Here is a 72089-nt window from a genome sequence, read left to right on the forward strand (position 1 = left end):
TTAGTTGTACATTGTAGGTTTCTGACTGGGGCTTCTTTCGACACAGAGTGGGTGGAGGCTATTCCCAGCAAGCAGGTGCCATTATGTGTCATCAGGGGTCCTTCTAAAAGGTCAGACAGTGAGGGGAGGATGGTTTGTCCTAGATATGCAGCTAGTTAGATTAGAGCCGCTCTCAGAGGACACTCTGAGTTTAGTGTCCACGGACAGCAGGGACAGTGGCGCTGTAAATCTGGGATAAAACCTGATTTGCTAATGAAATCAGGTTAGCTCTGTGGGCGGTCACTCGTGTCATGTTAAACAGGTCACCCAAGGCACACAAAATGATGAGACTTTCGATGACAGCAGAGTAAATATTAATTGATGTTATCACATTGCATGTGAAGTGTAGCCTATACACTAATACCCCACCAGTCTGATCACACAGAGACCATCGACAAAGCAAAGAGCAATCGCCCACAAATGCTCTGACTTAGCAAGGGCACATTTACCAGCAGGACAGTTTATCAGCATTGGTGTCAAACATCTTTCTAATGTTTGGTTTCCATGGCAGCCTCTGGACATGAATCACTGAAACTGCAGACAGGATCAGACGATCCATTTATGCACCTGATTGATGAGACCCATGTTATTAGTGAAAATGAGAGAAACCAAACAGCTTTATAGACGTCTGCCTCCGTCTATGCTAATTGATCCACTTTAGCTGTCTGTTGATACAGCAAAAGAGAGCCCCGTTGAGTCTAAAAAGCAACAAGCTTCCCAACAGGGGTAGGGCAGAAACAAATGTACCACTGACCATCTGGCAGGAAGGACCTTTCAGCTGATTTATAGCCTTTTGTCTGCCTTTTCCTCTTTCCTTCCTATATTCTAGTCATTATAGGCATAATGTTACTGAGATGTTCCTGGAGCCCTTTCCTAGATTCATTTACAATTGATTTCATTTTACATATCAGAGAAAAAAGCAATGAAAGTGATGTTTTCTGCAGTTTGGTTTTTGAAATGTCTATGTTGTGTACACAGCGCGGGTTTTCAAGTAATCAGCATTAATCAAATAAATAACCTCCAGGCATCAATGAACACAAACACCGGACAACATGTAGCAACCGATTTTAAATTGTTCAAAGCTGCATTCAAACCTTATGAAAGAAACCGACCCTTTTTGTATACTGAAACAGTCTTTGTTCGGGTTCTGTTTGGCAGCTCAATCGATAAAAACAGAATTGAAGAGCTTGGTGAAATAAGCTTACTGTGAGGAGAGAAGAACAGCAGGATCTTTCAACAGAGGCGGTGAAGAAAGAAGCAGCAGTTCATGTCATCCATGGTCAGGGTTAGGTTGATGAGGGTGATGCTGCTGCAATAATGCAATCTCATTTATGCCTCAGCACAAGCTGTGTATTCTGCAGTGATGAGATGACTTATATTCCTCTCTCTTGAGCCATTAAATGCTTGCCTGATCCAACATATACCGTTGGTCTGTTGGTTTGCTGAATAATCTCTTTATTATGGTGGTGTATTGTCAAATTTAAACGGTTTGTTGCTTTTGATGACTGCTGTCGTGGAAAAGTATACTGTTCAGACTGTACTGCGAGACAATCACAAAATTTATTTTATTATCTAACCTAGTACATTTTAACAGGCAAAGTGTCTGTTGACTGATGATGAAAATGTTCTCACAGACAACTACATCAACAGCTTGTTCCGGTCGTGGAAGTGGAATGCTGACAGGAACAGATGATTTGCATAAACACGGTAGAAGAAACTGAGACACTATCAGGATAATCTAGTCACCATAAAATATATCAGTTGCAGCCCTGAATACCACAGAGCCTTTACATTAAAAGGTCTTTAGATCAAATGTAATGATTGATTGTTGGATAGCATGTGTAGTAATGTGGGAAGGCATGTAAATACCCTAATATTCATAGTAAATATTGATTTTAAATTATTTCCAGCTTTCACAGAAATCATATTAATACATTTAATTAATTAATTAAATGTAATACATTTAAATATTATTTTGAATATGTAGCGTTGTTTTCCATTCCATCCTCATAAAGTAATCGATAGTATGAATTTACTTTTGAAGTTTACATAAAAGAACATAGTTTAGAGTACTTTATTTGAAAGTTAAAGATGAACCTTACGTTTTTAAAGTACATATTCTTAATTAAAATGGAAACCTTGCAAATCTGAGAGAGGAGATTTGCAAGAATGTAAATGTGTGTAAATTGTCTTGGTCCTCAAGTAAACATCAAAAGTCAGAAGGTCCTTTCTTTGCAAACTCATTTGGTTCTTCAGCAGCAGGACTCACAAGGATTTGAATGGCTTTGTTTTTTTTGAAAACACATGTTTTTAGGCTTTGAGGGCACGTCACCTCCTCGAGTTCTTCGTTCAGCTTGTACAATTCTTTTACAGAATTCAATCCACATTATAAACTGCTAGATACACAAGAGGCTGAGCATTTATTGATGCACATGAGATTGAACATGTATGGCTGCTGGCGTATCAGGAAGTGTGAAATCCACAAATACGTATTAATGGTTTATAAACATTAACAGTGTTATTACCAAATGGATCCAGACAATTATCTCACAACCTGGCAACTCAAAAAGTTGTTTTTAATAATGGCTTATGAAAGATCTATAATGCATTAGAAAATTATAAATTAATCATTAATTTAAAAAAACATTAGTTCAAATGTACTCTGATGTCTCCTGTACAGACACTCACTACAGCTTCTATTTTCAATTAATATGTCCCCAATAATAGATTGTTATGACGCAGCTCACTGCAGCTGCAACATATTTTTCTCTGTACCAAGCAAATTAAAGGCTAGTTGTTGTTCTCTGGAAAACCAGGAGTTGTACAGACTGTACTGTGAGAACAGCGTGTGAGCAGCTGCTGTTAGTTTCTGCAGCTGATTTGACCATTTGAGAAGTCAACATACAATCTTTACCTCAGTCATCTCCCCTCTGAATCAGCCGGTGGAGAGTGGGTGTTTGGGCACTAGGCAACAAGCGTTGGACAGGTGTGACATCGAGCCTCACATTTCTCTGAGGTGTGAACTGGATTATTTATGAGCCCAAAACAATTATTGGATAGAGTGGAAGCTAAAAAACTCTACACTACAGCTGGAGACTAGGTTAAAAAAAAAGCTACATTTGAAATTTATAAGTGGATTTTAAAGCACATAAGTTTTATTTTCATGAAACGTACAGATTAGTTATCTAAAACGCTACTGTATTGTTCCTACCCTGTAGTGAATCGTCTTACTACAGTCTTGAAACTTGACACAAGTCAGGAGGCCCTTAATGACAAGAACGTGACAACTGTATCTAATATCAGTTACTTTACTGCCACACAAACACAGAAACAGTCAAACTGGTGTTCACATGGTGAATATGCACACGCCTCTATTCCATATCCCAACACAATGTATGAATAATGACCATGTGATCCCACCACTTGCTTTTACACAAAGAAGTGTATGAAAGGCCCTGAGGAGAGGGGTGTCCATGTGTCCTGGGAGTAAAGCAATATATGTGTGTGTGTGTGTGTGTGTGTGTGTGTGTGTGTGTGTGTGTGTGTGTGTGTGTGTGTGTGTGTGTGTGTGTGTGTGCGTGTGTTTGTGTGACATTGTCCCTGTAACACTGGCGGCAGTCTGAATAATTCATGATGCCAATCAATGATTAAAGGTCTGCTGGGTGTCACACCTAACACCAGAAGAGAGGTCACCGTATGTCATTCATGGTTATGGACATAGTACGGATGTTGAGGAAAACAGACAATCAAGAAATAGCAAGAAGGGAAGTGAAACTTACGGGGAAATTATACAATTTAACTGAAGGTTCTTTGTATTACTAAAAGTTTGTTTAAATTAAATTATTGATCACAGAATGTGGTATTTAACATGTTAAATATTCCACTTATTGTTAAGACTACCATTTTAAGACTTTTTATATTTCCAGTTATGTGTAACATAATAGCGACTTAATCCATACCTACGTAATGACAGCCCACACAATTGCTGGTGCTAGCGGCCTGTCTCTAATGGCTCTTTCCAGGAGAGAAAAAACCACTGGCACACAGGAAGCAATGCTTCTGATGTTACTGGAAGCAGCAATACTGGCTTATTCAGAATAATCAGAAGGGACTAGACACAATAAACTGCCAAGCCCTACAGAACGTCATTGACAGGAAAAATACACAAACTTTTTGACTGATGGGAAGTGCTTTACGTGAACATTTCAGCAATTTGTGGTCAAAGGTAATAAACCAAGAATCTTGTGGGGGGGGGAAAAGGGTTGAATTTATGAGATGTTTTACTTGTCATTTTGGCTCAGAGAATCAATAAAAGAGAGGGAAGTAGCAGCGGTGGAGGGAAACTTGAGACACTTGAGACCCATCGCCATAGAAATGACTCAGCTAAGTACTGTACTGAGGTGTGTTGAAGTGTTACTCTACATAATGCTACTAATATACACTAGTGAGCCAAAAGCGATGTTTTTTAATTAAAAAATATTTTATTTCCCCGGTCGAGATTGGAAATTGTCTTTCTCAGGGACAGCAAAAGGTCATATGATGAGTTTAAGTGAATAATATTCATATTATTGCTGGGCAATAACTGGCTTACATTATCCTAATAGCTTATAAAATCTATTAGTGTATCAGTGTCAACATGGTCAGCCTCAAAGAAAAACATAATCATGGGATGGTCGATTCTCTTTATCTGACCCTGTATTGTTTGAGTGGATCTGAATTATACAAGAGATGGACAGAAAGTCATGGACAATTAGCCAGATGCTTTTATTTTAATGATATAGATTGAAACATTGTGACTTCCTAGTTAAATAAAGGTTACATTGTTGTTTTTCTCTCTGACTCACTCTTCGTGCTGTCATTTTTGTTTTTGATCTGGTTTTGAATGTGGGTTGTGGATGTTTGTAGATGTTACTTTTTTGTGTGATGAAAATAAAATATAAAAGAAATAATAAAACAGTACAACCCTGCACAAATACTACATGTTCAGTTTTTCAGTCACAGAGTTGTTGAATCTGTATTCCGTGAGGTTGTATTGGATTGTAATAAATAGCCTTTCCTTCTGTTCAATACTTGTACTGGATGTTTATTTGAAGGCTACCAGAAATGCCGATTGCATTGCCAATCCATTTCATACAACAAGAATCAGTTAGCTGACCCTTTCTAATTATGAAATAATAGTAGTTGTTTTTATAATGGAATTAAAGCTTACCAGACTTCTCCCAGGACTTGTTGCTGCTCCAGACTCATAAGGTTGTCAGTGATGCAGGAAAGACTGCTTGTAGATGTTGTGTTCTATATACCTGGAGTAAATCGCATCATAACCCGAGGCACTGCCATTGCATAACATAATGTTATAATTCATTATTTAGAATTGCAGATCGTACGGTGTTTTCGGTCATGCATGTTATATTCGTGTTTATCCTCTTTGTGTTTTTCTCAACATCCAAAAACTCAGATTCTCTCCTGATTGTTAATGTGTATTAAACCAACTGTTTGGTGAATTGTTATCTCATAGAAGTCAAACACTCCAGTTGTAACAAACGCTCATTTTCAACAGCATTTAGGAAAAGAAAACCCTTAGTCATTCTTTGAAAACCCACATCTATACAGTCCCTGCAGACCAGACTGGTGGAGGACAGTAAGTGGATAGATCCGGAAAAGGGAGGGGAGATGTGGGGAGATGTGGGGAGATGTGGGCAGACGCTGTTGTGTGGGGAGAGGTTAATAGTGCAGAGAGGATTGAGAGACAATAGTGTTGGCTAATGAGTCATGGTGCTGCACGCCACTCACTCTGCCATCACAGCAATCACCCACAGCACACAGACACAGTGGTGTATTTGGTAGTTTTGCTTCTGTTGATCAGTTTTTAATACTTTTACCTAGATGCTTGCCTAAAAAACGAAACAAATTAAAACTAAACAAAGTATTGTTTAAAGATAATCACGAAAAGAAAGCAGATAAAAGCACTATGAAGGTTTAAACTGAAAGAGATTTGTTCCAAAATGCTAGAAATTCTATTAAATAGATAGCACTGCGCTTATTTGTCTGTATTATTCTACATGTAAACATATTAAATTGAATGGGCACTTTTTTTATTACAAATTGTACTCTAATACTGGCAAATAATACTACTCCATTTTAAACTTTTTCCCATAGTGTAAATTATATTGATAAACTATTATACATCCCATAATATATATTTCATAATTATGTTTGAGACCCATATTAAATGTAATTGACATTAGTGTTTATTCAGATATTTTCCATGCGCTGCAGCTGTTGGAGAATTGAACACTGGGATAGCAAAAAGCCAAACTTGTTTGAACGCATAATCAAAAACGACCTTGCATTCCCTTGAGGGCTCTTTAAGAGAAGAGAAGATAAGATAAGATAATCCTTAATATTCCTGCAGCGTTAAACTCATTTTAATGCTTCGCAGTAAATGAAAGTCATAAATAATGGTAGTCAAACTTCTAACTGAAACAACAGGGTTCTTCATGCTAACAGCTTCTCTCCTCTTGGGAGAAAGATCATAATTCTGAATGTAAGCAGGCTTGTTTAGGCTTTGTACATCACTAGAATACCAGAGAGGCTGGTGCTGTTTCATATCGTGCTGCTCTGGCACTAATCCAGAGGAGATCAGTGGGGGCATCAGGGAATGCTGAGTCCATCTCTGGCCTGCAGCTCAGCAGCCGCCCGTCTAGACTGGCAGGCAGCTCAGTAATGATGAATACAACGCCACCACACCCTTTAGATGAAGAGCATCGGGATGATTTTATGGACCGAGATCCATGCAAAGACACAGCATTAATAAAATATTGGTTTGAGTGCTGCTTTCACAGGAAAGATAAACATTTCAGCAAAAGTTAAACTGAACTGAATCAAAGAAACAATTACTGTTGTGATCATTTTTCATAATTTATTGTACATTGTCATTTCTTCCATTATCTTATACCCAAACTATTAAACAGAACAACATTTCCATTTATACAAAATATAAACTATAAGGGGGGAAATATAAATCTAACATCAACCCTTCCCATATGGTTATAATATACAAACACAGTCACTCCCTGGGTCTGACCCATGGATGAAGGGGGGGAAAGGTGTCAATCAAACCCTCATTGTAAAAGACCGCAACTCTTTACACATCACAAGGCAAAACTGACACAAGTCTTGTGGCAACTTATTTGCTACATACATCTCTTTGACAATTCTAATAAAAAGACCGAAGAGCCAAATTATGAAAGAACCCAACTAGAATTTGTCATCCGGCTCGTAGTTTTTTGAAATAAACTCCTACTGTATGTGCCAAACTTAACTTGACAGACAAAAAACATTCTGATATTGATTGCCAGGTGGATTTGAAGCCACAAATAGACCCTCTGTACACTCAAGTGGTCCGCATTTCAATCAAGACATGTGACATGACAACCGCAGCCCTGAGCATCTCCAGAATTTGGTGATGTTACTATGGAAACGCAATCCTTTTGATTCCATGCAAGGGGCTGAGGGGGTCTTGGTGATGATCTCCAGGTGACGGTTAAACCCCCCTTATTGAAAGAAATGTCTTGAATTATACATATTTTTATCACGAATTTAAGGAGGACAAAAAAGGTTGTGGAGTCCATCCATGTTAGTCTTGTGGTCTCTGTGCAGTGCGGTGAAAGGGGGGGGGGGGAGAGTGAAGTCGGAGTGGGTGGGATGATAAGATGAGAGGTGAGGAGGAGTGTTGAGGCCGAGAAGGGGGGGGGGGGGGGTCTCTGGGGTCCGAGGCTTCAACAGTAGCGCTGCAGGAGAGAGGCTGCCGTGATGATGGGAGCCAGGAAGGAGACGGTGCCTGCATGCAGCGAGACGCCTGATCCGGTAGGGATGGTAGTGTTGGCCGAACTGCTTTGGGTGTCTGTGGCCATGGTGGTGGCGTTAGGGTCGGAGGTGGAGTTTCCCCATGATGTGGGGTTTGTGCTGTTCTGGGAAACCACCTGTTGGAGGAAGTAGAGGAGGAGGAGGAGGAGGAGGAGGAGGTGGAGGAGGAGGAGGATGGAGGATAGAGGGTTTAAAACTTGTCAAACTGTAAGAAAGCCTCTGCTTCAGTGATAACCTTATATATAACCTTAACCTAAATGTCACATGAGGAACTATACACTGATGATAAATACCAGATGCTTTATATAAACTGCAAATTGCAATAGAATAACTTTTACAGGACGGGAATAGTACCAAAACTAAATAAAGCACACTGAGATAATGAACATCAGCAAAACATATTCCAATACACCGGAAATCAATCAAAATGTCACTCAATCTTTATACATTTTTTAACTATTGCCACTGTTATTTCTGACTGCTCATACTTTCTAACAACATGAAAAGCAAAAAGATAAGAGAGACCTAAGGTTATCCGCGTGCCTATCAGGTTTCCTTGAGCACACCGAAAAGAAACTTTAGATTCTCTCCCCACCTTTGCACAGGTACATAATACACTGCACCTGAATCATTAATTCACTGGAGTGTGCGCTAATCAAGAAGTAAAGATAAATGTGAAAAATATTATGACTTGGAATTTGAAGTATTTAAGAATTAAAGAAACACACAGCAATTTAGAAAATCGACTGACAGGATTTCTGGATATTAATTTCCCAAGAGAGCTTCCAAGTCTAGCCTGCTGTAATCCAGACCTCGAGTAAACTAAGCCCCGTCTAACACGTTTAGAGTCAAATAACCCATCAGCACACAATGAATTTCTATAAAGATAACCAGCTGACCGCAACACAATAAATTCCAACCATGACCTAATAAATAAAAGCAAGCTAAAAACAGTATAACAGATTATATGTCAGCATACCTGTGTTGATAAACATATGGCGAACAAAATCACTCCAAGCTGAACGATCGTCATTTTGGACATTTTCTCTGTTGTTTGCAGTAATTTGGCCAGAAGGAGGAGGAGGCTGCCCACAGACGCTGCTTCTCTTTAATGAGGATGCTGCATCGGACTGAGGCTTTTATACCAGCTGGGTCTGTGACGTAGAGTCCCGGACGTGGTGGAGAGAAGAGTTATAATAAAGTGCTTTGACCGCAGGAACTTCGATTCTACGGAAACGATTACACACTTAAGGCTAATTGTATTTGAAACATTTGGGAAGTCAGCCTGAACGCGCATGCTCCTTCAACGAAGTCACAAATGCGTCACTTTTCGACCAAAATGTTTTAAATGCCATGCTTCACAGCATGACTCCCAGTGGAGGAGAGTCCACTTTCATCGACTTCAGTGTCAAATGAAGTCGAACTGGCCACCATCTTATTTACACTGCCTCCAACGTTGTGTTGCCATGGTGATACTGACTTGGTTCAGGCTACCATTGGGTTTTAATGAGATGCCATCACCCAGTTGAACTGTTTACAACTCAGAATGTGTTGCCTCGCCTCGACTTCAATTGGCAAGAAAATGACATAAATCGAGTGAAAGATACAAAACTGAAAAGTAAATGTAACCTGTTGGAACAAGCGCTCGTGTCGAGCTACAGCTATAAGTGTGGCAACAGCGACGCCTGGTGGTCAGCACTGGATTGCACCAGTTAATCAAACATGTCCAGCACAAAAATACTGTTTATCTTTACAAAGGCGGACATTACTCAGCTTTAGTTAGGAAACTGTCAAAGTTATTAATCAGATGTGAATACAAATTGCAGTTAAAACAGTTTCATATGCTAAAGTTGAGCCAGAAACCCATGACTCATCATGACTCTATTTGCATGTAATTTGATGAAGGGAAAACACCCGGCTACATTCATTGGCACCATTATGCAAAACCAATGGGTAGACATTGCCCCCTTACGGTGAAAATACATTATTGTAAACCACAGTAGATCACACGGTGTATCCCACTGTGAAGATCAGGCTACAACATTTTCAACAATCTTCTAAATAGACTGGGACTTTTTCGCTGTCATCGCGTATAGGGACAATCATACAAGTCATTATACACAAAAGTGCCAATTCTTTATGATTCGGTCCAGATGTTGAGGATTGTAACCATAGACCTGTGAATACTGTCTTCTGTCATTTGTGTAAGTGGATTGCTTCAGGAATAGTGAGACGGTCTAATCCCCGCCTTCACCCCCCAGAGGAACCTAAAGGGACAGCGCTCCCTGCAGAGGCACCAGATGTGCTCTGTTATGGAGAGCCGGAGAGAGGGGCCTTTTGTGAGGCATCAGATAAGCCCTGTTCCCAAAGCTGGGCCGGATCGGGTATCATCAACTGGCGTACGAGGGGGCGAAACCCAAGCCCTGAGCACTGGATCGGGTTTCTGTTTACACGAGCCGTGGTCCCTGGATTCCTCCAACCAGAGTAGACCGAGGACGGCTGGAGACAGGGAGGAGAGAGGCTCTGACGTCCCGCCTGTCTGTCTGTCTGTCTGTCTGTCTACCTGTCTGTCTCTCTGCATGGGGTTTAGGGACCAAGTGAAAGTTCTGCCAAAGATGCAGTAGAGCCAACTATGTATATGAGTTAAAAGTGGACGCTTGAAGTTAAAGAAACATAGCAGTGAAATGGTGGTATAATAATTACGCCAAGAGTAAACATGGGTCAAATATAGATGCTTATGCAGTGCGCACATATATACACACACAATGTCTCACACAGTCGCTGATCAAACAGATGCCATTTGAGAAAGCCCCATACATTCTGCCATGGTATCATTTAACTCACAGTGTTCTTTTCATCTCTTTATTTTAAGACAGTGTTTGTACTGTGTCCCCTCAGATAAAGCACAGTCTTTGCATTCCTTATGAAATGTATCTGTTGAGATTTCGGAGGGTGGGCGCCAGGTGTTGGGTTACATCAAATCACAGGGCCCTCCCTCTCCCTATCCGGAGAGGGCGAGAGGGCAGCATCAAGTTGCACTGAAAGAGCACGAATCATACCGGAAACTAGGCCAATTTGTTTTCACAAGAAAAGCACAACATGTATCGCGCCAAAAGGACATTAGAGAGCAGCAGACTTTATTTACGTAGACATGTTCGATTGTATTTCGAAGATGTGCATTATTGTCTTAGCTACCAACTTGGTTTAAGTCTATCAAATATGCTACTTTGTTTCAGTCAAACACAATCAAATCGAGCATTTTTCCATCAGCAGGCAATTCGTTTGGACGGAGCGTGGTGTTGTTCAGGGTAATTCCTCAAATATGTTGTGTTTCATTTTTGTTATTTCTTTATTATTTCGTTATTCAAGTGATATGAAAATGAGTAAATTCCGTTGAGGTAGTGATCAGAGACCTGTCGGTGGCTCAATTTACAATGCCGGTAATTTTCAATTGGACTTAACCTGGGGTTCGGCTATTATCTGACATCAACACATGTTTTTTTATTTTTTATAAAGTTTTACGTTTTTATGCATGTTGACCATAAGTCCTTTTTCATTTGGTTTAATTCATACTAACAACAAAATGCCATTTTTAAGTTATTGATTGTCTCTTGGTTGTCCAACACGTTACATTAGATTGAAATTAAGAATTTACTCTGAAAGTTCTAACCGGAAGTCTTATCTGTGTTACCTGCAGATACTTGACATTGTTGGAGAAGAGAGAGTTAGGATTGTTCGGCAGAGGAGCCTCCAGCCCGGAGCGCACGCATGTTCAGTTGACTTGAATGGTGTGAAGCCCCAGATGAGGGACTCAGGCGTCCGGGCATGACAGCGGCTGTCACCGGGAGTGACAGCTTTCATTCTGAGCTACTCTGCTAAAAAAACCTGCAGCTGACAACCAACAGTGATCCAGGTCGGATCCAGCCCGACCAGGACTATGCCAGAGATGGAGAAAGGGAGACCACCGGAAAATAAGCGCAGCAGGAAACCTGCTCACCCCGTAAAGAGAGAGATCAACCAGGAGATGAAGGTGAGAGTGAATTTGTGTGTCACTGTAGTTTTTATCAAGTGAGACGTGTTATTGACCGAGTGATAACTTCTGTACGCGCACAACGTCTTCCGACGCAGGGCAGTCAGAGAGAGAGAGAGAGAGAGAGAGAGAGAGAGAGAGAGAGAGAGAGAGAGAGAGAGAGAGAGAAACTGTGCACAGATCAATGCCGGGAGTAATCAGACACACTGTAGTGTTTGTGTTCTGTGAATGCTCTCCTTATTCAAACAATCAGACGTCATGAAGATCCTTTTGTGACATATTTAGAAAAGTCACAGGGATCTTCCAAGTTTGCACCCCTTGGAGTACAATAGCAAATCATACCATATGAATATAAACTCAAAATGTCACACATATATACGGGGCGTTTTAATTATGTTCTCAGTGAATAAGAGTAGGTTGGCCTTTGCCTAGGGACGCCATGTCGGGCCAGCTGTGGCCGGACGCACAAACCATAATGTCTAGCGGAGATCCAGATGTGCGTCACCTCTTCCCCGCTCTTGCGGTGCGCACACTTGCTTGCACCACAGAGGATTGCCTTTATGCCTTCCAAAAGAGAGAGGGAATTTATATCATTTAAATAGCCAATGCCTTACACTGGGAAAAACACTGAAGTGTTATCACATCATTTTAAAGGATGTACATTTCACACCAAAATAAAGTTCCTATTCAGAGATAATGTTCATTAGGTAATGGCCCTTAAGAATCTCTCCCGTTTCTTGCTTTAAAGGACAGTCACGGTTAAATAACAGCAACAGACATGATTCCCTCCCACCATTATTACTACATGGAAACTAATCCATGGATCGTCTGCTTTGTTTGGGTTTGGACAGAGGCTATTTGAGAGTGTTGACTGTGGTGGTAAGGGATATCTGAAGCTCCTTCAAGCAGGAGGTCAGAAATCTAAAAAGACAAGCAAGTTGTTTCAGGGGGGGGGGGGGGGGGGGGAGAGTCTGGCCTTTTGTGAGAGAGGAAATGTGCTCTTTTTGTGTAAGTGGTTTGGATTGTAGCGTTTGATATCCAGGGGAGGTGTAGTGTTACAACTTAACTAATTTTAATCAAAACATGTGAAATGCTATCCCTGCTTGATGTGAGCCTGCCTGGGCTCAGGGTCGGCCCCGGCTTGTTGCCTTTGGCTGCAGCTCTCTCTGTGGTTTGGGATATGGCTTGTCACTCTCACAAAGCAGATGTTTGTCTGAACTGCCAAAAAGAAACAAAAACAACATTGTGGGAAGTGGAGGGGTTGGTGAAAAAAAAAAATAGCCCGTCTTTCATTAACAGGAAAACAGAAAGAGCAAATCTGCGCATAGAGGAGAAAATGTCCAAATTAGATGTGATGTGAAACATACAAGACTTCAATTAAAAGGTAAAACCATTGTCCACCATTTGAAATCAGTCAAATGGTAAAAGGGCGAGGAAAGGGTGAGAAAAAATAGACAGACAGGAAGGCAGGCAATCTGATTTCTAGCTCAGCTGAAGTCCAGCCTCGTGTTGTCTCTGTAATACATCTGTTTCAACACCACATTCGGACCTACTCCCTCCACGTCAGCCCCGAGCGCAGCACCAGACACCGGATACTTAACTTTAATCATCGTTAGGCATATTTAGCTGGATATGATACCACTGCTTGCACTCACCCACACACTCTCCCATACACACACGTACACAGCAGAAAGTGAGCAAGCAAGGGAGAGATCCATTTCTCTGAGGCCCTAGAGCAGAGCAGAGGTCGGAGTGAGGAAAGCAGGGGAAAGAATGTGCAGTCAGTACCACAGCACTACAACACCACCACAGCAGACTGGCTGTGCTGGAAAAGGGTGAAACCTGAGAGGCAGCGCTGTGTCGGGTGTCAGGGCTGGTAGGTGCTGGGGTGGAGGGGAGGATGGTGAAGATGGGAGGGGGGGCAGAGGAGAGAAAGAGAGTCAAGGGGAGGGACAGGGAAAGCTGGGGAGAAGAGAGAGCGAGAGTGGTGGACACTGGAGGGAGACGAAGGGAGAGGAGTGGGGCATTTCCGAGAACCGTGGGACCTCGCTGTGGTGTAGGGTGTCCCGCTCTGATTTCTGCCCGTTCCGGATCAGGTTTCTCCTCCAATCCGGTTCTCCCAAAGCCACAGAGAGAGGTGGGTGGATAAAGAGAGAAACCTTTGTGGTTTTTTTTTTTCATCTGGTCGTAATAAAAAAAAAAAAAGGGAGACCACACATCCCATCTGTGGGGAACAGTTTTCTTTTCTCCCTCTTTTTTCCAATTAAAAGAGATAAACAAAGGATGATTCATAGATTTCACACTGGTGTTAGGTTTTAAACCTTTCCGTCTCAGATTTAGCAAGAGTAAACAACTTGAATACATCATGGAAAAAGCGTCATACTGTACTCCACTGTGCCCATATTCGTTTCCCCAACTGGGCAGAGGCTGAGAAAAGAATCCCTTGCGTTGATTCAGAGTAGGAAGGTCTGATTATGTTTAACATAGGATAAAAAGTTCCACTAACAACCCTAAGATGTACGGTCACAATTTCCCATTTGCAGGCAGGCTCAGGGTCCGTTACCCTATCCCTTTACTTAGAAGGTTAATCAGGGATTTATTTTCCTCTTTTTCCTCATACAGACGTTTGCAGAAAGCACCATGAACGAGCTGCTGGGATGGTACGGCTACGACAAGGTAGACCTCAGAGACTCGGAGGCCAACGAGATCAGAAACTACAGAGAGAGACGTCAGCACGTGTCTGTGCTAAAAGGTGAGGGCAGCTGTCGACTGTTCACTGTTAGTGTAGATGCAAGAAGACTCCTCTGTTCTAACAGGTTCTGCAGGTTTCAGTGCAGACATTGAGTCACTGTTCATATTTGGAAGGCATACTCTCCTGTAGTTACAACGTCTCAAGTTTCATCCATTTAGATACATCTATTGTTTCTCAACACGACTGTACTAATAATCTGTGTTGGCCATTGTTATGAGTGCAAAGGTTATTACAGTATCATTTAAGCAATACTATGCCATTCTTTTACATGAAACATCAGGAGCATTCAACTATGACTATGTCTTTCAGAGAACTCATTGCCAAAACCCAAGAGCCTGGACACCCAAGTCGGTCACTCGGTCCTCGCACTGAAAAGTGGAGAGAGAGAGTCCTCCAGTGTCCCCTCTTCTTCACCCTCCTCTTCCTCAACAAGTTCATCCCTAATCACCTCTAAGGAGCAGAAGACTGCCCCTGTAATTGTACCCCTTATAAAGCCATCAGCAGGTAGTGGGCCTCCAAACTTTCCATTGAGTGTTATAATTTTATTTTATTGCGATGCTACCCCCAGATTCACACATAATCCATGATTTGTATTATGTTTACATGTGAAAAGTCAGAGTGCAGGGTCAGCAATGTGTATAGGTTTCAGGAATATCTTCATGGGTCCTGAGCATTCATTGAACTCATGACAGTCAAAATGATCCTTTTATTTTCATGTATTGTCCCTCAAGTGACTCATACTGTTACATTTAGTATTATTATGTTAAATAATAGCAAATTACTGAATATAAATAGGCTGGAAAAATAGTAATACCTGAATTCATCCGTTGAGTTTTCAGTCAAGTTATTATTGCTGTATGTAAAAAACAATTCTCTAAGATTCCACTCTGAGATAAATTGAGTCAGCTCACTTTATCCGAATAAGTTGATGTTGATGCTCTATAGCCTTACCTTGATATACTGAGCAGTAACATATTTTTCTGTTGTTTTGACAGTGTACTTCAGCCTATCGGGTCCAAAACAATTTTGAAAGTTTAGTCATTGTTTCATTTCAATTAGCCATAGTGCAGACTCAAAACACTTCAAACATTTATTCTGTGTCAGGGTCCGTATACCTTACGGACCGCAGAAAGCTGTGGTGCAGATAATAAGGAATAACACGGGTGCAACAGGATCTCTTGCTCTCCTGAAATAATATTGGAACTGAGCTGTTTTAGAAAAGCTGGTTAGTGAGACTTTTGCAAGCTCATTAATTCCTCAAACTTTTTTTCTGCTTTTCCCCTGTAGTGGAAGATGTACAGAATGTGCAGATAGTGTGCGTTTGGTGCCAGAAGGAAGGAGTAAAACGCTACTCTCTATGTATGGGTTCAGAGCTCAAGAGCTTCTGCAGTGAGAAGTGTTTTGCCGCCTGCAGAAGGGCCTACTTCAAACGCAATAAGGTAAAGGTTCAACTAAAAATGTATAAAATACATATCAGCATCACTGTTCGGTGGTCATAAACATTTAGGTGGGACTTGTTGTACCTTGTTGGTGAGATGTTGGAAATCCCAGTATCTTTATTGTGAATTATCTGTAGATCTGCTTTTATATTTTTGAATGTTGTGTGCAGTAGATTCTCACACATAAATGCACTCACACATACAAGTACTTTATATGGTCAGAGTTTGTGCGAAGGGTGTCACTCTCCATACACAGGAGACCCAGGCATCAAGTGTTTTCTGGCAGGTAAACAGACCTTCAGAAACAGATACTCCTGATCTTGCGAGGTCATAACTGATGGATTCATTTACAGGAATTTTAAAAGGGAGGATCTGTGAGAACACACTTTAGTTATTATGGAGGACCCAGTATAGGAATGGAGGTAGTGAGGTCAAAGTTTGTAGGGGACACTTAGTATCAGTTTCGCATTAATGGAGGAGGGGCTGGCCATTAAGTGGCTTTGGTCTGGAGGACAGGAAAGCTACAACTGTGGAGAACCGCTCTAATGCCCTTTGCCGTGATTTTTCACTTTCCATTACGACATGGATATACCCTCTTTAGAGGTGCGGTGTGACAAGCAGCTATATCTCATTTCACCCTTACTGTTGTTTATACTGTGGTAGGTTCATTCACACGCCAACAGAGACAAAAAGGAGAGCTGAACGGACTCTGCGCAACAAGCCCTCCACTTCTTTGGAGGCGGGGAGAAAAGCATTGCCGTTGGCTTGTTGCTGCTTGTCTGAGAGGAAGGCCAGGAGGCCTGGGGCGAGGTGTCCACTTTCAGTGCATACCTTACCTTCAGCTGCCTCATGTTTCGTAACTCAACACGACTCAATGGGTTACAGAGATGGGGGAGCACTCAGATCGGCAGCAGATCAGCTTACATGAATCAAGAGGAATTTCCTATATTAATACTGGCAAGGCCATTAATTATATGACAATACATCACCTGCATTATCTCCATACTCGGTTGTAGAATCATATATATATCACAACACAGTGATTTCCCTTTGTTGAACTTTAGGGTTTGGTGGCATGCATGAAGTTTAAACTGCTTCTAACTTTGATGACAAGGTGGTTTATTAGAAGCTATTTTCTGCACTTGTTATGTAAGAAGCTCAAATTTGGTTAAATGACCACAGAATGATTCTAGTGTAGCATATTGATTTAAAGCAACTGCTGCTTCATCATCATGAATTGGAGAGGGAATCCATCAAAAGTAGGATGAACTCAGGTCTGACAACAGTGGTTTATGTCACACTGTGGTTTTCCCCTGTCAGGCCAGAGATGAAGACCTCCATGGTGAAAGATCTCCTCAGCACCCCCATACAGAGGACTCGCCCAGACTGGTGTTAAAGATAAACAGCAATGTCAGAGTAAGAGAACACTATCAATGTATCTTTTGTTTTCCCATGTAAAGTATAATTTTAAACTGCTTTATATATGTAGCTTGCATTCATCTTTCTCCCATGACTTTCTATTCATACAAAGTTTTTAGCTGGGATCAGTCACTTCAATAACCCTCCACAGTCTCTCTCCCCTGTGCCACAGGTATGTGATTGGTGCAAGCATGTCCGTCACACTAAAGAATACCTGGACTTCGGATCTGGCGAGGAACGACTCCAGTTCTGCAGCACCAAGTGTCTGAATCAGTACAAGATGGATGTTTTCTATCGGGAAGCCCGTGCAGCTCTCACCAGCTCCAGTCCAAGCAGAACCAGCCAGGAGGGGAGGGCGGACACCATTGTGGCCGGGCAAAAGCTACTCACTCCTGAGTCTTGGAGCAGCAGTGCAGGAGAAGCTCGTCATCGAAACCTTTCCCCTAGAGGGCTAACGCCAAACCATGGATCGTCAGAATCCACCTCCATGTCCCCCTCAGAGACATCCTCATCTAATTCCAAGATTCCTATCCCTGGGCTGAGGACCCTAGAGAGACCCATCCCTCACCCTGCTCTGGAGGTGTCCCCCCACCCTGCTCCCCTTCATCCTCCACCTCATCCTCGCCCCCCTTTGGAACATCAGCCGGTACCTCAAATCCCCATGCCCTTCATCAGACCTCCTCTTCATGCTCAGGGCCTGAAAAGCCCCCTTGGCAACCTTCCCAGACACCCAGGCCCCCCTTCAAGCCCTATCCACAGACCTCCTCACTCTCCTCACCTGCAGCCCCCGACCTCTTCCATGAATCCCCCTGGACTGATGCATCCCTTCCCAGGAGCCTACTTCCCTGGCTTGCACTGCCCTTCTCTGAACATGATGCATAGAGGTCCTGTCCCAATGCATCCCATCATGAACTATGGTATTCCTTCCTTTAGTCCTCTCCTGCCCCATCCCACCATCCTGGTGCCTTATCCCATTATTGTTCCCATTCCTATCCCTATACCCATTCCTATCCCCATTCCAGTCCCTTCTAAAGCAACCCCAGAAACTCCAAGTCACAGTGGTGTTATCCAGCCTGTACCAGAGGGGTTAGACAGGAGTAGATCCAGGGCTACAAGGCTGCCGACTCCAGGGATCCCTGAAGGGGACAGCAGATTGGTAGCCAACAAATTGGGTGGAACCTTGCCTCAATGTTACCCCTCACCATGTGACCCCAGCACAGATTGGGTTAAATCAGAGAGGCCATTCCCATCCCCAATATCCACACCCCACAGTGGAGCATCCTCCCCCAGAGCACAGTACAACAAATCCCCCTGCTCAGCCTCAGGGTTAGAAGGGCTGACAGACTATAAGCAGCAGCAGTCAGAGAGACAAGTCATACAAAGGGTTCTTCAAAGGACCCAAGTGAAGCCCAGTGCCAATGGAGTGGTGGACCTATCAGGGCTGGGAGAGTCAGAAACTGGGCAGGGTACCAGATCAGGGCTCCACAACATCATTAGACCCACCCCTCCTCTACCACAGTCCCCTTCACATGTCTACCATCAACAGGACTCCCACACTCCACCTTCACACAACCCACCCAGCCCCACAGGTAGCAGCCAGTCGTACAATGCTACACCCTCTGCCCTGAAATCTCAGGACCACAGTCCGAATGGGATGTCCTCCCCACCCGCCCCTGCCAGTCCGGACTCCTCACTACCCCAGAGAGTACCAGCACCACCCACTGACCCTGCACTCAGTGAGCTGGAGGCCATCAAAGAGAACAAGTGCTCTGTCGTTGGCCCAGTGCGGGTTGAGGTCCCAGTCAGTCAGTCAGAAGAGCCCTTAGCAGTTGTGGGGGAGGTAGGAGAGGACCCCCATGTCCCTGATGAGGACCATGCCTATGCTCTGCCCACAGCGCCAAAAACAGGTGGGACCACCACCCCGCTGCTCTTGCCCAAACTCAGAGACAAGGGTAGCCTTCGGAGCCCTGCTTCTACGCCCAGTGCTGGAGACATGGAGCCGGCTCTGAAGAGGCGATGCCTACGGATCCGTGATCAGAATAAGTAGAGGATGGAGGTGAGAGATTATATTACAAGGCAAAGTATAGATAGCATTGTTTTCACTAGATGTCCTATCTGATATTACTGAGTTGTACATTGGAAGAAAGGAGATAACTACTGTACCACGTTGTCTTACTCAACTATCCACAGAAGACATGCCACAAGCATTTCAGAGATTGTCAGGTACATACATTTGAGATGGGTGATCATGATGGCAAGTTGGTTAAATTAAACACAACAATTACTTTAAAATGCAATTTGACTAGGGATTGGAAAATGTGCACATACACACATTCACAGATAGACAGGGCAAGCTTAATAACAGGTCTCACAGTATGGCCGTGGTCACTAAACAGCATGGCGCCAAAGAGAGAGAATCCCAGTAACCTGGCACTCCTCTGGGCTCTAAGGTTACAACAGGGGAAGGAGGTGGGGGGCACAGACAGTGAGAGTCACTTTGAAAGGCAATCACTTCACCACAACCTGACAGTCACAATGCTTTGTTTGCAATGCAGCCCATTTTGTAGTCTCACTTTTGTCAAGATATACGAGTATGTGTCTATTTAAGAGGGAGGGAGAGATTTTTACATTTTTACTAATTAGCTAATGCATCCAGAGCAGATTGCAACGTATGAGAAGGTGGTAGGTGAAGGACAAATGGCTGCTGCTTCATAGAAATCGTGACCTTGAGGCTATGGGATGCTCTGTCCAACCTGACACCCAGACAGAGAGACAGATCAAGTGAGGTTGATTAAGTGTAACCCCAAAGTCAAACTCTAGCTTCTTGCAGTATGAACGGTGAGGCAGAGCAGACATGTTTCTGAGGTCACTGTAGAGACAGAGGTGATTGTCAGGCAGACTATAAGACGCTGTGAATATGAGAGCCAGCCCTCAGCTGTGACAGAGCTCTAGGGCTTCACTAGAAAAGAGTGTTTCGATTACGCATGTCATAATGACACCCTGTTCTGTCTTCGGCTCGTCTCGGCCCGAGTGCATTCCCCTCTCTCCCCTTTCAATCCTTTTCCTTCTCTTCATTCACCACCGCTGTCCCCTGCCAACCAGATGTTGATGTTAGAGTACAGCAGAAAATCCTCTTTACTTTGGACCAATCAAAGGGCCTCTTGATTTCACTTGCCCGATTGGTAGTCCAAATGGCTATAACACCACCCGTAGTCCATGTCCGCTGATATCTTGCCATTTCGAGATCCTGTTACATCTTACTTTATGTCCTGAGATTAATCTGCTGGTATTACAGAGATGGTTTAGATTTCAACTGGCCTGATTTTCTCTCCATTTTTTCCTCCTAAGCGTAATAATTCTGTTGAAAATGATGGCTGATGAAAGAGAAGGCACAACATAAACCTTTTTCTTATACCGCAGATGTTTTAGTTACAAGATTCCGTTTCACAAGATGAGTTCCCACTTTAACTCCTTGTCAGTTGTTGTGGTTTCATGCGTCCCCTTAGTAACCAATACATATGAAATCACAGCATACAGCTTGTGTCGTGCAGACGGATTTATGGCCCTGCGTTGTGTGTAATGGGAGCTGGCTGGCGTATGCGAATGACTTTAGCTCGCCACCTCTATGCTATGAGCCGAACATTGCTGTCCTGTTCCATTGTCTCCACTGCTAAAAGTCTTTACAACCATATCCCACTCTGACAGAATCAGCAGCCAATGGGAGGATTTCACCTTAGGAAACAGCCCGTTTTTTCGTCTCAGTTTTCCTTGTCTTTATTTGGGATATTTTATAGCCCCGTGTAATCCGATCACACCACATGGGTATTCGCTGAGCGTTTGAAACTAAAACGCAATGGGACAGAGGGAGTACAGAACCCTGGTTTGGCCCTTACATGCACAGTGTGTGTGCGTCTGTTTACGTTTAATATGTGTGTGTTTGAATGAAAGTCTGTGTTAGTGTGTGAGAGAGAAAGAGGCCAGATGTTCTTGGTTTGATTGTGCCCCGTGTGACAGTTATCTGAGTGTCGACGTGACTAAAAGCCTCATTCTGAGTGTTCATTTAGAATAGGGGGATTATTAAGGAATGAGTGTCCAGAGCAGGAGAGGTTGATATATGATATCCTAGAAATGGAAATTAGAATCAGCCCAGAATCTATAACATCTCACCACTTTTTCGTCTTCTCTCTTTTTTTTTTTTTTGCTGAACCTAATGAACAGACGCCCTGTTTAACACTGTATGACGGTGCCAGATTCAGTGCCACGCCCTCTTGTGGACAACGCCAGTGCTAACAACCTCCAGCCTGTCCCTCAGCCTGTCAGCCCACCAGAGTGTTGCTCTGCCTGTAGACCAGCAGGGTGCCAACCCAGGAAGCAGTCCAGATGGCCATATTACCACAAGTCACCGTGGGGGAAGAACACAACACAGTCACACATTTTGTCTTGGACCAAAGAGTTTTGCTGGCTAGTGTGTTATGTTGTGTTCAGTGAGCGCCTGAGCATCTCAGATCTTCTCCCTGTCTGACATTGCCCTCAAGTGTGTCTGTGTGCGTGTATTGTGTGGCTGCCCAGATGCGCTCCTCTTCCTCCTCCTCCTCCTCCTCTCCTTGCTCCAAACAGAAGACAGGGCTCTGATCAGCCTTGTGTGGTCTTCTCAGATGGAGCCTGAACATGATCTCTTTCCAGGGGAAACGGTTTGTTTTCCCTGCCCGGCTTGCACAAAGAGCCACATTGTTCCTCTCCCCATATCCCACGCTGACTCCCCACTCCAGGTTTTGGGTTACCTGGCCGACGGGGGTTCAGACTTCAGGAGCTTTTTTATTTTTTTGACCGACAGCCAGGAATATGGTATACCCTTCTCCACCTCGCCGCCCAATCTAAATACGGTACACTTTAACATATTTCTGAGGCTCGATTCTTCACAACTGATTGCCTGTGATTCCCTACTCTGCTCACTTCCTTCAAGGGAGGAGAGAAATTCTGCTGAGGTTAAGACTTTATCATCGGGCAGTTTATACACTGTGTGGAGAGAGCCTGGCTAGGCTGTTAAGACAGACAACTGAGTAGAATAACTCAATCTCTGAGGAGAAAGGACACCTATACACCTATACACAGTAGCTGAGATGGTCTGTGAACGTCATGATGTCGTTGGTCGCTTACCTTTCACCTGATCTGCCAAAACTTTGATAGAATATCAGAATTTTAATCACTTTTAGCACCAAGTGCCATGTATGTAAAACCCTGAACATTCATGCCTCTTGACAGTTTAACAGATTTTATTTTGTCACTGGTTCTGATCAGACAATTCTAAGAATCAGGCTGGTAATATTACCAAATGTGGTATTATACTCAACCATCAAATGCTGTAGTATGCAGCGATCAGTATTACAGTTCCCGCTGTTGGGGATGAGATTTGATCCAGATAGATCACTTCGAGGCTTTGTCAACACTTGTCCCATTGTAAAATTTCAGTTTTTCTTGTTGGGCTCTAAACAGATACTATTTGATGTTATATTAACTTATGGATGATGCATCTGTAGATTTTCACAAAAAAAGTTCTATATTTCTTCATGTTTTTTCTTTGATGATTGTATTTTGTGAGTGCTGAAGCTCTTAAATGCCCCTTTTCTTTATGTTTATATACTGTATCCCCACTAGAGAGCAGTGTTTGCCTTCTTAACTTTGCACCTGCCCTTAGTTGACAAGAAAGCACCAGGAGACCCATAGGCAGCCTGCTGAAACCCATATGAGTACACAGAACATAACACTGCACTCAGTGCCAGCTGAACGATACCCAATGCCAAGTATATATCTTTTCCGCCACATCTTGCTGCCATTATTTTCTCTTTACCCACCATTACAGCATGTGTCAAGAAGACCCAGAGTGCCCTTCAAAGCCTCTTCTCAATGAAGAGTTCAACAGTCCCCTGGGATAAGTAGTCATCATGGGCTACTCCTAGAATAACTCCAAATGTGACCCACCCCTGCCATCATTCCAAAACTCAGTTTGTGTGCGTGTGTGTGTGTGTATGCCTACGGCAGCAACACATTTCCCCCACTCATTCCAGCCTACATCTTCACCACAGGTCATGCCATTATGTTAGTGTCATCCTCGGCTGGCCAGGGGACTTTGGCAGTGATGACATCACTCCATGCAAATAGCTGTGGTGTCAACAAGTGCTCCTCTACTCTGACGCCAGAGGCCAATAAAGACATTGTTAAAGACTGCCATTGTTGGTTGTATTGCACATTTTAATCATTGCCATTTCTGACCTGATATGTGTGTTAATCCAATGTTTGGACAAAAAAAATATTATTTTCAGAGAATCATTGGTACTTTCTGACCTCCCCTGTCAAACATTTAGCCCACTGTCTGAATAGATTATTCACAGATTGTTTGTATTTGAATATTGATTCAGTAACTGAGAGCTTTGGTGGAGACCTCTTTGTAAAGTAAAATAAATAAAAGTTATTCTAAGAGCAAGAAAATGTGGTGTGTTTTCCCTGTTTTTCGATCTATATCTTTTCTTTTAACTTGTACTCTAAGAGGGCTTTAAGTATACAAGTATATTTAGTGCTTATAGTGTTGTCCTGTGGCCTAACCTTCTGAGTCTGAGTGTAAGCCTGTATTAGCCTAACTCATTTACACGCATTTATAAAACAATTATCCTGACATTAGTTGTAGGACTGACAAAGTACTGAGATCCCTGTACATTTCTATTTTTAGTGCCAGCGTGTTTGCAAGGCAGCGCATCAGCATTCCTAGAATACTGAAAGTTGGTCAAGGCCCTGAGCTGTGACTGCAAAACAGATGAATGAGATAAGAGAGAAGGAATTCCGGCTTATTGAGGGGCTCGCTGGGAGCAGTGATTAGAGGTAGTTAGGGGGGCAGCAGAATCCCGGTCTGGGGAAACTTTCCAAGCGTAAGACAGAGACTAAAGTACTCAAACCCCTTATCAGTACACAGGAAAACAGGGAAGTGGAACCGATATGGGACTCATTTTTTGGCAAGTCACCCAGGCTACCAGTAGGCAGCATAAAACCGGATGAACATGCTTTCCTTCACAATAAAATTACCAATCAACCTTACCGTTGAGATTACGCTGTATTCTGATAGCACTATGTTTTGTTATTATTTTATAATTTTGTTTAAACTTTAACATGATGTTTTTATTTCAAATCAATAAAATGAGTCCAATTCTAAAACGTTCTGACGTAAAACTTTATTTATATAACACATGTCATACAAACTGGTGCAGATATTCTACAAAGTGCTTCACAACTGATGTAAAGTACACATCAAAATAAAAAATAAATAGGAAGACGAAAAAAAAAAGGGAAAAATACTTTTTGGAATGACAAGAAATATTTTAAAACCGAAAAATGCCTTTAAATAAATGACACAATTAATTTGAGCTTGAAAGTTCACTCTCAACTCCAGCTAGTAGTCCCAAATTATTTTTAAAATTATACTATTCAAAATATTGCATTTACATATAATGTGTAATGTAAATGTGTTAAGAATATTTGTACCATACACTTAGATTAGTTATTTTACTAATTTACAAAATGTACACATTTCAAAGACTAGTATTTCTTAATTATAAACACCTATTTACATAATCATGTATTATATTCAATATTTATATTATTTCTCACTTGGACTTCCCTTTCCACCCTCCGTATTAGTTAACATTATAAACTGTTTTGGGTTTTAGTTTGATAGTTGTAGCCGGAAGCCGTGCTGTGTATCTTGACGGTGGTCTGGACTGCGGGTTGAACACGTTGTGGTTGGATCAGACTGTGTTGATTCTACCTGGGAGCAGACGGGGCGCACCTGGAAGTGGAGTCTCTCAAACGACCGATCCGTTTCCACTTTATTGTAAGATATTAATGAACAAAGATGGAAGCAGCGGATGAATAATTAACTCAAGCGGCAGTTTACAGAAGAGCTGACATTAAGAGCTGAGCCAAGCAGTAGCGGAGTGCGCCTCTGTCCCGAGACAAAAACACGGCCCTACAGGTGTTTTTTTTACTTTTGCTATTTCATGTCATTTGACCTGGATACATTGCACTGCAATCATGCTCGGTGCGGAGAGCAGACTGGAAAGCCGGTTGAACAAGCTGGAGTCCCTCATGAGGAACCCACAGTCGGCACTAAACTTGGAAACCCTGCTGGTGAGTTTGCATTTACCCTCTGGGTCTGATACAGGTAGTAGTGTCCCAGTTTAGACATAATGAGCAACGCACACACACACACGCACACACATATGCATAGCAATGCTCTGACTTGTTGTTCTGTCGTGATCATAGATCACCTGAAGAGACATGTCTGTTGTCTTAGAGGAAAGCTGGAGTAAACCAAAAACCAGACGCACTGTCTGCTTCTGAAAAGCTCCGTTGACATTTGTTTATCAATACTTTGGCTTTCAATCAGGGAGGCAGCGGAGGGAAACCCCACGTGGTGCCTCCTTTTCCTTTTATGAATACAGTTTAATCCTCATTTTTACAGTTTTGATGGAAATATATGATAGGAAATTGAGTTTGACAATCAAAAAATATGTATTTAATAAAGGGGGCGTGAAACTGAACCTTACCAATCAAGGATTCAGACCGAAGAGCTAATTAGTGCCCTCCCTAAAACCTGAGTTCATCCATTAATTGTTTTCTTTTCACTCCATCACTGTCCATTTGTGATTTGTCTCTTGGTGAGGCCTCTAATTAACATGTCCTCTCTCTGCCCTGTCCTAAGAATGTACTTGGCAAACTTTGATAAAACTACTGCTACTGCTATAAGCTTCCCGGCCCCAACCTTTGACAACAAATACACTTTTATTTAGCTGATATGGAGTAGCTTTTGTCCTGGCCCTCTCTCTTAACAGGATCTCAACGTAAAACCTGCCTTACTTTTCTTTTTTTAGGTCTACACAATGCACAACCAAGGCCTATCAATGCAGAGATACCCGAGGATATGTCAAGACGGGATTAACTTGCTTTTCTACATGGTTTCGCGTTCGCTTAGCAAACACGATCGCATCATGTTTGAGTTATTCAGCTGCTTGATTACATGTTTGATATCAACAGAACGCTACCATTGTTGGTGGTCAGTCAGGTTATCCTGGTGACATTTGGAGCAAAGACGAATCATGCTTAGTGTTTTCAATATGTCAACCTGATGAATAGATGAGACAGTTAAAGGAGATTTGATGTTGTATGTACATGGTACAGGTTGTCACACAAACAACCCTTTCATCTGCAACATTTCCTGCTGGTCACTTCCTGGTATTGAGATGGAGTTAACCTGCCGTGACCTCACATCAGTATTTCCTGTTTGTTCACAATCATTTTTGTTGTGTTTGCCCAAAAGATGTGTTCTGAAGCGGGGGTTTTTCAATCCGCAGAAGAAACAGATTTGGGAGCCAGTCGATGACGCTTTTTCTCTAAAATAAGCTGTTTTATTTCTGTATGTATTTCCTGTGGATTGGTAGGGACTTGGTCTGTGCTGGCAGGACTGCAGTTTACATTTTTTATTCTGAGAACCCCTCCATTGTTTGCTGACTGTGCTCAGGCAGTATCCGCTCACGGTGGAGTAGGTGGGAGGTGTTGTCTGAGGCGAGGACACACTACTGTGCCTAAACGGCAGGATCGTGTTCAGATTTGTCCAGATTCCAGAAGTGAAAATCAAACCACTTTCATCTAATTTTCCTCGGCTCTGGCTGGTCTGAGGCTCAATCGGGAGGCAAGATGTTTGAATCCTGAACCCTTCACCCTGCAAGATAACATGTACTGACTGTACATTGTAAGTAATGGAGACAATCATGGTAGAATAATAATAATAATATTATTATGATAAAGAATAAAGGCCTCTTTTTTCAGTAGTGTAATGCAATTTTGACATTAACCCCATGTTACTTAAATAAACTGCTAGTCTCAGTGACTCTCAACTAAGTCCCTTTGTCTTACTGGTGTCAAGTTCCAGATCATTCTTCAACCAACAAACTCTCCACAAGACTGCTGCGAACTGTTGTCAATAACGTGAAGCCGATCTCATGTCGCTTGTGTGTGTGTGTGTGCGCACATCTATACGTCCTTGTGACACACTTATAACATTGCTCTACTGTGCTACTAGTGGTTTTAAACAGACACCTTTAAACTATCTTGCAAAGCTTTTTCGATACAATGCCATTACTGTATTTATAACTTTTGGTACTTGAAATGAATGACAATTATTTGACAAGCGAGTCGAAAGCCCTCGTTAAGGATGTCATTTCTAACTCTCTGCACATTTACAGAATGGTGATTTCATTAAAAAGGTGTGGGTTCAACCTTTATGTTTAAAAAGCGGTTTCAGAGACGTGGATGTAAGACAGGATGTAGCAGCCCAAAAGCTTCATTATTTCAGTCTCGCATTCCCACAGACTACACAACACACAAACACACACACACGCACACAGCAAATGGTTCATTTCAAGCTGCTAAAATTAGATTATATTTGCGTATGTACATAGAGTTCAACATTCTCTGTTGAGTTCCCTCTCTACTGCAGTAACCATGGCTGTTATAACTAGGGCTGGGCTATATAACAATATTATATCGATAGCTTCATTTGAGACTAGATATTGTCTCATATATATAAATATATATATATTGTCGTTTCCTGGTTTTAAAGGCTGGAGGTTAAGTGATGTAATTAACCAGACTGTTCTGTCTTGTTTTATTATTTGTCTTTACCCAAAATGATCACAGATCCTAGCACGCTCAGCCTGAACCATAAGCTGTTTGTCCCACAATAGCTTCTGAGCCTTTAGGTCTATTTCCACCCGTCTGCGGTGGGGGGGGGGGGATCGCTCCGCACCGCTGCTATTTAAAGGTGCAGAATTGTTCCACATGCCCCTGCCCACCCACTCACATATCCCCGAACAAACAGTCGGATAGACACCGCTGTGGCTCAACCACGCTACCCCACCCACCCACACACACACACACACACACACACACACAAACACTCACTGGATAACTCCATTTGACCCTTGTTTCTGGGGAACAGAGGGTCATGCTACACCCCCACCCACCCGCCCAGCTGCCCTACCAGCCTCATGTGTTTGGATCACGCAGACATTTTGGTTCAAAGTGGAACTCAACACCGCTGATTTAAGCACCGATGACACTACTGAGGCCCCGGCTTTTGGTCTGATGCTGCCGCTGGCCCTCAGTGTTAAGCCATAGGGAGGGCTTTGTGTTTGTTTGGATAGAGCGGGTGTTGGTGGGTCTGTGTTTGGGCAATGGGGCGAAACAACATCATGTGACTAGTTATTGTTGTATGACCTGTTATGTCTTTACATCCAACCTCCATTGTCTAGTTGTCATTGTTTTGTTATGCTGCAAATTAGCAGTCTCATTTTCTCTTCCCGTAATGTTGCATTTAGGAGCTCACAGCTCACAGGAATGTAATTCTTTCCTTCCTTCCTTCCTCCATTCTTTTTTGTTATCTTTTATCAGCCAGAAGAAGGTCAGGGTTGTCTTACAAGACTTGTCCTGGTAGATTAACAGGAGACTTCCCAACATAAATGAAACTTGAAATCAGCTTAAAACATTACTATGTTTCTCTATTTGTTAGAAACATGTTGAATCAGTCAGCCAAACCCAAGCAATATCATCCCAATTTTGTTTTTCCATACACCAGTGGTAAATCTAGAAGTTACATATCTTATATTGTTTTTAAATCCACACGCTTGTTTTTAGAGGTTGATTGAATATTTTGTCTTTTCTGTTTTTCAGGATTCCGTGAACGCGCTGGCTCATGATTTGAACTATCCTGCCCTGCGGAGAAACAAAAACATAGATGCCTTTCTGAATCGATGTAAGAACGACAGTGTGTTTGGTGACGGTCAAGATTCTTGTGCTGAGCTTGAAAGATGCCTACAAAGTTGTTAAATACAAACCAGAGCACTCTAGTCATGAGGGATTGAGTATGATACTTGTTTTTATAGTCTTTAACAACTTCCCATACCTTTTATGACGATCCTTCTTCTACGGCCCACATTCTAGAGACTCTGTATACAGTAGTAGTTGTAAGCAAAAGGTCACATGAGAGATAAGAAATGTATGAACAAACACCTCTGTGGTCTGATTCTGGTATTCAAATCAGATGCTGTTTGGCCCGGACAGATTCTACAGCCAAATTATCAGTAAAAGTTAAATTTGTGTCACTTTTGTACAGACTTTCTGCTTTTTCTAATAAATATTAGAGCTTATGCTCTTTATCTTTGTTTCGACCTGAGGTCATATACAACGAATGTGCCTCATGTTAGAGAAAGAACATAGCAGCATGTCTTCTAAAAAGCTCTAAATTCATACCACCCACTGTACTTCTAATCAGTCTTTCTCTCCTAAAGACATCTGTGGCTTTAATACATTAGACTGGTCTCACTTGTAATTAACTTTTAACTGTGGTCAGCCGATGCAAATTTCGGGCCCTGTACAACATGTTAACCCTCAATGACCTCTCTCTCTCTCTCTCTGATCCAGCAGTTAACTACTGACTCTTTCCTTTGAACCTAATTGGTTGCAGCTTGACCTGTGTGTAACGTATCTGTCCGTCCCGCAGATGAAAAGACGGTGAGTCAGCTGCGAGAACTGCAGGTGAAGCTTGAAGACTTCGAAAAAGTGAAGTTGATCGGGAGAGGAGCCTTCGGAGAAGTGCAGCTGGTGAGATGCTTCTGTCTGTAAAGAGTTGATAAACAAAGTGGTATTAATATAAATTATGCTGCATGCAGGGCAGTTGCATACACAGGTAGAGTTTCTACAGATGTTACTGAATACCAGAAATGAGAACCACTAGAGGGAGCAACAATCTGGTTAATCTATCAAAATATAAAATGTGTCTCATGTCTATCTCCTCATCATGGCCACATTTAAGTTTTTAAAGGTGATTAGTTCAAGCAGGCATTCCCTCCATGCTCCCAAGTTTTCCAGATGTTTGTCTCTTGTGCTGGTGAAAGCTTGAATCTGGTCTCTGCTGAGCGTCTTGTGGTAGAAACAAGCCTGGACAGGCTCAGTGTGTGGGAGAGGAGTGCGAAGTCTGGTGTGGGGGTGTGGAGGGGATGCCGAGTATGTATGTGCTTGCAATCTTGTGTGAGCATGTCTTTCTATGGGTGTGTGCCTACAATGATGGGCTCCCCTCTCTGTCTCTCTGTTTCTCATGTTATCTTGGTCATTGTTACATTCTTACTATCTTGTTCTTCTTGTGCAGTTATCTCTGTTTACACGCCAGCGTCTCCTCCTTTTGTCTTCCCCTCCGCTGCTGCAGGTCCGTCACAAGGCCTCCCAGAAGGTTTACGCCATGAAGCAGCTCACCAAGTTTGAGATGATCAAGCGGTCCGACTCTGCCTTCTTCTGGGAGGAGAGGCACATCATGGCCTTCTCCAACAGTCCCTGGGTCGTCCAGGTGTGCATATATATAGGTTTTATTTAATTGAAAACAGACAATATGCAACGTAGTGGAAGGATTGAGCATTTAAACAAGAGAGAAAGAAGCTTAACCATCAGAGCAAACCTCTTTCCGCTACAGAGACTAAACAGGTTTTTGCCTCTCTGAACACACACATAATACACTTTCTATCTACCTCAATTGTTTTTTTTTAATTCTTGCATCTTGTCTCCTGCCCTGACATGTCCTGAGATAAGAATATTTAAGCTTCTCCTCAGCTGAATTGTGGATTGTACATAGATCAATATCCAGATGTCTGGAATGGGAATATTTCATACATTCAGGGTAATATACAACATGTGCAGGGATGAATAAAAACAATATGAATAAAATCTTCTGTCATACAATATCTAATTTTATGTCACAATATCAATATATTATAAAGCTTTTAGAAATTAAATTTAGAAACGGTTTGTAAATAAACCATCTATAGGGGAGATGGATAAACTCAAATATGCTGATATTTTTTAACTCAATATCAATGTGAAACAATCGCATAATGTGGGGATCACTATTGGTGCTTTATTTTGAATTATATTAATTGTATTGGTAGTACCAGTATAAGCATATAGGATAACCCACATGATCATTTCATTCATATCACAATGTATAATAACATCCTGTGTTGGGCTTTCAATGACTGTGTTTGCCGTTCCCTATAGTTGTGCTGTGCTTTCCAAGACGACCACCACCTCTACATGGTGATGGAGTTCATGCCTGGAGGCGACCTGGTCACGCTCACCATGAACTACGACATACCTGAGAAGTGGGCTTGCTTCTACATCGCTGAAGTAGTGCTCGCGCTGAACACCATCCACTCAATGGGCTTCATCCATCGTGACGTCAAACCGGACAACATGCTGCTGGACCAACACGGACACCTCAAACTGGCAGATTTCGGCACGTGCATGAAGATGGACTCGGTAGGTTAATGTTATAGTCATGTCGTTGTTGTTTTCCAATGAGTTGGACCTGGATAGATCAAGATAGGGACCTAGGAACGTTTTACATTCGATTTTACTCCTTTAATTTTGAAGAAAATAGTCAGTTGAATGGAGAGTGATTTACTTTTCTGTTTCAAGACTAGTGGTTCTTTTCTGTGCCCTAGAGCACCACCAAGTGTTCATATTGCAAAGTTAAGCTAAATGCAGCACTCTTGCATCAGGTTGTTAAAAAGGCCCCAGCAGTCATTGTGCTAAGCAACCTAGAGTACGGCTGAGGTCCCGCCTCTGGTGCGATTGTTTTTCCACCTTTTTGTTTTTACCACAGCAAATTTCTAAACAGCCGGTTCAACAAGTGGCTCTACACATTTAAGCCTTCTGAAAGTCCACCAGTAGACAGAAAGTGTCTTATAAACACGGTCATAACAGTCCAGCAGAGATCTCTTTCCAGTTGTCTCAGAATGTCTGGAGCATTGTTAAAAGTTCAGTTGTATTTTGTAGAAAAAAAGTTTTTTGGGAGATAAAAAAAGAGAAATTGACATTGCTGCCACGGTTCCCTGCAGTGGAAATATGTTTTATTTATTCTGCTTTCTCCCCAAACTCTACCAACCTTTTACTCTCTTGCCTTCTCTCTGCAGTAAATCCTGTGTATTTCTTTGTTTGCAGACGGGCATGGTGCATTGTGACACAGCTGTTGGCACACCAGACTACATCTCCCCTGAGGTGCTTCAGTCTCAGGGTGGTGATGGGTACTACGGCCGGGAGTGCGACTGGTGGTCTGTAGGAGTCTTTATCTATGAGTTGCTGGTCGGTAAGTGACCCACTATACACATCATGTTCATTTTTTCTCCTGTTTGGTAGTTAAGTTAAAATCCTAAACATTTCCATCCTAAAAATCAGTCATGGTACATAATTCCCTTCTTTTTCTTTTGCAGGTGAAACTCCCTTCTATGCTGAGTCCCTGGTTGGAACTTATGGGAAGATCATGAACCACAAGAACACACTCATCTTCCCAGATGACGTAGCGATGTCTCAGGATGCCAAAGACCTCATCTGTGCTTTTCTTACCGACAGGTTTGCACATAAAAAAACTCTAAATCATAAAAACTAATACCTCTGCTTTAACAAGATTTCAGAGCATTTCACAATTTCAGGCTACTTGTTATGTGCATACACATTTACATTTTCTTTTGTCTCTACTATTATTATTATGTAACTGATAGTTTGACTATGGAGCAATGAACAGAAATAGTTTGGATCACAGGAGGCCCCCACGTAAAAACTCAATGTCAAAAGACTTCTAGAATCCCCACCGTACTGTAGACTCCCATTTGAGATGAGAAACATCGTAAATGAAACATCGTCAATGAAGAGTGTGAGAATTGTGTCCAGATCAGACAAGTCAAAGTTGAGAAAAATCATCTCGATTTAAACACGTTGCACAACCAAAGGTTTTCAGTGAGATTAGGGCGAGATAGCCAAAAAAGTTCAGTGAAAAAAAACATAAAGTTGTGGGGGTAAATTTACATCCAGTACAGCTGATTGATTAAGTGGACTTTTTTCTAATTCACAAAACAAGTTGTCAAAAGATAAGACTAACTTTGTCTTTCTCGTCAAACTGATTGTTAGTTCCCAGCTACCATCTAAATACAAAAAGTGCCGTTTTTATGTGTGTAATAACGTGTTATTAGTATTAAAGGTAAAAATGACATGACGGTGTGGGTCATGTACTTGGTTAGTGGCCCATCCCCCTGGAAGAAACCACTTCCTGTTTACATTAGTAACCCCGCCCCCAAAGAAAGCTCAAACACAGGCCCTTTCTGCTTCAATACAGAGCAGCCTTTCATTTTTCCTCACTCAGTTTATTTACCTTCTCACTCACTATTCTCTCACCACAGACAGAATCTCACATGTGTGCGGCTGCCCAGCCACACACACACACACACACACACACACACACATCTTGAACACTGTCCGATACATTCATTCACAACCTAACCCACATGCTCTGTCACTGTCGCCGCGTCTTGTTGAATCCTTCCCGTAAGCACTATCACCTTTTACCTCTCCTCCTTTTCCATGTGTTTCTCATCACCCCTCATTTATAATGTTCTTCTTCCACCTTTTCTTGGTGCCACTTTCCATTTCTCCATCCTCACCCATTTCTGGCATAACTCTCCACTTTGCACTCCTGCAGTTTTCTGGGCATTGAGACACGGCCCTTTGCAAGCCAGGCTTGGTTGCATGTCAGATTTTTAAAAACTTTCTTTCTTCCACCCCGCCCCTGCCCTCTCTTCCTCTTGGCTGAGTCTGGAATGTCCCACACGTGGCAAGCCCAAACTGCCGCACCCCTCCATCCCTGTACCCAATGGGGGAGGAGGGAGGGAATGGGGACGAGAAAGAGAGAGAGAAAGAGTGTGTCGAGTTTTAGAGTGAGAGAGGAGAAGGAGGGAAGGCAGCGGCAGCTCTAGCAGTCAGGTTTGAGTCAGTCAGAGTTGTTGATGTTGGCTCCTGCGCTCTTATCCTGCGGTCTACACTCCCTTTCTCCTCCTGGATTTACATTATCTGTCTGGTTGGAGGAGGTTCCAGTGTCCTCCAGTGGTCATGCGGCACTCCATGCTGGTCAGTGTGGTCAGTCCCTAATGGTCGCTCTTGCTAGGCCGTGTGTTTGGCATGACATGTTGATGGTGATGGTGGGTGGAGGGGTGTGTTTTGTGTTCAGGCTCTGCTCACAGTCTTGGTCCTGTTGCTGTGTGCAGGGAGGTTCGTCTGGGCCGCACTGGAGTGGATGAGATCAAATGCCACCCTTTCTTCAAGAACGACCAGTGGACCTTTGACAACATCCGAGAGAGTAAGTGTGTGCATGTGCATGTTTTTGAACATATCCCCACAATGCTGGTGCAGATTTCTCTTTTTCCATCTCTGGTAAAGTGTGTCTTGTTCTTTTTCTACCTCTCATGGCCATGCCTCCTTTTTTTTGCTTATAAGGCCCACTTCCTATATTTTCCAGCCCGTTCCTCTGCTTCTTTTCTTCCATCTCCTGAGCCATTAAGCCTGCATACATGGAACACATGCTCTCCATATGTCCACATCCTTTGACATTATATGAATGAATGCTGTGCAGAGCAACAGAGCACATGATGCATGAAACCCAAAAGATAACCAGCTGCATATGGGTGCCACTCCAAAAGAATAGATTAGAGAGAATGGAGAAAGTAAGCAGAAAGTACTGCAGATTACTTACTTACCGGCAATACACACACTGATGAAACTGAAAGGCTATTTAATGAAAGTCCACCAACAGAAGAATGTTGTGTGTAGCAGCAAAACTGACTGAGGTTTGGCTCAGTGCAAGATGTTATAATAACTGCTACAATACATTTAGATTGTTACATTACCTGGCCTTTGTGATAAGTATTTATATTGGTTAAATGCAAACTTAAAGAATAATTCATATGTAATAGGTGGAGATATTATATTTACATTATCACTTGGTAAATCAGCAGATGAAATGTTATATCTGCCAGAAAATGATAAATGCTATTTAATGTGATGATTGATTGACATCATCCAATTATTGCATCATCGTTGTGGTTTCATTTCCATTTACAATTTTACAATAAATTACAAGTAATTCAACATCAAATCATCAATGCAAAATTAGCTATATTGGAGTTAATAGAGTTAATATATCCCATTTAAATGAATTTATTATATATGTATTAAAAAGAAAAACAAAGCAAGGTAGAAGTTGCAAAAAGAAAATTACAACTCAATAAAATCAAATAAAAAAACAAATCAACTTAAATTGTGCTTTTTATGTTTCTGTTAAAACCCCTATGATATCCATTGGTTGTTATGTTAATAAGTTAAAACTTAAGAAAATAAGAGAAGTGATATATGAGGAATATGAACAGGACCTCTGTGTCTGTATATAATCACATGCAGGCTCTTTCTCCTTGCCCCTCCGTCTCTCTGCTTCACCTGGCTCTGATTAGGAACAGACAAAACTTCTGACTGAGCTTCAGACTGCCTGGCAGTCTGGAACATAAAACCATTACTGTGCCACTGCTGTGCTGCTCAGCTCTCTTCATGTTTGCACATGCATGTCCAGTCTCACACACACACACACACACACAAACACATGGTATCCCACAGAGCTGCATGTACCTCCCAACCCTCTTGTGTCTGTTTACGGAGGACTTTACTCCCTGCTGAGTGTGGCCACGATGACTCATGTTTGGATTCTATTGAAGATTCTCCCAGTTGTCTTTATGGTTATCAAGCTTATTAAGCATTGGGATGGTGATGAAAAGAAGCCATCACCATGGATGGATGAATGAATGGATGCTGGGACGGGAGGCAGCACCCCCCCCCCCCCCCCGTAGCGGCGGGTGGGGCAGGCTGTGCGGCCTGTGTGGACAGCTCTAATGAGAGGGGCGCCCCAGTTTGGAGGGTTGCTCCCACTCTCTCACTCTCACTGTGGCCTCGGCTGCCTGTCATTAGCCGCCCGCTATCAGAGAGCATTCTGGGAAGTCGTGCCACAAGGGCCTCCATGGAGAAGCCTGTGTCTCTTTCTGTCTGACCACGCTTTTTTTTCTGCTTCTTCTTTTTTATTTCCCCTCATTTGTTTCTGTCCTGTGCTTGATCTCTCCCTGTATTTTCTCCGCCATCTTTGAGTCACATTTATCACGCTGAGGGTTGTGACTTGACCCAACAGTAATGAGCTCTTTGCTCAGAGCCAGAATTTCACTGGTCTGAGGAACTCGATCCATAATGGCGGCTTTTTTTCTCAATTAGGAACTATTTATAGGTTAAAGGACCAGTTTAGTTTTATCTGATTGGCCCTTTTTACGCATTCTTGTCTGCCTGTTGTGTTGTGCAGACTTTTACAGCTTCTCAAAGGAGCAGGCGTTTAGTCTTGGTTTGTGAAAGGCGCCGTGTGTGGGGCACAAAGCGAGCACTGTACGAGAAAAGGAGTGGTGTCAGCCTCACGCCAACCTGCAGAGTGCTTACTCCTACTACAAGCAGCGCCCAGGTTGGCATAGAATATACTCAGGAAACTGAGAAAATGCTAAGAATTTGCTGAGGATGTACTTTAAATTTAAATACCTGCAACACCAGGTTTTAATATTTGATAGTCTCAGTTAATGTAAAACATCTTCGTTCCCTCTTCCCCCCCCTCTTGGTTTTGCACCTCTTCCCCCCCCCCTCTTGGTTTTGCACCTCTTCCCCTTTTGATCCATCATGACTCTCTCTCTGTTTCTGTCGTCCAGCTGTGTCTCCAGTTGTGCCCGAGCTGAACGGTGACATAGACACCAGTAACTTTGACGACATAGAGGATGATAAAGGAGCTGCTGAGACCTTTCCTGCACCCAGAGCTTTTGTGGGCAACCAGCTACCATTCATCGGCTTCACTTACTTCAAGGAGGACCAGTAAGTGTTTTATTCTGATTCTTCTACCCTGCTGTTGTGCATAGAAAGTATATATTATTTTAATGTACTTTTGGTGATGATACTGGGATTAGAAGAAAATGTTGCTCCCATGTGTGGGAACTTTCACAAGGGCCTCTAGACTCAGGTTTAAGGACAGCACCGTGCCTAAAATGCAAGCGGTAGAAAAAGACAGCTTTACACCCAAACCTTTAATACAGCCTTACACCAGTCAGACACTGTATGCCTGTTCGAGCTCCACACTGCTACCTTGTTCTGACTGCCCCTTTAAAAGCCCTCTTTGCTTATGATGGAGTCTAGTTTTTTAACCCCGGTCTTGATCGGTAGGAGAAGTAGTAAAAAACATGTATTGTAAACTTGAGATCCTGTAGCACTTTAATCAGCAATGTTTTAACCTCAGGGGTTTAAGATTCAACGACTTGCGTCTAAGCAATTTCTCTTTTACATTTATCTGAGTCAAGGCCAAAACAATGCCATTTAAGTTAGTAAATTACTATCAATCCAGTGAACAAGTGTATGCAGGTTGTAGCTATGTATACATAAATATTGAATATTTCTTTTAAAGGGATGGCTTTAGATCAGGTTTCCTTGGATTTCAGATACAATGCATCCTTAACGGTCCATTTTAGGATATAACTTTTCAGAAATAATCCAAATTTCTTTGCCTTTCAATTTTTAGAATTATGAACACTGTGCAAAAACTGTTTTTAAGGGCGTGAATTGTCTTAAAATGATCGCAAAATGGTTTCAGATTTCTTTGCCATTTTGCAGCCATGTGGCAGAGTCATGTAATGGTTCCCAGAGATAAAAAAAAGTCCACCACCATATTGGTTAACAGTTGGCAACAGACAGTGTGGGTTGGAGGCATCCTTTGGGGTTCTCCAAAGGTAAACCCATCCAGATGGAAGAAGAAGCTCAAAAGATCTTCAGCTTTTTTCTACAACACCACAGTTTTGTGCTAGATATATACTTTATTCAACATACAAATGTCCCCCTGGGGATGAATAAATTATCTATCTATCTATCTATGTTGGTCCTATAAGAGTGTTTCCTGCATGGTTATGAAGTGTGCCTTGGTGAACATTCAGCTTCCTCTTGACTACCCAGTTGGCATTGTGGATCTGGCGAGGATAGTAAAATTAGACATGAGGAAAGTGTTGGGTGTTGTAAAGACAGTGACAGACATCCATTGGTCTCCTCTGTCCCTTCTTTCTCTGTCAGGCTGCTGAAGGGAGGTAACAACCGCTCTGTGGAGGACAGTAAGGAAAACTCTGAGGATAAGGATAATTGCTCGGAGAGTAAGAAAGAGGTCGGTGTTTTTGTGCATGTGGTCTTAATATTATGGTAACAGAGGAGAGATAAAAGGCATAGAATACAAGATGAAAATGACCGTTAAATAATAGCATATTTCTTTTCTGGTCTTCTGTCTGTCTGTCTGTCTGTCTGTCTGTCTGAGCAGCTGCAGAAAAAACTGCATCAGCTGGAGGAGGAGGTCGACCATGAGATGCAGGCCAAAGATGAGCTGGAGCACAAGTGCAAGTACGACTAAACAAATAGCACAGGCGGAGCTGAGCAACATTTTTTTCCAATGCAAATACCGGCGCTGACACACTACAAATATGTTACCATTTACTGCAAACCTTTTGTTAACTTTTCTGTCACGATAAAGCATCTCATTCAAGGATTAAATTGCCAAAACTTTGAGTTAAGGATATTGAATTTCTACCATAAGAATGTCTTGAACTGAATATCTGACCGTCCAATTTTTATATCCAACATTTTAAAGGTTGCGCATGTAGCATTTTTATATTGATCATTATCACATTCATTCTGAGACATCGGTATAATTAATATTAAGATTGGAATTCATGTTGTGTTTGATTGCTTTACACAAGTTCCTCATAAGATAGATGTTAAAAATGTTCCACCAGTAAAGTAAATATTCTGTTGGTGACCTGGTGTCTGGTCTTAATTCAATGATTTGTGTGAAAACTTTTCTCTCCCCCCCCCAGAAATGCCACCAACCGTTTAGACAAGCTGGTCAAAGAATTAGACAAGGAGGTAAGGGTCGATGCCAATTCCACCATCTACCTCATGTGATTAAAAAAGGAAAAGCTAATAATTCCACTCGTGTTCTTTGTGTTTTCCTTTCTGATTAGATGAGTAGCAGGCAGAAAGTCGAGGCCTCGCTGAGGCAGCTGGAGACAGAGAGAGCTCTCCTGCAGCACCAGAGCGCCGAGAACCTGCGCAAGGTGGAGATTGAATCTGACCGAAAACGCAGCCTGGAGAACGAATGTGAGCACCTGGGAATATTTCTAAACATTTAGCTTGAATACTTACAAATATGATGCAAAATGCATCTGATTTCATGGTAAGCCGATTATTTAACCAACTGTTTACGTATGTAGGTCTTCACTTGTTCTCATTTTCATATATTTTACTTGCAAAAAATTGTTCCAACATATCAGTCTGACTGTTAACTCATTAAAACATTGTAATAAGCCACGAGGATATCTGGTAGCTCTGCATCCCACTGTTTATATCTCGGTATATATTCTATACGTTTCTATATTCTGGCTATCAGTGGGTGGATCGTGGTGTTTCCAGGGTCCACTGAATGTGATTTATCACGTACTGCATTAACTCTTTTATTTCTCTGTATCTTAAGTGAACAATCTGAGGGACCAGCTAGAGGATCTTAAGAAGAAGAACCAAAATTCCCAGATCTCCAATGAGAAGAACATCCACCTCCAGAGACAAGTGAGGGAAAGCTTATTAAGTTCCCCGAACTAGATTTTCTTTTTTATTATGCTTTACTGTAGTTTTCATACTTATGTAAATCAAACATGCTAATTTAATAATCCATATTCAAGCAAGCAACTGTGACTGCCGTTTTCATTAGTCCTCTGCTTTTGCCTAATTAAATCCCTTTCAATGTGGCTGCTGCACTGACCCAGTTCAGCCTGCAGGGAAAAAGATTCATCCCGTCTGTTTCTCATCTGCAGCTTGAGGAGGCCAACACCCTGCTGCAGGCTGAGCAGGAGGCGGCAGCGCGGCTGAAGAAGAGTCAGGCAGAGGTGCAGAAACAGGCTCAGAGCCTGGAGGCCAGCCTCAGGGAGATGCAGGAAAAGTGCAGCCAGCTTGAAAACAGCAAGATGGAGCTGGAGAAGCAGCTGATGGGGCTGCAGGCCGAGCTGGAGGAGGAGAGAAGAGACCGTAACCTCCGGACAGAAACTATCAGTGACCTGCAGGGTGAGGCGTGGTTGTCTATTACACTTTTAAACAAACATTTAAACATTCCACGTAGTTTAAACACGAGACTATGTAACTTTTGAGAGAAGAAAGATGACGCTTTATCTTACAAATTAAAAGTTTTATTTAAAAATAAAAAATGTCAGTGCATTACATACAAAGGTTTTGTTGCTACAGCTTTATTTGGTCTGGTATGACCAGTTTGGTAGTTAGCAAGCTGTATATCAGACATGAAAGGAGTCAGTTTTCTAACGTTATAAGCTTTCTTCCATTGCTCTATCATAGCTTAGCATTTTATCTAAATGCTAAGCCCAATACCATAATTGTCAGTTGGAGCTACAGGGGCTGCTGTTCTGCAATAGTTACATATTCTCACTTTATTGGTCTGTTTATACACATAGTCTGCACACAGTGGTTGGAAATGAACAATAAGCGGAAGAAAAACACTGTTAACCTTGGCAACCATTATTTTAAAGCGTGTTTTATTCTAAACTTTAATTTGTCTGTTGAAATGTGGCAATTTTAGCGAAGTTAGAATGTACCAGTCCAAAAGGTTTATTCACTGAAGTAAGTGCAGCTAATCAAACTGTGATCTTCACGGGCTCATTCAGTAAACGTCTCCTCAGTAGCATGGAAAAAAGGCATTACACAACTTGGAGCTGGAGGCTGGACATTGGTTATTAGATTGTGTTTTTGGACCAGGCCTTGGGAAATATCAGATCAGAGGTGGAAACATCTGTTCAAAAGGCTGAGAGTGAAGCAAGAGGCTGTGAAAGCCAAAACCAGGCCGGAGCCAGCACCTCTTGTGAAACGCTGTTTGGAAACTTAAACGTGTTCAGTCCATGCAAAGAGGAGGCCAGTCGCTGAGGTCAGAGGGGACATACCAAAACAAAAGTGTTGACTGTTTGCTGCGATGGCTCGTGCTTTTTTCCCCCTGCTAAAACTCTCCACGTGGGTGGAGTTACTTAAAGGGAAAATAAACATTAAGTGTGTTGTTTTTCATACTTTGGTGGGAGCAGGAGCATTATGGAATGTCTCACCTAGGATTTGTTTTAAACTAAACAGGTATGGTGCATTTTCTTCTAGTTTTTTTTTTTTTTTTTTGCATTCACTGCACTCCAGGTCCTCTTATATTCCTTTCATAATTTCTTTGTGATTATTTCCTCATCCGTTTTTCCGATCAATCCACTTTAGGACGTATCTCTGGCCTGGAAGAAGAGGTGAAGGAGGAGAAGTCCTGTCTCTCCGAGGTCCAGACTGAAAAGAAGCAGCTACATGAGAAGCTCAATGACCTCGAGAAGGTTAGTTGTCATTTCTAATTGCTAATTTCCAATGTGAATTGAGAGTCGAGGCTATTCCAAGAGATATCAACTTAGCAAACTTAGCAAAGTTGACATTTCTAGATTACGTTGACATTGTTCTCCAGCATTTAGAAAATGTACCTTTTAATACAAAACACCCCAAGGTGATGATAGCCAATAGAATATCCCAATATCCCCTTTGATTCTATAGGAGAGGAGCAACCAAGAGATTGACTTGACGTTCAAGCTGAAGTCGCTCCAGCAGAGTCTGGAGCAAGAAGAGGCAGAACACAAGACCACCAAAGCCAAGCTCGCAGATAAAAACAAAATCTACCAGACCATCGAGGAGGCTAAGTCTGAGGCCTTAAAAGGTGAGCAAGTGGGAGGACAAAAGTCTGAACGACGATAGCAAGATGGATGAAGTGCTTCAGCATATGGTCAGTAGTTTAAATCGTGTTTTACTTAGCTCGCTTAACACAAATATGGAAATAAAAACACAAAAGAGCACGGGTACTATCCATTATGAAAGTTGAAAAAGTGTCTTTAGTTATTCAGGAAGGCTGGAGAAGAAATGAAACAACAGATCTTTGACAAACTGCATTTGACACGACAGAAACTATAACGCGCTGGCACTTCAAGTGGCACATTGAATGCTTGGTAGATAATTCCTACTGAGGGGGTTCTCCTGGTTGTTTTGTTTGGTCCAGAGATGGAGAGCAACATGCAGGAGGAGCGCAGCATGAAGCTTCAGATGGAGGGAAAGCTGCTGCAACAAGAGAAGGACCACTCCATGCTGGACTGCGACTACAAGCAGGCGCAGCAGAAGCTGGACGAGCTGCACGCACAGAAGGAGAAACTTTCTGAAGAGGTGCGTCCTGCTTTTAATCAACGAATCGCTTGATGGAACATTAGAGCAATTTTCAATACTCAATATAATTATTTTAAGTAAATCAAATAAAAAAATGTCAAACACAAGGTTTTGTTTTCTCCATTTTGGATATTTGCAGCTTTTCCTTATATTTCCTTCGAACATAACCAGAGTCCTTTCAAGTTTTTAACTGATGTTCAGACAAAATAAGCAATGGGGAAATTGCAATTAAACACCTCTGGAACCTTATTTTCCAACTTTTTATAGACCCAACAATTTGATAGAATAATCCATAATGAAAATAAGCATTACTTGCAGCCCTTACTCTTTGTTCTGCAGCTTATTGTTCCCCGTAACTGTCAATTAGTGCCACCACTGATGTGTGTGTGTGTGTTGTGCAGGTAAAGAGCCTGAGTTTGCGTCTGGACCAGGAGATCCACAAGCGGAGCATGAGCCAGAGCGATCTGAAGATGCAGAACCAGCAGGTGTTGGTGCTCTGCTCCTCAGAGAAACAGCTCAAACAGGAGCTCAACCACCTGCTGGACGTGAAGCAGGTCCTGGAGAAACAGAACCAGGAGCTACGCAGGTCAAACACACATAATGGCAGATTGAGCATAATGCACATTGAACATAAACACACAATGCACCCGAGTTTGTTGGCCAGGAGCAGTGATTGACAGATTGTTGGTCCTGTTCCAGGGAGAAGCAGGAGGCTGGTGGCCAGCTGAAGGAACTGAAGGACCAACTGGAGGCTGAGCAGTATTTCACAGTAATTCTAACCATCAATTTTCCTTCTTTTGTGCACCTTGTCTCGCAGACTATTAAAAACAATCTAAATCTATCTATAATATGGGGCGTGAATGGGACGATAGCAGAAGAGTTTATTTTTCAACTCCATCTCAATCTGTGACATGAAATTAACTGAATCTCCGGCTGTTTTCCTCCCAAGACCCTTTACAAGACGCAGATCCGTGAGCTGAAGGACGATGGTGAGGAGAGGAATAACCTGTTCAAAGAGGTGCAGCTACGACTGGCAGAATATCAGGAGGAGAGGTAACCAGTGTAAACACCATCACCAGAGACCCTGCAGCACTAAAATGACCTGATACCACTTCCTTGACCAATTGCTCCCTCCTTCTTGAAGGCTGTGCTCAGAAACCTTTCAGCAACATCCAACCCTCTCTGATTTTTATTACTTTATGGCGGCGTCATAAATTCTCTGGTTTCTCTCACAGTGCACAATAAATTCAGTAACTCTACTTTTAGTTTAAACCTTCTACAAGTGAATTATTGTTTCACATAATATCCATCGCTAGGAGCGCTTTCAAACTTAAATTCCTCACAGCACTACAGACAAATTTTGCTGGAGACAAAAAGTTAAAACTATAATAAGTGTAATTCATTGACAAAAAAGGTCAATATTGAATGTTTGTCCAATCTATCGGCAGTCTACCTCTGAATGTCATGATAACAGCAGGGTTTTTTTGCAGTAAAAGATTGACCCACTTCTAGCAATTTAATAATATTGTAATAACGGTTCCTTCCCATCCTCCCTCTGCAGGGATTCCATGACAGCCCAGCTGGAAGCCAGTTTGACCAAGGCTGACTCCGAGCAGCTGGCTCGCTCCATCGCTGAGGAGCAGTACTCCGATCTGGAGAAGGAGAAGATCATGAAGGAGCTGGAGATCAAAGACATGATGGCGAGACACAAACAGGAGCTCGGCGACAAGGAGGCCACCATCAACTCGGTGAGATTAGAGTCGGGTTCGGGACCATTTTAGTTGATTAGGAAGTATGTGTACAATTGTAATATTAGTGAAGGACTTATTTAGTTGGTTTGATTTGGTTGCGGTCTTCTTTCCGGCCTTTTGTTGGCACTTTGTGACCTTTCTTTGCGTGCTACCGCCACCAACTGTCCATCAGTGGAACAGCCTAAAAACTGACAGAAAGAAAAGAAACAGACACAACGGTCAGAAACTCGATAGGGTACCTTTTAATTAGCAATCGGCTAATTGTCTCTAGCTAGTTGCAGTTGGATTAAAATTGAGGACCAGCAATGACAATCACAGTAGTTAGGATCACACAGAATAGAAAACGAGCTCAATTTTTTCTAATCTGCTATATAGATGAAGTTGTATTGATTTGTTTGCTACTCTAACGACCTCTACAGCTGGAAGAGTCCAATCGCACTCTGACGGTGGATGTGGCCAACCTGGCCAGCGAGAAAGAGGAGCTCAACAATCAGCTGAAGAACATGCAGCAACGTGAGTGTCATTTGAAGTTAACGAGGGAGATTTCTACAGGAATGACATTTCCCTCAGCCCTGGAAAATGTGTTGAAAAGCTGTCTCACATATCCAGATGATTTATGGGGTGAGGTGCTATTAAAATGTCATGACAATTAGCCATTAATCTCTTCATCAGGGAACCAAGTGTCTGTAGAACGGCAGAATATCGGTCTTCAAACTTGCAGTATAATTAATGGGTTACTTCTCTGAAACTTGTGCAAAAGTAAGTAAAGTTTACAAGCCCTGAATTAATATTCTTCTCTGCTATTTATACAGAGCTCCAGAAAGGCAAGGAGGAGGAGAAGCAGATGAACTCGATCAAACTGTCCTTTGAAAAGCTGATGCAGAATGAAAGGACACTAAAAATCCAGGTGTGTGTCTGGGCGCCTACACAGGTCTGGAAAGCCTGGAATATTTTCTGTACTTTCCTACTTTTACTGTCTGGCATTTTACGACTGTTATGTCACATCATTTGTTGTTAAGAATAATGTTCAGCTGCAGGCTTGTGTTGAACTCAAGCCTCACATATAGATCTCTGACGAGCTATGTTGCTGTGTTTTCGCTCCCAGGCTATCAACAAGTTGGCCGAGGTAATGAACAGGAGGGAGACGGGGCGAGGAGGCAACCGAAGCATCGACACTGAGGTGCACAGGAAGGAGAAGGAGAACAGGAAGCTGCAGCTGCAGCTGAGAACGGAGAAGGAGAAGCTCAACAGCACCATCATAAAGTACCAGAGAGAGCTGAACGATATGCATGCGGTCAGTATGCCATCACTGCACACCAGCATATATCGACAAATGGCACGAATATACGCACACTAAATTAAAAAAGTGTACAATAATTTTGTGTTATTATAACTGAAGATTATAGAAAATACGTTGAACTGCGCTTAAAAACCTGCTCATGTCTGTTATTCAGGTGGTTGCAGAAGAGAACCAGGTGCGTCTGGATCTTCAGATGGCGTTGTCCAGCAAAGACAGTGACATCGAGCAGCTTCGATGCCAGATCACTTCCCTCAGCGTTCACTCTATGGACTCTACTAGCATCAGCAGTGGCAACGACCCGGACATGGGTGAAGGATACCCAGGTAGACAAAGGAGACTTTTTCTCACACTCACCTTCCTATAATTTGGCACCAACACGAAAACACTTTTGCATGCACTTCCTGCATTCCTCTTGCTGCAGTCTCTCTTCCTGAGTTTGTGCCGTATCCTTTGTTTTCACTTTGAGTCTCTTCCAGGCCAATTGTTTTTTGACCTTTTCCTCTATATGCTTCTTCCTTTTCCCCCCCTCCTCATTTCACCTCAAATGTCCTCTTCATGGTCCGGCACAGTGCGCATTAGTCAATCTCACACCTCAGAATCAATGTCCTTCACCTACCAGCGCACACACAAATCTGTCTGCGTTGACACCCGGCCCAGCCTTCACTCTGCTCACACTCTCTTCGACTCTGAGGATGAGGATGAGGATGAATATGACGGGCAGGTGGAGCAGGGCGACCGTCCCCTGGCCCTCACTTACGAGCAGCCCCCTGAGGCTGAACCTGCAGGTGACCCTGCATGGCGGTTCAAACCTGCGATAGGGATGCAAATGAAAAGTGCAATTGACCTAACAAATGTTTATAACATTCATTTGAGTTTTTTTTTTTTTTTCTTGAACTGAGAAAGAAATAGCCCAAACCCTGGTTCAACCCTGCAAAGTTTCTGCTAATCCCTCTACTCTGTTGACTCTGTGTCTACTGTGCATTAATCCTTTTTAGCGCTCACTGGACATGTGAATACTCACAGCTTGATGTTGCTGGCCTGCTTTGGTCAAATTTATCCCACTGCAAAAGATGTGGGGATTTTTCTAAGAGTGAAGTTGGTGTGCAGAGTTTTTCCGAACATAAAAATAAGGCGCTCTCCATTTTAATTGTATTCTCCTTTTAATTGACCTGCCATGTGTTGTGCCTGAGATTCCTTATAATCCGTATAGCTCCCACTATAGTCTGTTGTTGAAATGAAGTAGCAAAGCTTTATGACACTTGCCCTTTGGTTACAGCGAGGAATCATTTCCTCTCCAATTAATGAGGTTCTGTTTAAAGAAAATTACACCAAATGCCGCCATTTCAAAATGTCAAGGTGTTCTTTTAAGTTGTTCAGATGATTAAAGGCAGCTCTCCGCTTCGTGTTAACATCTTCTGTTTTTTTTTCTCTGCCAACTAGACTCGAGGCTCGAGGGCTGGATTTCACTTCTTAGCAAGAACACAAAGCGCTTTGGCTGGGACAAAAAAGTAATGTATCCACCACCATATCTCATATCTACAGATTTGTTTTCTTTGTAATCACCATTACCATTAGGTCATTTCCCCCTCTAACCTTCTGGCCCTTGCGTGCCTTTCCTTTAAAGTATATTGTTGTGAGCAGCAGGAAGATCCTGTTCTACAACAGCGAGCTGGACCGAGAGCAGGCCAACCCTTTCATGACCCTGGACATCGAGTGAGTGATTTAAAACATGGTTTGAACATGTAATACCAAAAATGAATGATTATGGTATGAAGAATGTGATTATGGTTATTAGAGTTGATGCTACCAACAGTCGACGGCCATACTAGTGTAGTTGTGTGTGTGTGTTAGCATGCTAATGTTTACTAGTTGGCACTAAACCCAAAATACAGCTAATTCTGTGGAAATTGCTTTTGCAGGTATTTGATCATAAACCAAAATATTAGACAGATTCAAATTTTGACCTGATAATGGCGCAAGATGAAAAGTCTCACAAACCACATCTCATTGCAATCCATCCAACAGTAGAGACGTATCCTTTAGTCAGCAGGCAGTCAAATACATCAAATATATAAAATGGGCAATAAAAAGATGTTTTGAGAAAGTGTTTGTCACCGCAACACAAAAGGCCTGCAGCCATGACTGGCCACCCGAAATATTATGCAGTTTGCTGCAGCAGATTGTGAGATTAGCCGTGGACAGACACAGAGGTGCACACTCAGTCATGCACACATGTAAGCGATGACATTAATCTCCTGCCGGAGATTTAAATAAACAGATATACAGAATAAGAGCAAAAGACAGACGTTAAAACGGCAGTTAAATCAATATTTTGTGCACTTATTAATGACCCTTGGGTCTACTCTTAACTCTTGCCCCTCTCTCCCTCCTACAGTAAGCTGTTTCATGCCCGACCTGTCACTCATACTGATGTGTATCGTGCAGATGTCAAAGAAATTCCAAGGATATTCCAGGTAATGAGCTAGGACACTGCCTGCTGACGTCTCTTTCTTTTCCTTCTTCCTCCTTCCTCGGTATCAATCAGGTTCTCAACTCAACTGTCTACCTCAAAAAATCTCCAATTAAGTTCCTTTTCCTTTCTTTTTTCTTTCCCTAGATCCTGTATGCCAATGAAGGCGAGATTAAACGTGAACCGGAGCCTGTAGTGGAGCCCGCGGCGTATGGTGATCGTCCTGCCTACATCAGCCACAAGGGTCATGAGTTCATCCTCACTCTGTACCACTTCCCCTCCAGCTGTGAGGCCTGCACTCGGCCCCTGTGGAACGTTTTCAAGCCCCCGCCGGCCCTCGAGTGCCGCCGCTGCCACACCAAATGCCACAAAGATCACCTGGACCGAAAGGAGGAAGTTATCGTGCCCTGCAAGGGTCAGTGCGCTCAGTCAAGAGTTAGTGTAGAACTTAGGACCGTCAACCGCACCACTGTGTGTGATGAATTTGATGATACTTGGCTGATATGTATTGGAATATTACTTGGATTTGATTACTCTGGAAAAATGCTGTTTCTAATGTGTTTCAATCCCTTTCTTTTACAGTGAACTATGACATGTCCACTGCCAAAGAGCTGCTTCTGCTGACCAACTCTCAGGAGGAGCAGCAGCGCTGGGTCAGCCACCTGCTCAAACGCATCCCCAGGAAACACCCAACAATGAGTCCTCCCTCTGCAGCGCAAAACAACCTTTCTGAAGCAACGTCGCGCTCTTCTCCGCGAGGCTCCCCGCGACCTTCACCCAGGGGTTCGCCTCGTATGTCCACCCATCGCGGGGCCATCAAGATCCAGGCCAGCAGACAGCAGCAGTCATCAGGGAAAACAAGGTGAGGACTGGGAAGATTTGACTGCATACAGAAAATATGATGAATTTGTCACCCATATAAAAGCTTGGCTTGTTTCTGTTGTATTTTCTTTTTACATGAGTAACAATTTTTTTATAATACCTTTTTATTTAACATAATAAAAACTCCAGAAATGTATGTCTTTGTTAAAAAAGGGGGGGTTGACTATCTCAAATAAAAATTGACATTTCAGATTTTTGTAAATGGTCATTTTAAAACTGTTTACTTTTGGACTCTGGTGCTAATCAACAGCTTATTTGTGTTTTCTCTTAATTTTTTCTAACATCATCTTTTCAGTGTCCCAAGATAATTTAATTCATTGTCAACTAGTAATCAGTGTCGTTTCGCAGTAGTAAGCGTAGCTTTTGGGTAAAAAAAAACTCAAAATATGAGCTAATCTTACAGAAATCTATTTCAATTTCAGTAAATTTTGTTTTTAAAAAACTGAATCATAACCAAAACAACCTTACTACTTACTTTGTTGTTTCTGCTGATGATTCTGAATCATATGCAGTTGAAAGGGGCCTAAAGATGTGGCTGATACGTGATGTAATGCTCTAAACAAGGTTCCTGAGTCATTTGCATAACGCTGTATGCAGCATTAATGCTCCAACATGGCTTCTCACACCGCGTCAGCAGCCACCTAATTGAGTAGGAAACCATTATGAGAGTATCACTAACTGTAACTGTCTTGTTTTCTGTCATTAACTAAGACACTCAGTTGAGTTTGCTCTCTCAGTCACAAGCTAACTGGCTCTCATCCCTCAGCACTGGCCCCATGCTCCGTATCATCCTCCATTGACCTCTGACCCCACCATTCTAACGTCTCTCATGCTGGGAGACAGTAAGTAGCGAAGCTTGTTGCGCTTGTCCGCCATTCCATTACGCCGCGCTGCCGTGTCCATTAACACTAGCCTCATCATAGCAAGCAGCATTCAGTCACTGAATTCACTACTCGCTGCTCTGCACTGCCCCCTGCTGAACTTGGCCTATATTGCCCCAGCAGTTATGAAGCACGAAAAGCCTTTGACCCCCCCAAGATGAACCTCATACTTACCGTTTCAGATTGCTTGAGTTTGGCCTGAAAGACTGGAGTTGGCCGTTGGATGATGTCGATAATGATGATGATGATGATGATATATTCCTCTGAAGGAAGTGAAAGAGGGGGTACAGAGGGTAACTGGACCTCTACATGCGTGTTTGCAGTTAGCACGAGGCATGTTTTTGTGTGATTTTTAAAAAAATTTCAGTTGAGTGGAAAACAAACAAACAGCATCGTTGCTACAAGAATAGTTTGACGGTTTGGGAAGTATGCTTTCTGCACATGCTTTTTGAACAAAAAGCCAATTGATATATATCGGTAATCTTGGTCTGCATGTTTGCAAGAAGTAAGATATTAAAGCAATAGTTTGACAGATTGGGAAATACACATATTTGCTTTCCAGCAGAGAGTTACGTGACTATGCAACTCTCATGTCTGTACATTAAATATGAAGCTGCAGCCAGTTAGCTAAGCTTAGCATAAACCTGGTTCTGTTCGAAAACAACAGCATCCGTCTACCAGCAACACTGTAGTTATCCAACTAGTTAACAAATATCAAGAATTTTGCTAGGGTCTTTATGCTAAGCTAAGCTAATCATCTGCTGGCTGTAGCTGCATATACTGTACAGACACAAGTGTTATCATTCTCTTCAAAAGGCCAAAAAGCGAACAAGCGTATAATGTGCTTTAATATTTCACCTCTTGCAAACATACAGGCTAAGATTATTCCCATATCTGTCCGTTTTGTTTGTTTTTTTGCATTTTATTCGTGCATTGTGTGTCTACCGGATAGCTTCCTCGTTTAATATGTGTGGATTTTGTGTGGGTGTGCCTTTGAAGCTCAGCCATTCTGTTGGTAGCATCACAGGTTTTCACATTTTCTTTCTCTCTCTTTATCTCTCTCTTCACAGTTAACCCTGGCTAATCAAAGATGTCGTCTTTTCATCTTTGCGGATTAATGACCGGATTCTGGAAGCAGTGCCTACGTGTTATTCCTTAAGGGAATTACCGGTAGACTGAAAAGAAAACACTAATCATGGACAGAAACATTCACAGAAACGGGCAGTTGTCATGAGAACTGGGGCTGCCTTTGTCATTTTTTTGGTTATTCAAGAAAATGGGTATTCATATAAGAGTGAGACTTCATCTAAAGAAAAAAATAAAAAATACACTGTGATTAAAACTGCCTTATTTCATAACCATCATGAGAAAAAACACGGGACCTTTTATTCTGTCGGAGGCAGTGACTCACATGGATTTGTTTGTGAGGTGTTTGGCATGTGTGTGAACATTTGTATATAGGATCAAGAGGTCTGTCTGTGTATCGTAACACAGAAAGTGTAGCTCATAGTATATGATTGTTCTATTTTTAAGGCTACAAGTCAGCAGATCATTTAACAGTATATTCCTCTTTTTAATAAATGCAGTTTTAATTACACAAAGTAGATCGATTACAACATAAGACAGAATAATGTGAATCGAACAGAAACAATGTGTTTTTCTTCTCGCCATTCATGGGAAATTCAAATAAATTCTCTTACCCAGAAAATGTATAATTCATGTTTCATTCATTGTTTATTAAAATTCAACATGTAGGATATATATCAATATAAAAAAAAGCATGACAATGATTTATATTGTCTTATTTTTAACCTTTCAGTCTGAATATCACACCCGCCACTAAAATGTAGACGCTGCATGAAGCAGTAAACAGGCAGTGACTGAAATATATAAAATCAAGTTCAAGTGAGTTCGTCTTTTTTTTTGTCAGGAAGAATTGGGGAAAACTGGACGTCTGTTTAGCAGCACCTCTAAAGCTCACCAATAAACATGTTTTATCACGTCTGTTTAACCTGTTGATACGTACCTGAATTATTAGTGTGGTATCAGTGAGATCTTAATGGTCTGAAGATATACTCATTAAAAATCATACAGCTGTGTACACTTTATAATAATACGAAAGTGATGTCACAACATCGACACTATCAACACAGAAATGTTACAGGAGTATTGTAGTGATGCTTCTGAGGTGTTGCACTTGACTACAGTGTATTTCAGGAGACTATTTAAACTATACCAGAATAGGTCTGTCTCTATCTCACCAGTGCATGTGGAGTGAGTGGGCTTGACTGAAATAAATCTTTCAGAACAGCCTAAAGCCAACTGGCACTCATCATACATAATGTAATGGTTCATCTTGTTGCCCATCTGCTAAAATCGTATTTCATACGGCAGGTCTTATCCATTCCGTCTTATCAGCTGTGTGACTGTACTGTATGTTCTGGTTAAATAACCATGAAGCCTGCTGTACCGACCGCTGCGACCTCAGATGGCACGCAGCCTTCTCCTGGCATTTCTTCCTTCTCATCGTGATTCAACATTAATTTGTCTCTCGTCTTTTGATTTATATTTCTAAAAAGGATGTCTTTCTTGCAGTAGTGTGTTAAAGTGTGTAGTAGACACATCTGATGTACTATTTTACTTATGCATTTCCAATTCATGCAACTTTATACTTCTACCGCACCACAATTCAGAGAGAACTATTCTTTTTAGAGTGTTTTCACTATTTGCACATTAATGCATCGGTAATACAAATGCAATATATACTGTATATTCGTATCACACTCACAGGGACATTTTTCTGCATTATCAGAACTTTTATTGTTGATACATTTTACATACAACACATGATCAGAATATGTTATTGAGATATGTTTACACCCAGCATTATGTAGTTAAAATTAGCTCCAACTCAACCAGCTACAACAGTAAATTGCTCATTAAAAGTGAATTGATTTTACTTTTAATATTACCTGGAATACAGTACTTATTACAGTATGGATGCAGAGCTACTTGTAATGGAACATTATTATGGAAACTTTTATATAAGTAGAGGCATCAATATGTTTCTGCTTTGGTTACAAACAACGGTAACAAGCTAATAAATGGAGACACATTTTACTCTTCAAATGGAGTAAATTAAGTAGCTAAAAATATATGAAATAAAGCATTTATTGAACTCTTGTTCAGTGCTTAATGCTATATAACATAAAACTATGCAACTTAAAAAAAAATGTTGCATTTGTGGGAATAATTTCTAAAACATTCTGTGGCATGAACAGCTTTTCTGAAGATTAATTACATTTTCAGAAAAATAAATAAAATCCATCTCATTTTAATTTGATTATCATGCATTTTATTTCCTACATAGATAGATATAAACTTTATTCATCCCCAGGGGGAAATTAGATTGTAGCAGCAGCAATTTACAGAGTAAAATATAACGTATGGAATGCACAATATATACAGTACAATAAAATAACAGCAGATAATGAATTTGAAGGACTAGATTAATAAATAATAAGATAAAATAGAAATGCACAGTATATACAATGAATAGAATGGTATTAATTAAATTAACAACTAGTAAACTACACAAACTGGACAGTAGAGCAAGGATCACCAACAACAAGCAACAACATGCTACATGCTCCTCCTCCGCCATATCTAAAAAATCCAAAGTGCAAAATAACATCTAACTTAGTTTGTCACTCAGTGGCAAACCATCAGAATCGTAAAATGCATAAACTCACATGAACACATTCTGTCGATCTCAACATCCTATTTCAGAATTAGTTTTTGGAAGAACAATAAAATTGTACTCAATAAAATTTCAAGGTTTCAAAGTTTTGTACTTTCCCTGCAGCTTCGAGTCACAGTCTGTTGCAACTGCCTGTCCTTGACGAATGACTGTGTGGTGAGTCCTTGTTTACTCAATAAGTAATGATTAGATTGGGGGATTCTGCTCCCCAAATTACTCAGTAATTTGCAAGTGACCACTGCTGAATCTGACATAAGGAGCAGTCTGGCTGACACTCGTCCAACTAGAAATCAACAGTAAGTTTTATTTTGTAACTCAAGGTATTGAACTTCATGTGCATGAACATATGTTTTATCTTCTTACTCATGGTACTGAACATCATGTGTACAAACTGGAATTGATTTGTGATGTTTTGCAGTGGTGAAATACTTAAGTGGGATCTTTAAGTCATTTATTTGACATTCATGTCAAATGACATTTGTCAGTCATTTACTTCTGCCTCACCATCGACAACTCCACTCTGTCTCCCTCCCCACACATCCGCAACCTTGGAGTCATGTTCGACAGCAACCTCTCCTTTGAACACCACGTCAAACAAATCACCAGAACTGCCTTTTTTCACTTAAAAAACATAGCCCGTCTCCGCCCATCACTCTTCTCATCTGCTGCTGAAACTCTGATCCACGCCTTCATCACCTCAAGAATTGACTACTGCAACAGCATTCTCCACGGCACATCATCCAAAATCCTAAATAAACTCCAGTACATCCAGAACTCTGCTGCTCGCCTGCTCACCCACACCCGCTCCCGCGACCACATCACCCCTGTTCTTCAGAACCTCCACTGGCTCCCCGTCCCACAACGGATCCAATACAAAATCCTTCTCCTCACTCATAAAGCCCTCCACAATCAGGCCCCCTCCTACCTCACCGACCTGCTTCACCACCACACTCCATCCCGTCGGCTCCGCTCCTCTGATGCCAACCTCCTGTCTCTTCCACTCAGGACCAAGCACCGGACATGGGGTGACAGAGCCTTCTCCATATCTGCCCCCTCCCTCTGGAACTCTCTCCCCAAACACATCCGAGACTGCACTGAACTTTCCATATTCAAATCACAGATCAAAACCCACCTGTTCAAAACTGCTTTTAATGTGTGACCATTATTGTGTATTTTATGTTTTTAGTGTATTGCTTTTATATATGATGATTTTAATGTAAAGTGTCTTTGAGTTTTATGAAAAGCGCTATATAAATAAAATGTATTATTATTATTATTATTATTATTTTCCTGATCTTTAACTCTGTCTCCTCTTCTTCTAGCAATGAGGTCCTGGTGTGGCCTGGCTTTTCTCTTCTTGGCATATTGCTGGCATGGCGCTCTGTCCTGCCCGCCACTTTGCAAATGCTACCACAGAAGAGCTGAGGTGGTCTGCAATGAGGTCCCTCTGACAGAGTACCCCTCCGAGGGTCTCTCGAAGAACACCACCTTGCTGACCATCCAGTTCACCAACATCACCTCCATCTCCGAGCAGCAGCTGAACGCCACGCCCCTGCTGCAGGGGCTCCACCTGTACAGCAACCACCTGCAGAGCCTTTCCGCTCATCTCCTCAGAGGCGTTCCTTGCCTCAACACTTTGGATCTCACAGGGAACCAACTTTCTGACCTACCTGCAGATGTCTTTAACTACGCCCCACTCCGCACCTTGGTGCTCAAGAACAATGTGATTAAAAAAGCTGATGCTGAGTGGCTACCTGATAACAGCAACATCACCTGGTTGGACATGTCTGGGAACAGTTTAACGAAGATCCCAACGGCGCTGCTTCAGAAGCTGCGCCACCTGGAGAATCTGGACCTTGCCTATAACCGTCTGGAGCAGATCTCTGCAAATTCTCTGGACGCACTGACCAAACTCGATAGGTTAAACCTGTGTAACAACAAGCTAGACACCCTGGATGCATCGGTACTTCAGAGCAGCCGTAACCTCACCTATCTGTTTCTCTCTCGGAATATCCTCAACAAACTCCCCCAAAACCTTTTTCAGGGGCTCACTCAGCTCAAAGTCCTGAGTCTGGATGAAAACCAGCTGAGCCACATCCCTGAAGGTTTGCTGGACCCTCTGAGCTCCCTGGATGAGGAGGGGCTGGACCTGACCTCCAACCCCTGGCTGTGTGATGGGAAGGTGAAGTACCTCTGGAGGTGGCTTCAGAAGAACAAGAAGAAGGTCTTCCTGCCAGAGACCATCACATGTGCCAGACCGCAGTCTCTGGTGGGGCGCTCATTAATGTCACTGACTGAAGATGAACTAAACCTTCAGTCTTAATGTTTTCCATCCTCATACTGGTTATCATCTGACATGGTGATGTATCCAGTTCAGCCGGTCATATTTTTCAATCACTGAAACATTCTCTTTTGGTAATGTAATGTGAATGTATAATTAAATATGATATGAGTAAAGAGAGCATACAAGAACGTCTGTCTTCTCCGTCTTTACTTTAATTGCAGATAAAATGTGTCTCTGTCTAAAAGGTAACCAATCCATCTACCAACACCGCATACGACCCTGTAAAAACCAAAACGTATTCTTTTTTGTACGAACGAGATATTACATAAATATATTATAATTATTGAGCCTCAGAGGTGCATGTAGGCAGCTTTTTGGACAGAGCCAGGCGAGCTGTTTCCAGTCTTTACGCTCAGCTAAGCTAATTGGCTGCAGTCTGAAGCTTCATCTCCAATTGACAGAAATGAGAGTGGTATCAATATTCTCATCTAACTCTCAGCAGGATAAGCATATTTTCCAAAACGTCAAACTATTCCTTGAACAGATTGTATGTCCCTTAAAGAAAGACAAATCCAAACATCAAGAATTAAAATGGATTAAATTTGAATACCTGATTCATTCAGTTTTCGGAAATAAGATGTTTCGCAAATCAAAGATTTACAAATCACTTAAAACAACATTTTACCACTGCATAAAAATGTTCTTGCAGGGATAAATAAATAAAATATTGATTTGTGTGTTTTTTATCTTTGGAAAGTACAGAAAAAAGTAATCACTCACTGGTCGATGAGCTGGTTTGTTTGCTTGGTTTTGTTTGCCTATTGCAACATGTTGTCCTGAATCACTGCTGGGAACAAAAACACTCAACATTGCATGAAACCAAGCTGTGATCTAAAAACAGAAGCAATTCTGCTGTGCTTTTCAGGTAGGATTCAGGGTTTCTTATTTCTTATCAGATTCTCAGAAACGGTGATATTACTTGTAAATACCTGATCATTTATTTTTAGATTATTACATTTTCTTGTTATATGTCTCTTACACTGTGTATGTTTCCTTCATGCAGTGCTTTAAAGATGAACTTGTGGATGCTCCTGACTTTCACTGCATTGGCTGAATGCGCCCACTCTTGCCCAGATTTGTGCTCCTGCTCCTTTACAGAGGTGGTGTGTAGCCAAAGCGCTCTTACACATTTCCCTGTAGATGGTTTACCTTCCAACACCACTCGACTATCCATCCAGTCCACCAACCTCAGCAGCATTACAGCAAGCCATCTGAGTGCTTTACCCCTTTTAAACAACCTCCAGCTGTATCACAACAAGCTAAAAAGCCTTCCTTCAGATCTACTGAAGAACGTTCCTCACTTGAACATGTTGGATCTGACAGGAAATCAGCTGGTTTATCTTCCTTCTAATGTCTTCAGCCATGACTCACTTTGTAGTCTTGTGCTGAAGAATAATCTGATTGAAAAAGCTGATGCTGAGTGGTTTTCTGGCAACAGTAGCATCACCTGGTTGGATTTGTCTGGAAACCGTTTAACGGTTGTGCCCGCCGCTCTTCTTCAGAAGCTGCCCAGTCTGGAGAATCTAGACTTTAGTGACAACAATCTGCAAGACCTACAACCCGACGCCCTCAAGAACCTGCCCCGCCTGGAGACACTGAATCTCGCCGGTAACAACTTAAGCTCCTTGAAACCTACAATCTTCACCCACAACCTGAAACTATCTCAACTGTTTTTGCAGGAGAATCAGCTCCAAGAGCTGCCAGGGACCCTCCTCCAGGGTCTTCAACATCTCCAACTTCTGCTGCTCAATCAGAACCAGCTGCAGCATGCCCCCACGGGGCTGCTGGATGACAGAAAATCCTCTTTCCAGATTATTTTACGAGGAAACCCCTGGGTGTGCGATGAGACGATGAAGTATCTGTGGAAGTGGCTAGCTGTCCATCCTCAAAATGTCATCTTCTTGGAGGAGGTGACATGTGCATGGCCTGAAGCTCTTAAACACAGACAAGTGGTCTCTTTAACAGACAGAGAGCTTGGACTTCACAAGATTCAAAATCAGTGATGGGGAGGTGGTAAATGTTTAAAACTCTGGTCTCTACATTCCACTAAAATCAGATGTCAAATGATAAATTCACTGTTTCAAAAGCTGAAATAAAACGTTATGATTCATTCGGTTACTGTGCACTACTTTCTTAAGATGTCTCCTTGATCCCTCCCATTGTTTGGATATTGTCCAGCCCACTGGGTGGCGTAAGACACTCAATACATTTTCAAAGCAATGAGCTGAACAGACATTTAAGAGCCAATTTACTTAACAGATCCCAGCCAAAAATCTGTCAAAGTAAATTAGGATGGGATGCTAATATATTCAGGTTATATTAATATTGATCTGTGAGGCACCTAATCTCAAAGTATATTGGTATAATTCAAAGTATTGACAAACTAGATTTTTTTTTAATCATACTCTCTTAAGAGCATAGTCCAAAAGCTGTAATTTAAAGTGGTAACGCAGAATTGCAAGAAATCAAAGCGCTCCTTCCTTGAGGTTTTCTGTTATTCTTGCGGCGAATTCTTACTCCAACAGATCCGTCTCACTAGGGTGTTGGTTGCATTGCAGATTGCAGCATTGTTTCAGTCGTGCCCGTTTGTTTTTAATGATGTTGAGCATGTGGGAGTGTGTGGGCAGTGCAATGGCTGAGTCTTCCAGCTGACCTCTTCTGGGTGTGTTTAAATATCTCTCTGTTTCCTTAGGTCTCTCTCTCTCTCTCTCATAGTGTATTTGTGTGTGTATCTTCTGCGTGCCCGCACACCCATGTCTTGATCACAGAAAGTGCAGCCCCAAATGTAATTTATTACTCATATAAAATATAACACATTGCCTCCTCTAGAGGCTGTTACTTATGAAAATTAAACCTCGTTTGTAAATGCTCCCCAAAGAGCGAGAGGGAAATCTTCATAAGTTTGGTGTATGTCTTTCGTTCTACCTCTCCGAATTGTATCCTGGAGGTTAAAGGTTGAGGAAGTGCTGGTACAAAATTCCCTCTAGATGAAAATTTTTGTTTTGGGGAAAGTGCACAAAGGCTCTCTCCTCCACCGTACCTATTGCTGCTCCTTTCAAGCGAGAAATACAATCTCTATCTGCTCCTGCGAATCCCCGAGGCTCTAATCTTTGTAAGTGTGTAATGTTGGGCAGGTTGTTCCTTAAATGAATTAGGATGAGACTTCTCTCTCCTGATCAGTGTGGAGGAATGGAGACTGCTCTCTGGCTCGCTGCCATGCTGTTGGCTAATAATGACTGAAATATAAAAGGTCACAGGCACACCCTTAAAAATGACTGTGGCCTTTCTGACTTGGTGTTGAAATAATGGAGACATGCTCTTCTTTAAGGACTGCTCATTAGCACATAATAGTGCACAAATTACTTGACACTTTACAATAAAGAGCTAGAATGGGATTTCTTTGAATATATATTTTCAAGTATTAAAGTCAGTATAGTCTTTGCTTTGTGTTTATCATATTAATTGAACTCTGTTAATAGTGTTCCCTTTCTTTCTTTCATTAGGACTGCACTGGGTCCCATCATAACAGTGTGCACTGGACGTACTAAGGCCCGTCATAATAGTGTGCACTTGGTGCAATAGGGCACTTTATAACAGCATGCACTGGGGCCCGGCATGAGAATGTGCACTGTACTCTTCATTATAGTATGCACTGGGTGTACTATGGCCCATCATAACAGTGTACACTTAGACCCTTGCAATGGGGCCCTTCATTCATTGTGCATTGGCGTAATTCGCAAGCGATTCGTTGACGTACTACACAGTGAACATGAGCCCTGAGTGAGTCGGAGTAGGAAGTAGTAACAAATATTTTATTTTCAATTACGTGTCACAAAACAATATGTGCTGTCCACGATAGGGTCGGACTTTAGCTCTCAATTTGCAAAGCAGTTAGCCAGCTGAACTGAATGTTTAGCCGTGTTTTAGTGGGACTACAAGCAACTCTCCACCAGAAAGCGAATAAGCATATTTCCTAAAATGCCAAACTTCATCTTAAATCTTAAGACTTGTAATTTTGTTTGTATGTTGTAGTATTGCTACGGTGGCTTAAGGATCTAAAAATGTCCTCCACTACTGAAAACTAGCCAATCATCATACCTAGCTGCTTCACTTTTTGAAAAAGTGTCACCACAGGACGAACATTTCCTCTAACAAAGACACCTGCATCTGCAGCAGTGTTCTTCAACCTTGATATTTCACAGGTCACCTTACATTATGTGAGTTTGAGCTCAGGCTGAAATAAGGAAAGAGGTTGTTAGACTTATTGAAATCTTACCTGTGGGTGGGTGAGAGGAGTCACACTGTGGCTGCCTTAAGAGGCTTGAGGCCATTACCATGCAAGCACTTAACAGTAAAACACTCCCACTGAGCTTTTTATCGACCGTCCCACGGTTTTACACGGGAATGACAGTATTCTATTTATGCCTCAAACCTGTGCATGTTCAGGACCAGCATGCACTGCAGCTTACACCATGCTAAATCAATTTTACTGTAAGTGGTTGAAGGTGTGAGTGTGGAAAAATAGCACGATCTTGTGCATTACCCTGAATTTTTTGATTTATCATAATTCTACGTGCATGCATTTGATCCTGTTCTGCTCATAAATCATCACTCTCCTTGACACCATAAATATGGGGAAAGAAATGTGCTGTTGCCTTTGTGCATTATCTCATTATTTGCAAAGAGAATTGAGGCCCCTTTCCAGACTGTATGATTGGTTGTTGTAAATGGCCATGCTCTCAAGGGAAATGGGCTATTAGGAGTCTCTTCCTATATGGTCGCCGTGTTTAACGCCCTGCAACAAAACAAGCCTGCTTTATAGGGGGAATAAAGGTTTTGATGGAGAATCCCTCGATATCCCAACACATACAGACGGCAATAGCACTTACACTTAGATATTACAGCTGTTTATCCATCAAAATCAGATGAAAATGCAGACATTGCAGGAAATGCAGGCATTTTTAATAGCCCTCCCTCCGGAAACACAACAGCACCATCCCCAATTTCCACCATTATCATCTGACTGTACACCTCCACTCTCTCTCTAATTACTATGTAAATATTCAACTGCAGAGGTGCACATTGTACTATTCATGCAGCTTTGATCTGAGACTGCTGTGAGAGGAAAAATCTTTCTCGTAGATACTCCGGTCACCACTATTTCTTTTGTGTCTTACTCTGTAATTTGTCTTTCCAGGGATGGCAGATTGATCGGCAAACTACAATCCAATTGTAATCACCCACAGTGACCCACGCAGGGGAAAAACGGGACCGAGGGAGTTTAATTACCTCGAAGCACAAAAGACAAGACATTTTATCACTGTTTGACGTATAAATCTCCTCGATGACTCCTCATATCCTCTGCAATACGTTTTTATGTCAGCTCACTGACATCCTTTCACACTGAGCTCATATGGATTATTATCTGGCTCCATGTGTCCCCAGGGGCTTTATACAGTGTGCCTATAACAGACCTTCAACCTGTTGTTGGGGTGGACGGCGTGTAGCCACACAGAGCTGCCTGCAGCCATCGAAACTTGTTCACAGCATGTAAAAATCAATATCACGGCTACCGATTGAGACCGTATGTCACTGATGAAGATAGAGAGGGTTTGTGAGGGCGGACTGAGATGATGGTACAGATTTAATAGGTTATTGATTTGTGCATTTGACAAGCTACTATAAAAGGAGTCTGTTTTAGTAATCAATTATTGAGGAATGTCTGTGTGTTAATCAGGGAGCTGGAGCCAGGAGCCAATTAGAAGCACCTACTTACCAAAGTAAGTAACGTGCTAAAACTAGCCGATTTCTTGGCAAACTCTTTATGCACTTCATTTTCAGGCAGAGAGTTATAAGACGATTGTTACCACTCTCTTGTCTGTCTAACACATCTACTGCCAGCAGCTGGTTAACTTAGCTTAGCACAAAGACTACCGTGAACAGCTAGTCTGGCTCTGTCTGAAGGTAACAAAATATGCCTATACCAGCACCTCTAAAGCTCACTAATCAACGTATTATAGGCTATTTAATTTGTTTGATCTGTCCAAAAACTAAAGTGTATAGCAACAATTTGCTGTTTTACGGTAAATCAGGGTCTTAGCTCTGAGCAAAAACTTTCTGAACTCTCCATTGGTTGCCTGGCAGAGGTGCTGATTACCTTCGGGCGGAGCCAGGCTAGCTGTTTCCCCTGTTTCCAGTCTTTGGGCTAAGCTAAGCTAACCGACTACTGGCTGGAGCTTCATACTTAACTGAGACATCTTCTAATCTAACTTTCTGCCAAAAAGGATAAGAAAATACATTTCCCAAAATGTCAAACTATTTAACAGCTATTTAACTAACAGAGACATGCAAAATTCTCCTTGACATGCTTGTCTTTTTTACCACGAAACATGCATTTTATAAGTTCCTCCAAATATCTGTTTTAGTAATAATTAATTATGCAGGAAATCTGCATTTGTCCGTCTCTAACTGGTACTACCCCAGTATTTCCATAAAAGTAGCTTCTTGCACTTCATTTCCAGCAGACATAATCACATACTGTATCTTATATGTTGATGTTTTGAAAGCAACATATAGAGCTGATGACACAAAGGAGAATTTTACTTGTATAGCAGCACTGTGACATTTTTCACGAGATGTATGTTGTATTTTTGAATGAAACTTCACTGTCTGTGGAGTGTCACATTAGCCAATGAGACCCAAGGCTGCAATTACAATAATGCAAAACTGTCACAGTTTGACATATGGAAGATGCTGCAGTTATTCTATGACTGAGATGAATCTTTCATCTCACATTGTGAGTCTGATGGGACCCTCTCTAAATATTGTTTTTATGACCCGCAGACCTAAATTGAATGTAATCATTGTAGCAAGCCACTGTGGGACAAGGACGTTCCACTCCATAAAACATCATTGTTTTCGGATGAGATAATCAGCAGTGGCAAGTGTATCGGCAAGCAGGCCAGATCAATCAGTTCGGCGTTGGTCTCTCCAGGCCAATTTCCTTAATTAGGTGTCCATGCATTTATCAGCAAAAGTGACACAGGGCCACTACAACATGTCTGATGCAGTGAAATTTGCCCTTTCTAAGCCATTTTATATGGACCATTAGCGAAGGGCATGAACTAAGTGACTGAGAGGAAAGAAAAAACAACTTGCACCAGAGAGTAAGCAGGCCCAGTTGTAGCTCTTTAGTATGCAGGAAGTGGTACACAGGAGAGCCATTTATTTATTTTATGTGTTGTTATTTATAACCTTCTAAATTAATTTGCTTGAAAAGCCATGCAACAGATGGATTGATTTTTTTTTTTAAATAAACTGAGGCGGCTTTAGCAAGCTTTGGCTTTGAACAAGTTATTTGAAGTCGTTAGTGGACACAGCTTTCAAAGCCCAAGTTCATCTGGAGACTGTGCTTGGCAGAAATGCGAAGGGTGTTATTTCAGACTGCAAAGGCCGGATCAAAGCACAACAGCAATGTGTGGAGCAGTGCAACACAAAACACACCGCCACTGAAGGACAATTCAAACAACACAACATAATATATTACAGGGTAACAACCTGAATAAATACATCAGGATTCTGACTTTTCATTTACATATTCATGATCGCCAAATGAGGATTCAGTTTACACTGGGGGACTCGGCCTGAAAGACTTGCTGTGAAATGTAAAGAAGGGATTTCACATTATGTTCCTGCCTTCAGTGAAGTTGGTTCAAACAAAGCCTGAGGGATATAGCGTTGACCTTCTGAACCAGCTAAATTAATGTTTGTTTGTTTGTTTTTCTCAGTAATACTTTGAATTTAACTTTCAACTTTCGAAGGAATATTTCGAAACTTTCATAATAAAACTCTCATGTCTTTATTTCAAGTACATAGAGTAAGGGGCAATGAGCCTAGCTTAGCATAAAGACTGGCAGCAGGGGGAAACAGCTATAGCCAAGTTACTATTTTTATATTTCTGTGTATGGAACAAACAAGTACAGTGTGTTAATAAGCTAGCTTTAGCGGTGCTTGTGGGCTCATTTCTTTTAATAGTCTGCTGGCTGTAGTTTCATATTCATCACACAGAGAGTGCTATATCTTCTCATCTGATTCTCCACAAGAAAGAGAATGATCACATTTTTCAAAACGTCAAACTATTACTTTAATGCTTCAATGGCAAATGACTTACTTTGGCAGTGAGAGGATATTTGTGAAATTTTAACTTCAATAGTCAGAATTGAGTGTAGAGATATAGCTGTGTAGGTATAGTCTGTGATTATTCACACCACAACTGTAATCTACTGTAAAGTTTTAACCAACATCTACTGATTTTCAGTTTTAGTCAGCAATCTATTTATCTAATTTATTGCAGGGCTGTTGTAGTTGTGTGCGCCTAATAAATTGGCGACTGAGTATAAATACATCTGTATGTGGAAGATCCAACTGTTGGTGAGTGAGTATTGTGGCAAAACCCAAGAAGACCAAGGAACACTTTGTTTTCATTATTTTTGTTGGACGGTGTTTTAAAAGCCACATTAAACTGATTAAATTTAAGATAACAGCCACTGTGCATGCTAATCACTAAATAATGCCTCCATATTAGGTTCCTGGAACAATAGCTAATTGAACCATTAAAATGCAATGAGAGAATAGATTAAACTAATATACTGAGTTCATATACATTTGTGTTGCTCTCTTTGGTTACTGTCCAACACAAATGTAATCAGACAGGTATTTTCCAGAAGATAGGATCTGATGTGGGCTAACGATCCTCTCCCCTGAGTCTGTATTCTAGGCTTGTTCTTCGAGCAGCATGAGGACTAGTAGAGGGCAGGTACTGTTATTAAGTAGGAGCTACCACAGATGTTTCAGTGAGTTAAGGCCACATCACGCACACACACACACACACAGTATCAGTAAACCCATAAGTATTCTCCTGCAGCTGTCTGGGAGCAGAAACGTAGTGTTTGCAAACCCTCATTCAATAATCTGCAGGAGAAAAAGCTTTGCATCAGACCATGTCTCTATTAGTTCCTCTGACTAAAAGGAATCCCACTCACCAGTGACAACTCCTTTACAGGCAAATCACTTTCCTCATATTGCATTTGCAGTTACATTTTCCTTTCTTCTTTTACGAGTCCAGGGTAATGTACCAGCAAACACTTCACCCTCGAACGGTCAGTATTTAGGCTGATCTTGTTTAAATGAAACTGTATTATTTCCGGGTAGTTATATGAATTTTCCCATACAAACCCACAAGTGCAGACGTGATGTTTTTGCAAGAGAACACTCTGCAAGATAAAAAGAAGTGGAAGGAGTGATACGTTCAGTAGAAAAATAAGTTATGGAAATTATTTTTGCAGAAGGGTCAAGTGTGTTCAGTGGACCATCCCTTTCTGCTATTTTGTTGAAGGTCATATTTAATCTATGTAATTATTGTCATGCAATTTAATGCCGCTCTTTGCCAGATTTAAAGTCCTCCAGGGTGCACCTACGCAACGTTTTAAACCTTCCTGTTGAAAAAGAATGAAACTCATCTGCTCCTGGAACATGTTTCTCACTTCTTTCAAATCTGACATCAGGGAAATTACCTTTTCCCTCTCCTGCAGCTGAACATATCTCTGAAACAGAGATAGTGCCCTGAGGGGTGGGCTGTTAAGCCATAACATTATGCAAACACATTCCCATTCAAATGAATGTGTTTGACCATCTTCTGCAGAATATAAATCTATTAGCATATCCCGTTTGTACCTGGGGAGACATTATTTGCTTTTAGTGTGGTCTTGAGAGCAATATCTTATAAATGATGTGTTTGAATCGCTTATTCATCTCGGTTTTGTCTCTCTTTCTTTTCTATTCTCTTCCCTTATTTGTAACGTACTTGTAGTCTGACGTTTTAGCATTTGGCCTTCCAACATGTCTGATATGTCAATCTACAATTTTGCTCCTATCAAATTTTGTGACTGAAACTCCCAGATGCTTTGGAAATTTGAATTGGAAAGTTGAATGGAGAGTTGTAAAACATTTAATAACAATAAAGAACGTCACACCAAACTTCTGTCTAGGGACATGCACGCACAACATAATTAGCCCGAGTTTGTACTGTACTTCCATTTGTCTGTACCATTTGTTATAGTACCTACAGGGATTTCTCTATTGTTAGACGTGAGTAGAAGAAGATCCCCATCCCAAAGGTCAGGTAGGGAGAGGCAAACAGGGCCTCTGTGACTCATGCTGTCATCTAAAATATTTGGGTGTAACTCAATACCAACATGACAGGCGGTCATCAGACAACAAATGGCGCTGGGAGTCAGCTGGATGGGACACGTGAGTTTCAGAAATAACTTTGATTACCAAACACCTCTGATGGCACCCATATTTCTATGTACATCTACAGTGATATTGCTGGTTAAATTACCATATGGCATTGTACAACGTGTCTGAGGGTTCAGGCAGAATGTCATATTGTGTTTATTTACAGCATCCTTCAAGCCGTTCCATGATTTAACGCTAGATTTAATGGAATATTGAAGTGTGATATTGAAGCAAACATGCTATAGACTTTGCCTTGTTAATTCTTCTTCTCCACCCTCACTGCATCTTGGCGTATAGTTGTGGAATAAAAGCATCATGTAAACACCATTATCAATATCAGCATCAATAATTAAATCACCAGATGGACAATTTGAAAGAGAACTTTCCTCAAACACACCACCACCGATTGTGATCCTTTAAGTCTGCTGAGAGGATTTACACAAATCCGTGTTTTACATACACATGCCTCAGACATCTTTTTATTTAAAGCCGTGAGTCAAGTAAACACTTTGCCCACCATATCTTCAGAAGGGTTGAAAAATAGATCCATCTTCACTCGAAAAACCCTGTCTCAGGATTTAACAACTAGGGGCATTTGGGGAAAAAAAAAGTATTTCTCACAATAATTGTGACTTTTTTTGCGAAGAGATAATGAGCACAATTTTCAGTAAACGCTCAGGAATACCTCTTATCTTAAACACCCACTGAATGCCACAGATGACCAACATGTGGGTGCATAAATTGTTGATTAGCCAGCAGATCACAGCAGGTCGCTGCAGAGTAGATCACGGATGGCCGTGGGTACATGGGCGGACAAGTGTGTGCATATGCAATTATTTGTGTGCACTTGCAGGTAGGCGGTGGAGAGGAGGGGGATGTTTGTATATGCCCGTGTGCTTGTAAATCTAAATTTGAACCTGAAGTTGCATGTGTATTTGCATGTGTATCTGCTGGAGGAACATTGATGTTCCGGCTCAACCTGTCAGTGTGTACAAAGGCCTTTCTCCCAGGCTTTGACATGTGTGAATATGCTGCTGGCCAGGAGAGATAGTAGTGCTGTATCAGACATGTGTGGGTGGACAGCCTGCAGAGTCCATTCTAACCTCTGACATGATCTTTCTTTCATGGCTGCATAACTTAGACTGAAGCTGAGTAGAAAACATCACTGAAGAGGTAACTAAAATACTGAATCAGTGCCATCTTACTAATCAAACAAACTGACATCTTGTCTCAATGATTGATGACGCTCTGTCAGTAGGGCAGCAGTAAGATATATTAATCGTCTTTGTTTCATTACAGGTGCTAAATTCTAAATTCATAGCGTATCTAGTGTCTCCACAAGTCTCTGAACATGGCGACGGCTGAGCCGAAGGCTAGCAGCTAACAGTCAGAGGGGGGGGGGGGGGGGGGGGGGGGGGGGGGAGGGAGACACAGAGTCAGCTGTCTCAAGACACATGGCGGCCCTGGTGGGGGAAAAGCTTCCGCCACAACGCCATCTGTCAGGATGATTGCAGTGTAGAGTGGCGACCATGAGCTAGCCAGTGGAAGTCGCTCACATGCACTAACATGCACGCCCGGCCCGGCCCGACTACGTAAACAAAGCACAGAGAAGCTTGGATTACAGCACACACAGAAGGAAAGCGACTTCATTATCTGCTTATTACTCCACTACAATCTTTACATTACAAAAAGTTGTTTGATGCTATAGAAACGCTCTGAATATTGTCGAGAGAACATTTTTTAAATTTGACTGGTGTAGTAATCACAGTACTTCAAAGTTGACTTTTTTTACTTTTACTTTGAGGTCCCCAATCATGCCAAACAGTGAAGTTGTTTTTTAAAAACCAAAATCAACATACCATTTGTATTTTCACGTCCTTCAACTTGCCATTTCAATCTTTTCAAAAATACTTCTGAAAATTGATTTTTCTGAGGGTTGCATGCAGGTTACAGTTAAGGTTAGGCAGCTTTTACTCTACAGCAGTTATTCCCAAACAGTAATAAAAAAGTAATGGATAAATGGATTAGTGATACTACCACTCCAAGTGGTAGTATCACTAATCCAAACTTCTAAATTTACCTAAACAGAAACCAAAAATATTATTATAACAATATCCACTTTTATAAAAATTAATAGTGTTAAACAACATCCAGTTTAAAATCAATTAAAATGAACATATTTGGTACATGATGGTGCTGCTGTAGTTGAGTGTATTTGGGCTGTGGAGGTAAACCAGATATAAAAAGAAAGTTTGGGAACCACTGCTGTGTGGTTTGGCTATGGTGAGGGGAAAAGACAATCTTAAGTTAGACTTTGGTTATAGAATATGTAGACTACATTCCAGAGTTGGGGGAAAATATATTCCCCCTTCAATGACCCAAACCCTTTTCTTCTGCATCACTCCACTTTTAGGCTACCTGCTGCCATCAATGCCCTCATCTTGTTCATCTTCATATGCCCCATTTTGGTTGGAAAATCATGTGCACAAGGCAAGATATTAAACTTATTTCACAAGATTTCACAAAATAAGATTGGGCACAGGAACACAACCTTGACATCAATCATCCCTCCAGGTTGCAAAAAGATTAAACCACTGACATCTGAGACATGACATTTATTTCAAATTTTAATAATAGCTCCCCTGCTGTTGACAACTCATGTAAGGATTGTTCTATTTGTGCAGCAAGTTTCATGTCACTCAGACTAATGGTGTAGGAGTAGAGACATTTCAAACTGTGAAACTTTAACCTTTAAATATAGTGCCCATTAAACCAATTCAGAGTGCCTTTTTAAAACATGGACACAGTGTGAAAATGTCGGCCTTTCAAGTTTCATCAAAATAAGAGCAGTAATGCACTAAGACACATTTTACAGGCAGACACTTCCTATTGATACTCTGACACCATCTTTTCTTGTTGATGACCTGCTGCTCTGCTAATGCATTTATTGTTTTGACGAATTAATGAAAAAATGTCCCCATTATTGAGACTTTTATTTATATTTTCATCAGAAATCTTTCTTTTTCACTCAGACTTTCAGGTTAGCTATAGCCTACACTTTGAAAAGCGGATTTTGAAGTTTAATAATTTAACCATTGGGATTATTTCCGTTTAACCACCAGCCTGTTTCTCCTTCCCCTCACCCATAATTTCAAGTTATTCCACTGGACCTCAGGGAATGAGCAGAGTGGCGATGGCTGCTGCAAAATTTAAACCCATCATAGGACAAGACCTGCAGCAGGAAGCTTCTGAGTTCGCAGTGTTGATTACATGGTCCTATCTGGAGCTGCAGCCCACAGACACATTCACTACTTTCATCACTTCTGCACAGTAGGTTTTATATCTGATGTATTGCTTCACATCCATAGTGTCAGTTACAGAAGATCACCAGCAGAAACAGAAAAAAACTGCCTTGATATGCTTTTATAATCCCTGCCATACCCATCATAGTCTCTGGTGTACTTTTTAAGTGTATTTTTAGTGACCTTATTGTAATGTATAGCATTAAAAGTCTCCATCACTGGTAAAGTCTTTCCCTTTTTATTTTGTTGTCATGCCTGTACGCCCTTCATAAACCTTTCATGGGATGACTATATTTCTCATCTTTTCTCCTGGAGGAGCTGCCAATATTTCTTATTTTTTGCATAAACATTCATCGGGATCTATTGTATGTATATCTGTACAGAGAAATATAAGCTACAGTGCAGTATGAGTGTGAGGGTTGGGGATGGGGGTTGTTATATAAGAAGCCTACTGGTTGTTCAAACAGAAGCCCTCCGCCCAACAGGGAGTCACTGCGCAAAGGCAAAGCTCATCAAGTCAATATCTCACACACATGTTCCTTTAATTAATGGGCGCGATTCCTCAAATGCATTTACGGTCCTCCGAGAGCATCCTACTGCGGTCCTACTATTTCTCAGGACTATTTACAATAATGTCCCCATGTCATCGTGGTATAATTAACCCTGAAGTGCGGGTTTAAGTTTAAAGAAGTCAGCAATTAATGATTACTTTGTTGTTTTGTTGTTGTTTTTCTGCAGAGTCTTTTCAGATGAGTCTTCGGTGTTCATGAGATTAAATATTCAGTGGCCTCGGCTGTGCTTTCAAAGCTTGTGTCCATGCTGGGGGTCTGGATCCCGGCCCCTCCTCTGGGATCCTTCAGTAAGGGGATGTAGGTGTCGCTGTGACAAGAGCGCATGGCGTTGTCCCAGACCCCTGCGCCGCAAACATGTTTGTGGGCGCCGGGCGCAGCCTCCAGCTCGCCTTCACCGGAGCGCAGTTCCATCAGTTCAATCTCATGTTTGGCAGCAGTCTCCAGCACCTGTTGCTTGTTGTAGAACAAGACGAAATTGTTGATGATGGGGTGTATAGGCAGCGCTATAGCGATCACCCCGCACAGAAAGCTGATGGCCGCGTTACACCGACCTAAAGTGGTCTTGGGGTAGACGTCTCCATAGCCCACCGTGGTCATGGTGATCACAGCCCACCAGAACGACTGTGGGATGCTGGTGAACAAGGTTTCCGGGTGGCTCTGCTCCATGGTGTAGCCCAATGCGGAGAAAAGGAAGACCCCCACGCCCATATACATGAGGAGCAGTCCGAGCTCTTTGAAGCTGCTCTTCAGGGCAGATGTGAGGGTCTGGAGTCCAGCGGAATGGCGAGCCAGCTTGAAAATGCGCGCAATGCGCATTATGCGTAAAGCCTGCACCGCCTGCTGCACGTTAGCCAGCTCCATTACTCCTGTGCCGAATGAGGTCAGAATCAGCACCACGAAGAAGGGCATGATCGCCATGAAGTCGATGATGTTCATGAAAGCCAGGACAAATTTTATTTTATTTGGGGAGGAGATCAAACGCAGGATGTATTCAATAGTAAACCAGCCGATGCACACCGTCTCAATGACCTCCAGAGTTGGGTTCTCCGAGAGGTTACCCTCCGAGTCCTCCACCTGCAGGTCGGGGAGGGTCCCGACACACATCACCACGGAGGAGACGAGGATAAAGATGAAAGAAACTATGGCGATTGTGCGCGCAGGCAGCGAGGACTCCGGCTTCTCCATCAGCCTCCAGAGGCACATCTGGAAGCGCTGCCAGCCTGCTGCAGACGGATCTCCCTCTCGGTCCACCAGGATAGTTTTCACTTTCTCTGCGATCTCTGCGAGTTCATCCTCCACCTCATTCAGGTGGCATTTGCAACAGTCGTCCAGAAAATCAGAGTCGATCTTCCAGAACTCCATCTCCTTCATGAAACAAATTGGACAGATGCCTCGTTTCATGTGAATCTCTCCATAACAATACAGCTCAATTATACACTTAAACGCGTCGGGGTCTCTGTCAAAGTAAAATTCTCCTGTGTCAGGGTCGTAGTCGTCACATAGTGAGGATATTTCTTCGGAAGACTTGAGTGAACAGGCGACCAGTTCTGCCAGCCGAGTGTCCGGGAAGCGATTCAACACGTCCCCATACAACACCTGTTTCACCCCGCCGATGTTCACAACAATCTCTGGCTCTTCGCTGGCGTCAGAGCCGTTGCAGTCTCCATTGCGCGTCCGCTGGATC

The 72089-nt window shown here is 42.0% G+C and overlaps 5 protein-coding genes across 5 annotated transcripts in view; 4 read left to right on the forward strand and 1 right to left on the reverse strand.

Moving 5' to 3' along the window:
* The first annotated feature begins 11842 nt into the window (after nt 1-11842).
* LOC142942455 (sine oculis-binding protein homolog) lies at nt 11843-19592 on the forward strand. Its single transcript, XM_076084781.1, has 6 exons — nt 11843-11935; nt 14558-14687; nt 14997-15191; nt 15975-16126; nt 17447-17542; nt 17718-19592. The coding sequence occupies exons 1-6, from the start codon at nt 11843-11845 to the stop codon at nt 19590-19592; spliced, it is 2541 nt and encodes an 846-aa protein (XP_075940896.1).
* Nucleotides 19593-25325: 5733 nt separating this feature from the next.
* Nucleotides 25326-51827, forward strand: LOC142942372 (rho-associated protein kinase 2-like). Its single transcript, XM_076084665.1, has 32 exons — nt 25326-25720; nt 29321-29402; nt 30150-30250; nt 30852-30989; nt 31694-31954; nt 32639-32783; nt 32908-33046; nt 34732-34823; nt 37249-37408; nt 38648-38735; nt 38886-38965; nt 39439-39487; nt 39586-39721; nt 40095-40186; nt 40432-40678; nt 41873-41979; nt 42191-42350; nt 42687-42847; nt 43249-43433; nt 43547-43616; nt 43797-43900; nt 44409-44595; nt 45018-45111; nt 45411-45505; nt 45704-45892; nt 46053-46221; nt 47339-47406; nt 47523-47611; nt 48294-48372; nt 48516-48783; nt 48951-49230; nt 51202-51827. The coding sequence occupies exons 1-32, from the start codon at nt 25625-25627 to the stop codon at nt 51203-51205; spliced, it is 4215 nt and encodes a 1404-aa protein (XP_075940780.1). The 5' UTR covers nt 25326-25624; the 3' UTR covers nt 51206-51827.
* A 3388-nt stretch (nt 51828-55215) lies between these two features.
* LOC142941620 (uncharacterized) lies at nt 55216-56214 on the forward strand. Its single transcript, XM_076083611.1, has one exon. The coding sequence runs from the start codon at nt 55216-55218 to the stop codon at nt 56212-56214; it is 999 nt and encodes a 332-aa protein (XP_075939726.1).
* A 1034-nt stretch (nt 56215-57248) lies between these two features.
* LOC142941838 (uncharacterized) lies at nt 57249-58238 on the forward strand. The gene has a single exon (XM_076083948.1). The coding sequence runs from the start codon at nt 57249-57251 to the stop codon at nt 58236-58238; it is 990 nt and encodes a 329-aa protein (XP_075940063.1).
* Nucleotides 58239-70597: 12359 nt separating this feature from the next.
* LOC142941587 (voltage-gated potassium channel regulatory subunit KCNF1-like) overlaps nt 70598-72089 on the reverse strand; it is a 1500-nt gene continuing 8 nt past the window's right edge. The window contains exon 1 of the mRNA XM_076083556.1: nt 70598-72089. This exon is cut by the window's right edge and continues 8 nt beyond it. Within this exon, the coding sequence (XP_075939671.1) occupies nt 70598-72089 (1492 nt within the window).

The sequence above is a fragment of the Anarhichas minor genome, unplaced genomic scaffold, assembly GCF_050575085.1.
Source record: "Anarhichas minor isolate MPS153535 unplaced genomic scaffold, ASM5057508v1 ptg000136l, whole genome shotgun sequence".
NCBI classification, from domain to species: Eukaryota; Metazoa; Chordata; class Actinopteri; order Perciformes; family Anarhichadidae; genus Anarhichas; species Anarhichas minor.

Bases quoted from the DNA above. Each gene is read 5' to 3' on its own strand.
- LOC142942455 (XM_076084781.1), top strand. From the start codon at position 11,843: ATGCCAGAGATGGAGAAAGGGAGACCACCGGAAAATAAGCGCAGCAGG. The intron at 14,688-14,996 runs GTGAGGGCAGCT...TATGTCTTTCAG, and splicing joins GCACGTGTCTGTGCTAAAAG to AGAACTCATTGCCAAAACCC. The intron at 16,127-17,446 runs GTAAAGGTTCAA...TTCCCCTGTCAG, and splicing joins CCTACTTCAAACGCAATAAG to GCCAGAGATGAAGACCTCCA.
- LOC142942372 (XM_076084665.1), top strand. From the start codon at position 25,625: ATGCTCGGTGCGGAGAGCAGACTGGAAAGCCGGTTGAACAAGCTGGAG. The intron at 39,488-39,585 runs GTAAGGGTCGAT...CTTTCTGATTAG, and splicing joins TCAAAGAATTAGACAAGGAG to ATGAGTAGCAGGCAGAAAGT. The intron at 47,612-48,293 runs GTGAGTGATTTA...TCCCTCCTACAG, and splicing joins TTCATGACCCTGGACATCGA to TAAGCTGTTTCATGCCCGAC.
- LOC142941620 (XM_076083611.1), top strand. From the start codon at position 55,216: ATGAGGTCCTGGTGTGGCCTGGCTTTTCTCTTCTTGGCATATTGCTGG.
- LOC142941838 (XM_076083948.1), top strand. From the start codon at position 57,249: ATGAACTTGTGGATGCTCCTGACTTTCACTGCATTGGCTGAATGCGCC.